Here is a 68,981-nt window from a genome sequence, read left to right on the forward strand (position 1 = left end):
TAATAATTTTTAATATTTAAAAAATAAGTAACAATATTAAAAAAAATCTGAAAAAGATATTATTACTAATATTTTTTAATTAAATAAAAATTTTTAAATTTCATAAAGTGAATTCTTTTTCTTCTTGTGGCCGTTTTTTTTATTTGTTTGGTATTAATTCTCTCTGTTTCAACTGCTACAATTAAGAGATCTTTTTCAACTATGAATATTGTGAAAAATAACTTAGAAACAAAATAAAAGATGAAATTCTTGCTAATTGTCTTTTAATTATATTGAAAAGAAAACTGTTGAAAATTTTGACACAAATTCTATTATCGGTGAATTGTATGATACGAAGAATTGACCACTTCGTTAGTAAAAAGTATACACATATTTTTTTTACTTTAAAATATATTCTCTATCTGTATATTTTTATAATACATCTTATATTATATAATTTTTTTTACATAATTTTTAATATTATATGTGTTATTGGCCCCCCATAATATTATTTCTAGATCCGTCCCTGGTTTCTAATACAGTTAATTAACAACTCTAATCAACTGCTGATATGAATACTTATGCATTAAATGTTATACATCAAATATAAAATTAAATTTTTAATACATTAAAAATATATATATTTATTATTATCTTAAAAATAAAATTTCTGATTGTGAGATTGCTCTTTATAATTAAGAATATTATAAAAATTATTTTTAAAATTATAGTGTTCGAAACACATTAATCTAATCAAAATTTAATTTTTATTAGACTAACATTTAGTTTTATAAAACTATCAAATCAAATTTGACATTCTCAATATATACATATATATAAGAAACAAAAAAAATTATTTTGTATTTTATTCCTTTTAACGTGACCAAAGTCACAATAAAATTTAATGAATAAATAAATAAAATCAAATATTTGAATGTAATATAGGTATTAATTTAAAAGAATGATAATTTAATCATAATTAAATAATTAAAATTAAAATAAATTAATTATTAATTTATTAAAAAATCATCTCAATAGAAATAATTGTATCACATATTTAAATATTAAATACTTGAATTAATCATATTAATTCACAAATTTTTAGAAAACAAGAATAAAAATTAAAACATAAAAAGTCAGCTCTGATGCCACTAAAATATTACTTTTTTTCTCTTTCAGTGCATGTTGTAAACACATAATTATCCTTGTGTGTGGTATCAGAATTTTGACTTTTTATGTTTTAATTTTGATTTTTATTTTTCAAAAATTTGTGAATAAATATGATTAATTCAGATTTTTAATATTTAAGCATGTGATGCAGTTAAATTATAATTAAATAATTTTTTTTGTTATGATTTTAATCAAATTTTTATTTGATTTTATTATCATGAATTTGGAACATCACAATTTAATTTAAAACATAATTGGTTAAGATCTTATCCAAATTTAGAATTCAAATTTAAAAATAGAATAACTAATTATTCTTAATTCTCATTTAATATTCTCAATTATCATATTATTATTATATTCTTGGTGCTAGTAAAAAATATAATAATATTCTATTTAAATTAATATAATTATTTATTTGATCAAATTAAAATAATAATTAAATAATTCTATAGCAAATATTAGAATACTCGTTAATATGTAACCTCATAGGTTCAATACTAAGCAAATAGTAAATTAGTCATACTAAATTTACTAATCAAGATTGGCATTTAGAAACACTCCTTAACGACTCGAAATTATGAAGTAATATATTTTTACTAAGAACCGAGAAAAACAAAGTATAATTCGTTCATTTTTCTAGCTCTTGGTTAAACCTTAGAGTATGGTTTGATTGTCAAACTCTAACTTGTTACCATTATTATAATGAATGTGAATGACCAAAAAAACTCATTTCTTCGTTTATTTAATTTCCTTGGTCAAGGTTTTATTCATTTCAGCCATTATAATTATAAAGCTCAAACTCTTTACCGAGAGTTGACGGATCTCTTATTGACTAATTATTAATTTTATAAATATTTAAATCTTACTCAATATCCATTTAACTAGCACCCTAGGGTATTAGGTGCCTGGAATCAAAATATAATAAATACATTATTAATTATTATGATAGTCGTAGGTCAAAGAAACTTTAGTATCATATTTATCTTGAGAATATCCTATTGACAAATATGCAGTAATTATAACCATTAGAAATTCTCAGAATGAGTCAGTTCAATGATCATATCTCTATATGTACCATCTGTATATATAATTTAATAAATGAAATCTATTAATCTTCATCTAATGAAATATATATATATTGATCTTTTCACATTATTAATGTTCTTTTTAATAATCATATGACCAAGAATAATTTGGATTAAATTATAAAAGATTTATCTCTCAATATTATGATCACTATCACAATGATAAATCTCTGAATTTAATCAAATACCTTATTATATTAATCTTTTAATATAATAACAATAACAAATTATTTGACACATAATTAATTAAATTATGGCCATACTAATTATTTCCAACAATCTTTCACTTACACGAGAGTCAATCATGATAGATTAGAATTTGAACATACTATTATCTCAATAGGTTTCATTTGCATTATTTTTTGTATGTGTCGGTGTGAGTTTGTATGAGTTGAATGTTCAATAATTATATGCGTCACTCTGTCACTAATTTTTTTTTCTTTTGTATAAATTTGAATAAATTGACCTTTCTTTTTCATGATATCATCTAATTTAGTAAGGCAAAAATTAATTTATTGTAAATTAGAATTTTATTTAAAGATTTGTTGATTCATAAGACGGAATTTAAATCTTCAATACTTGTTAAAGTGCATTAGTGAACTAATTATTAGACCAATTCAAATTAGTTTGAATAAGTTGACTTTATTGTATCTAAAAATTACATTTTTTTTGTTTTGTCACTAATGAATTGACGAGAGTAATATTCATGTTTTTAGCCTTTCTTCTTTTTATTATTTTTTTTTTTGACGTTGTTTTTGTTGGGTCATTACCATGGTTCTGAAAATCGAACCGGATCAACCAGTTCAACCAAAAAAATTGGAAATCGATCATTTAATTGGTTCGGTTGACTATAAAAATCATTTGGCAAAAATGGTTCAAAAACCGGTCGAACCGGCAGTTAACCGGTGAACCGTCAGAACCGATCGGGTTTTTTTAGAGATTTCCGGTTCTGTGGCTACCTCAAAACGGCGCCGTTTAAGTTTATATAAAAACAAAAAAAAACCCATGCCCTGCCCCAATACCCCCGTATTTGCCATCCCAGACCCCACCCCTCTCTTTCTCTCTGAAAATTGGAGAACCCTAATCCCCAAACGGCCAAACTCCTCTCCTCCGAACTTCGAACGTAGCCTGTAGCCACCATTTCTCTTCGAAGTCATCGTCACTCTTCTCCTCCGCACAGACGGTGGGTGCGATGTCGCGTGTGGAAGGCTGGAAGCTCTGTTCGGTGGAAGTTCGAACGCAGCCCGCAACCGTCATCCCTCTTCTCATCCTTCCTCATTTCGCTGCCGTCGTAGGAAGGTCTCCTACTCTCCTCTCCTCTCCTCTCATCGTTCTCGGTCATCGTCTCCTCTGTTCGACCTCTCTCTCTGTCTTTGCCTGTAGTTCCCGCTCCTCCGTCGCCGTCACTTCCTTTCTTCCCTTACCGCCAGTAAGCACTGTTGCTTGGAATTATTTTTGCTTGTTTTGTAATTTGCACTGTTATTAATAATATTGAGTTGCTGAATGCTGATTTGCAGATTTTGTTAATACTTTTGTTAATTCTGGATTTGCTGATTTTGTTAATACTGGATTTGCTGATTTTGTTAATTTGAACTGGCTTTACTGATTTTCAGTTGCTGAATGATTCTGTATTTTTTTCTGAGTTAATTTTGGTCATGTTTTTACACTTCAGGCTCTCATGTTTTTGCTTTTCTTTTGTATTGATGTTGAAAATGCAATTCTCATAGTGGATAGAGTAAGTTTCTAAACCCAATAAGAAAGCAGTTAATAAAGCATTGTTAGGTGCAAAAGAAGCTATGCTTGAGATTAGATGAGGCTGCAGGTGTTCCTGTAAGTTCTTTTCATTGATTTTACACTTATTATTATGCTTCTTCTGTCTGAATGATGTTGATTATAAATGGGATCTGCTGCTAGTAACTACTGTTTCTTTGCAGTTCATGCAGATTGAACCAGAATCACAAACAAAACTTTTGGATGCTACACTGAACTTGGAAGGAGTGTTGTTGGCTGGAGTTCCAGGAGCACCAGGAACAGGAGGATTTGATGTTGTCTTTGCTGTTACTTTGGGAGATTCAAGCAACAATGTGAAAAAAATATGGAGCTTACTCAATGTTATTTAATATTTAAAATTATTGAATTTAATTATTTGAAATTGTATATTAAATTTTTAATAATTTTATTTAATATTTAATTAAACCGATTGAACTCCGGTTGAATCTCGGTCGAACCGTTAAACCAGTGAATCAGTCACCTTACCGGTTTGTTGACCGGTTCGGTTTTCGCAACCTTGGTCATTACATACAGAGTGGTGTTTTTGTTTGTTTCAGTTTCTCTCTCATTTTGGGCTCACTATTCAGGGCTAGACCTTTCATTATAAGATCTGAAAAGACCAAATTAGACCGGGCCAAACTAAACAATTGTAACTTATATTTGTTAACATGACTCGCATTATTGTAAGTAACCAAAAAGGGAAAAAAGAAAATACACGAGTCACTCACATGGCTGTTTGGATTCTGTCAAGACTGCAGAGGACTGATTCATGTGGAAAATATGTTGGTTCTTGGTTGACATTCCTTAAGAGGGCAGATTAAGATATTGTAATAATTTCTTGTGTGTGTGTGTGTGTTTTTTTTTCAGTTTCCCATGTAATGCAAGTGCTGGTGGTAATGGTATTGTTGTTTCTGGTATTCAGTGAGTCTTGAAATGGAAAGAGTAAAGCAACTTGATATTTCTTGAATGGTATGTGTAAGATGGCTGAGCCATATTTTATACTTGCACAAATAAATGGATCACTACTTTTATCCAAGTAAGATAAACATAGCAACCCTATATTTAATGTATATAAACTTTTGTTTATTTATTTTTTTTGCAATCGTTGATGAATGCTTGACGAAGAAACTCTGATCTTCTTGCAGAGTAAACTGGTGAGAAGGTGTAGGTGACACCATGTGAGACAGTGAGAGTAAGAAACTCTGTCTCACGGTTTAAAATGAGTCATAACCGGCGCTTAGGAAAATAATCTCCTAGCAAGTCTAACAAAGTCAAATATAAGTTGAATAAGAAAATTACAAATATTTTACAAGTTCTAAAATAAATAATTATACATATTTAACAAAAATTAAAATAATTAAGAATTGTTGGATCCTGCCTGTGACATATGGAGCATATACATCTAAAAATTCGACAAAAATAGATACTCATTGCAGATCGTGACTATTGATTAGAATGTTTCACATAGTCAAGCATTTGTTCCTAAAAAATATTTTTAGAAAAATGGATGAGTTTCGCAACTCAGTGACTAGACAATACATTTATAATTCACATGAGACCATATAAACATTATTATTAAAGTAATTTTAATTAGAAAATAGTAGTTGATAATAATAATAAGTGAATCAATAAGAAAGTTCTCATACAGAAATCAAATCAAAAGTTCACACTTGGGCGGCTCCACCTCTAAGGGTAGCCCTTTCCTCTCATGTGTTCTAATAGAATAACAGATCTAACGTGTGGCCTACACGTTAGGCTAGCAACACTCCTACTAGTTGGGGTCTGAGTTAGATGCATCTAAGTTAACGGCGGTTTTTTAATACGAGTCTCCCAAACCAATTCAAAACATATAATTTCAAATACAACCAATCATTTGACCTTTCAAGTATATAAGATATCGAATCAAATCAAATAATACATTCTCATAAAAAATCCCTTTCAATTATATGAATGTCGAATATACTATAAAAATTCAGAGTATATAAGTGAATATCAACAATATTTCAATGTTCCAAAAATACATATTCAAATAAAATTCGAATATTCAAAAATAATACAAACTTCATAAAAAAATATATGGTCTCACAAAAAGATATTCAAGTAAGATAAAAAAGTTTAAAATAGTGCAAAACTTCATAAAAAATATATACAGTCTCATATGCAGATTAAAAATTTGAATTTCACAAAAATAAATATTTAGTTCTAATAAATTCATTATTAAAATCAAATTCAAATCCTTGGTTAATAACTTGTAAGTATAGTCATAAATTCAAGCAGCATATATCAAAATAATTATAGATGTAAAGGCAAATAATTATAAATGTAAAGCCTACTCACAACGTGGTCCTAAGGGACCGAAAAGACCAAACCCAAAGTGCGAAATTAACGGGTGAGGAGGATCGATGTAAAATGAAATGAAAAGACACAGGATTTGGACTGGGGCAGTGGAAAGTTGCGGCTGCAACAACAGCAACATCCATTTCTTATTGCAACGTCAATGATCATAGCACCCAGAGAAAATATTGGATTCAAATTGAATGGAAGACAACAAGAAATAGTGTTGGAAAATCCAAGGTAAAGCAGAGGTTCAATAAAATCAGAATGGCAGGATACGGAAGTGAAACAGATTCAAGGAAAAAGAGCGAACCAGAACGGCAACAATGGCAGCGGACAGCTCGACAGTAGCAAGGAGGTACGGCGGCAAGGTGGCAGCGCTGCTTCTTCTCCCTCACGAACTCGCCTCCTTCTCCCTCCTCTGTTCGCGGCTCACGGCGGCGGCAACAGCTTCATCAACAGCGACGCAGCAGTGGTGAGGGAATGGCAGTCTCCGACGGCGTGCTAGGCAGCAACCAGGCGTGACAGAGCTGGCGGCGTCCTCTCCTCCATCGCGTTTCCCGCAGCGGCAGCTCTCTGCCTCAACGTCTCACTCTCTCCCCTCTTCGTCAGCGCTGACGGCAACGCGTGGGACAGCGGCTCCACGACGGTAAGGCGCGATGCCGGTGTGCTCCAAGGCGACGACAGTGACGGCGGACAGCCTCCCCTTCCTCTCTTCTCTTCTCCGTTTCCTCATTCTCCCCTTTCTCTTTTCTTTGCTTCCGTTCCTTCTCCCTCTTTCTCTGAAATGTGTGTGTATGTGTGTAAGAGGGAGAGTGTGAGTTTTATTTTGAGATTAGGGTTAGGGTTTGATAAAAGGGATAAGGGTAGAATAGGTATTTTGATAAAATTAGAGGGTAAATCTAAAATGTTTCCACAAAAAAAAAAAATCTTGGGATATTACATTCTACCTCCCTTGGAAAAATTTTCTCCCTCAAAAATTAATACAGTATAAAAAATGTTACATGGTTTTAGCCTTTTACCAAGCATGAGAAAGGAGTATAATCAGGTGCAAAAGTTACAACATAGGTGTGTTAAAATGATGCAGTTGACATTAACTGACTCCTGTTCCCTAGACAACTCAGATATACAAAGCCTTCATTCGTCAATCTCTTCAAAATTCAATCTTACTTTATAATCTCCTTAGTTTTGTTGTTTGTATCCATGGTAGCAACCAATCTTATGTCAAGCCTTGGAATTATAATTTTCCAAACTTCAGCATTGATAAGCTATGGTCACGGTTTAAGGAGGGGTGATCATAGGGGCTATGATCACGGTTTTCGGGAGGGGTAACCATAGAGGTTATGGTCACGGTCAAAACCGTGGCAATAAATAAGGCTATGGTCACGGTTTTTGGGAGGGGTGATCTTAGAGGTTATGGTCACGGTCAAAACCATGACCATAGATATGGCTATGGTCACGGTTTTTGGTGGGGTGACCATAGATAAGGCTATGATCACGGTTTTGAGAAGGGGTGACCATAGAGGCTATGGTCACGGTAAAAAAACGTGGCCTAAAGTGCTATAATTTGATCATAGAAACCGTAACTATAAATAAAAAAAACTGTGGCCATAGGTCTATGGCCACGAGAGAATAGGCTACGGCAGAAAAACCGTGACCATAGACCTATGGTCACCCTTTTCACTAGCTATGGTCACAGTTTTTCACCGTGACCATAAATTTTTTTTTTTTTTGTAGTGACATTTCAGTCACACTTTCTTTTAAACATTTTGTCAATCAGAATTTCAACCGATGATTTGTAAATATTCTGAACTAATCATCATATATGTATCTAATGCTTTATAAATACTTTTATTATATCTATATAATTTATGATATTATATTATTATTTAGCTTTTCTTCTATTAATGATGCTATTTTGATGAAGATCCTTTGGAGAATTCTGAGTGAATAATAAGAAGCACTATGGGCGAATGTTCTTTATACCCAAGTATGGTAGATAGCATAATCTTGCTTGGAGATTGGAATAAAAAGGGCCATTGTTGAAACAGATGTTGTAATGATTTCTTGTGTGCTTTGAATTTATATGGTTTGAATATCTCAGTCATGCCTTTTTGGTTGATTCTGGTCTTGAAATGGAAAAGAGTAAATCAACTTGATATTTCTGGAATGGTATGTGTGAGATGATTGAGCCATATTTTATACTTATACAAATAAATGCACCACTATTTTTATCCAAGTTAGGACCATCTGAAAAAAATCTTGATGGATGAACCTATATTATAAAAACAAAGAAGAGACAAAATAAGCTAATTCAATTACAAATACAATGGAAATCTAAGAAAAACACCACCTACATATACAAATGCTACATCTATAGTTCCATTCCCAATTGTGTGCATATCAAAGTAGAATAAGTGGTACTATTAAAACACAACATAATGTGCACAACACAAAGATCTAAGTTGGTGTTACATAAATGATCCACTAACGAGGCTCTAACATCGTGACACTGATTTCATTGGTAGAAGAAGATATTTGTTTGCTAGAAGAATCTACTTCAAAAGAGTACTTCTCAGTGAGGAAAGCAGGTTCCTTAGGTTGGGACAAGGGACCCTCACTTCCTAGCATCACAACCACATTTGACATTGTTGGCCTATCTTCAGGGTTCTGTTGCACACATAGAAGACTTATGTGGATGCAACGCAATGCTTCTGATAAATCACATGAATTCTCCATGCAAGGATCAATCAACTCTAGTGGCCTGTTTTCTTTCCACAGTATCCATGCCTAAAACATTTAAAACACATGTCATTATCAATTAAGGTTTGTTAATTGCAACAAGGAAAAGGTAAAACCACTATTTTTTTTTTCCACTTACATGTCCGATAAGGTTTATATAGTTCTTTGATTGAGAAAATCCTCTGTTCTTTTTACCACTTACTATCTCCAAAAGTAATACGCCATAGCTAAAGACATCGGATTTGACTGAGAATAGTCCATGAATAGCATATTCAGGTGCCATGTAGCCGCTAAAAGGAAATATTAGAAAAGAATAATTGTAGAGATTGTTATTAGGCAGCGATAGATGAAAGTTACAAAATATAGTGATGTTAACTTACTATGTTCCAACCACCCTATTTGTATTTCCTTCTGTTTGATCACCTCCACAAGTTTTAGCCATGCCGAAATCGGATATTTTGGGATTCAACTCGCTGTCAAGTAACACATTACTCGCTTTAAGATCTCTATGTATTATCCTTAACCTAGAATCTTGATGAAGATAAAGCAGTCCTCGTGCAACTCCGCAAATGATGTTGAAGCGCTTAGACCAATCTAAAACTTTACTTTTGGCATGATCTGTCAAGAACAGCAGTATTATTAACTCAACCCCCAACAAATATATTCAAATGTTATGAAGACAATGGAAAAGTACACTTTTAAAAAGAAAAGGGAAGATATTCATACCAAAGATAATAGAGTCTAGGCTTTTGTTAGGCATGTATTCATAGACAAGCATCTTCTCATCTCCTTGAATACAGCATCCAAGAAGCTTAACAAGATTTCGATGCTGAAGTTTAGCAATCAATATCACTTCATTCTTAAATTCATTCAATCCTTGTCCAGAACTCCGTGAGAGTCTCTTCACAGCAATTTCTTGTCCATCTGCTAAGGTACCCTATAGTTTTTCATACATAATAATCACATAATCAACATATAACTTAATTAACAAGTTATAAACTCAACAAGATTCGTAATTACCATGTATACGGTTCCGAATCCACCTTCTCCAAGTTTATTGCTGAATGAGAAGTCACCAGTTGCTTTGACAATTGTAGCAAGATCAAAGATTGGAAGCTCTAGATCTTCTTTATCACCTTCATCATCATGTTTCTCCACCAATAACTTCTTCTCTGTGTTCTTAGCTGTAGTAAATCCATAATGATCAACAATATGCAATTAACAACCACCACAACCACAAGCACATAAACATTAAAATGTTAAGCCAATAGTAAGAAAGCTACCTCTTAAGCTTATGATTCTCTTGCCTATAAAGTACAAAACCAGAGACACCACAATTACTGAGGCAAGGCTGATTGATATCACTGCCAACTTCATGTTATGACCTCTCCTACCTTCATGATTTAAGCATAAAAGAGCAAAGTCAGTTATGTAGAAAATAAAAGAAAGAAAGAAAAGGTTAAGGCAAATGCAGAGAAACACAGCAGAGTGAAAAATCATTTCTAACTTCCTAAATCCTAATCATAGTTACTAGAAAGCTAGCATGAGGACTAGTATACGGTTCTTTTTGGTATCTGTGATTAAATTACAAGTATTTCCTTGAAAAGAATACGGTAATGAATACATGAAGGGATCAAGAATCTTACCTATCGCCGAGCTTTTCATTCGAATATAAACATCTTGACCACCACCACCAGAAAACTGTCGAATATCTTGGAGCTCACTGAACCACATTAAACAGCCACTACCTTCTCCTCTAACATCCGAATTCGCATACGCTTTACAGGAACAATTCTTCAAGCATTTATCCCTGCATTGATTAAGATTCATACTCTGATTGACCCAAGAATGTGAAGTATCTGGATACTTCAATCCACTGAATTTCATAAACCCATCTTTGCTGGTATCATTACAGCTCAATTTGTCAGTAAGTATGCATCCTTGAGTCCAATCCATCATGTCCCAACTCTGCTGCGATTTAGGCTCAAAACCTGTCAAACACTGGCACACTGGCGAATCACCTATGATACAATTTGAATTAGGACCACAGAGACTATAAGAGTCACAGTTATCTCTAGGCACAGAAGCATATAGCCTCCAAGATTTGGCATCTTGAATCCAAATATATCGCTGGCGAGTAAGCAATGTTTGGTTCATAACAACCCTTGAAATCATAGACTTATTTGTGAGATTGAATGTGTAGTAAACTTCATCATTGTTGGATACAAACTTGAACTCGAAAAGCGGATTAGTCTTCAACTCCTGCGCACCGCTGAATCCAATACCAATCCATGGACCGCCACGATAGAATTCATCAGAGCCTTTCCACATCATAACTTGAGGAACACCTACAATTGAGATACTCCAAGAAAAGTCACCTGGTGATGGATCATCCCAATTCTTCCAAGCCGTTACACGCCTCTCTAGACCAGTTTTAAGGTCCCATCCTAGCTTCATTCCTGGCAAGAGTGTGTCACAAGGGTAATCAAAGCTTTGCCATAGAAATTGTTCAGGATCTTGGTCAGTTTCATCTCTCAGAACTAGATTCCCGGAATCTAAGAGCTGAAGAATTGGACTCTGCGCCTTCTTTGTTGACTTTGCTGACCAAATTACACTGCCATTTTGGTTAACTAGATCAAGATTTCCCTCATTGTTTATATGCAGCATGCTAGATTTTTCTTTGACAGGGTTGGCTCTATTTGCAACCCAAACAACTGTTCTTACTGGAATATTATGGTACCATATCCCCAAGTAACGGTTTTCAGAACTTCCGGGGCTGAAGAAACCAAATTCAAAGCTTCCACCTTGTGAAACCAAGGTTTTCCCTTCAGGAAGTTGCTGAGACATGGAAATTGAATGAGTTTCACTTGAGACATGTTGAGAGAACAAGAGAATCTCACTGAGAAGAAGCAAGAATAGTGGAAGATGATTCTTCTTCAAACTTTGATTGTCCTGATTATCCATAAGCTTTGATAGAAAAGAGAAAAGAAAGATTTCTATCAAAATGAAAAGAAAAGAAAAGACAGATAGATAGAAAGGTTAAGAACATGAAATGAAACTCTCTCTCTCTCTCTCTCCTGACTCAGTGTTTTGGACTTTGGTTGAAACTTGTGACGTATCAATGTGTGTAGTTTTGTCTGTTCTTGCTACCATGAAAAACGTGACGCAACCTTCCTATAATTCTGGCATCAGATCCTCTTCGGATGTTGGAAAAAATGGCTGCAAGAGATTGAGATTCTTGTGGAATTCTAAAATATCTTCTGCTATTTTGGTATGAAAATGCTACATGAAAAACGTTGGAGTCAATGAGTGGAAACAAGTCAACACTAAAATGCACTGAAAGGAAAAAGTTGATGACTTACCACAGTAAAGTTGTTTGAAACAACTGAACATCAAGAATATATTAGAAAAATAAACATAAGTAGGTGGTTTTCAATTAGATAAATAAATAAATAACTGCAGCAGGTACAATTCTGAAATGAAATGCTCCTAATCTCTGAATTGACATTCATGAATGGCTAGTGGAAATTTCACAATTTATTCTATATGCATATTTTATTTTATCAGGTAGAAAGATTTGTGTTAACAATTTTCCTTTTAGACACAGATACTGTCTAAAAAATCAGGAGTTCAAATTTGGTATGCAAACTTTGAAGAATATCTCTGTGTTTATCCTATCAATCAGTATCAACTTTACTTGCCTCACAGGTTAGTTGTGAACATCAAAGGCCATAAAGTAAGTTTGATTCTTTTTCCAATCTTGATAATGATACTGATTCTAGAATTAAGGAAATATGTAACTATATGGACAGTTGAGAAATTTTGCATGTCAGGAGTCACTTTCTGTTATAGCTTCTTCAAATATTTCCTAGGTATTGTCCAAAATTTTTCATTCTAGATTCTAGAAGCACAAGATGAATCAAACAAATAAATATATACATATATGCCACTTGTGAGAGTGGATCCTCTCCAGTAAAAAAAAAAAAACTAGATGGTGTCCAGTATAAGATCTCATCTTTCATTGTTTTCTCTCCTATTTAATTTTGATCCCACTTATAGAATTAAAGATGAGAGATCACGCTTTATTCCTTCAAATATTAAAAAAATAGAGAGGATCCATTCCTGCCACTTGCTGTTCTTGATGCATCAATAATTCAATATGCATTAAGAATTAGTCCACAAAGAAGTCAATAAAGGGCATAATGGAGTTGAAAAGTCCACACCAAAATACAGCTTTTGAAAATAACTCTCCCTTATGAGCTGCAAGGCCTATTAAAGTTTTGAGTGACAAATATTTAATAACCCTCTTTTATTTTTCATTGGTGTTCTCTCTCTTATTTACTTGTTTTTTTTTTATTCTGTGATTAGTTGAGTCAAGTCTATATAGGTGGTCGCTAATTTGGACTAATTCACAACCAGTTCATAACAGCTTTTTTATCAAGGCCAGCATCAGAAATTGTACCAAACGAAACCATAAATTTCTCAGATCTGAAAAGGGGTAATGATTTTTTGTTAGCAGTTTTAAGCATAGCAATAATTGTATTGAGCTGAAAATAACATATCAAAATGAATCACGTCTTCTGTCATTTCATTTAATTTCACATCTTTCTCTTTCAATTCTTACACAAAGATATGGTAAAATAAAATTAGCCCCAAATGACTAAAATTAATTGTAAAAAGGAAAAAAAATTAGAAAGAATAATCTTGGAGTTCTTGTTGAAGAACATGGTCGAGCCACAACTTTGAACCTTCCATGAGTTCAGGGCTCAATCTGAACATCAAAACACAGAACTCCATCTGGTTGAGTGCACCATCACCATCAAAGTCCCCTTCCAAGACCATTGACTTAAGGTCCTCATCACTCAACCCTTGAAGGCCAAGCAAAGCTGAATTCTTCTTGAGGCTCTCAAACGTTATAACCCCTTTATCTGAATCCTTCAAGAGATTGAAACCGTTGCATAGCTCATCAATTAGGCCATCCCCACCAAGCTTGTTGGCCATGAAGGGCAAGTAGTCTTGGAACTGAGTCTGAGAGTTTTGTGCAGCCATAAATACAATCAAATTAAAATACCAACTTGAAGAAGAGAGAAAAATAAATGGTTAATTGGTTATTGAAGGTATGAGTATGGTGGATGAAAAAGTGAAGGTATGAGTATATATAGAGAGATTGGGAATGTTGAGTAGAATTTCCAAGAAAGAGAGGGGAATGAAGAATGGGGCATAGATTCATTGAAGACAACTAAGCAAACAGAAAATGGGGCAAATAAAATAAAATAATAATATAAACTTGGTCAGATACAGAACACACACGGTTTACTTTGGAGTTGGGAGTTCAGTTGCACTTTCATATGAGGTCTTTCCTCGAAGGTTGTCTTCAGGGGTAGAATCGTCCACATGGGGAATTTTGATTCCATTTTGTCTTCTTTTAATACGGCAATTGATTTTGTGGTCTCACTGCTTCGTGGCATGTTCACATTTTTTTTATTTATTACAAAATTTGGAAAATGGCTGGACGGCTCTTCACTGGGACAATGAGCTTCAAGTCCGCAGCATGTTTTTCTTAAACACAATTAATCAAAGTATAATATATATAATCACCAAAATAATTTAGAATCACTTATTAGAGATTCCAATGAGAGTTAGCGAATAGGATGTTTGAAAATGATTAAGAGTAATAATATTTTGTAAGGAGAATTATTTATTATTTAGAGATGATGTTTTTTAATTTGTGATGTGAGTTAAGGGTTATTATACATTAGATTTGGGTTAATTTTTTTGTATATTGAAAAAATGTTGGTGTAATATTCAATTATTAGATTTTATGGTATTTTTTAAAATTGTTAGAGTAAGTTAAAATATACAATATAAAGAGACATATTATCAATACAATGGGACGTATTATACTGTTTCTACAATTTTAAAAAATATCATAAAATCTAATGATTGAGTATTACACCAACATTTTTTTAATATACAAAAAAATAAAATTTAGAATTAGCATGTTGACTTTCGTTTGATTATAAAAAATGTAAACACGGTGACAGACATTATACCAAAAATGACAATAAAATTAATCATCAAAGTTTCCTTCTCTTTAAGAGAAATTTAAGAATAATTTTAAAATGAGACTATCCTTCTGTTTACCTTTAATTTTTTTTAACTTATTTAATTCATAAAAACAATAATTAAAAGTTATTAAATGTTGATATATAAATATATAATACGTATTTATATTTTAGTTATAATTTTTACATAAAAATTATGTTAATTATTTTTACATAAGCAATTGCTATAATAAAACATTAATTAACAGTATTTATTAAAATTATCAATCACTAAAAGTTTATACTTTTATATTACAAAAATTCACTAGAAGCATAATATTTTTTATGTTAGTTCTTAAATTGATATTTGGTTGATGTCACTAGTTTGACGACTTTGCGTGGCGGAGTAAACACTTGATAGGGAAACGGAGCTAAATGGTAGGTCAACTACGAAAACTCCAAGTCAATCTAGAAGAACCATGGCTAGCAAGAAAAAACACTGCCGTGTCTAGGACTTGCAACGAGAAGGGTTGCATAGAGTTTATGTTTTTAAATTTGCTCTTATTTTATTTTTTTTGGGATTTCACAAATATAATATAGCACATTTAACATAATTATAAAAATTCAGCAATATAAATAATAGTAATAAAAATTTAAAAATTATACACAAATATCAAAAGTTAAACTGAAAGCCAAATTGAATAAACAACTTAACTAAAACCTTCTAAAAAGAAAAAAAACAAAAAAAAATAAGAAATTATTTTAAAAATATCTTATAAATAAATTATTTTATATTTATCTTTTAATTAAAAATATTTATTTTAAAATTATAATAATAGACAGCTTTTAGAAGAGGATAAATCACTGTTTTTTTAATTTTTTATAAATATTTTAAATAATTTTTTAAAAAATCACAGGTTAATTTTAAAAATTATATCAAATAATAATAAAAAATTTTTTATAATTTAAAAGTTATATTAAAAAGGGCTTCTTCAAATGGGCCTCGAGTATTGGTGCCTTTTATATTTTTTGTCAAAAATGGAGTTTTTGGTTAGGTTATCATTAGCCCAATAATCTTTTCTTGATGCTAACGTTACAAGCGAACACTACAACAATGCTCAAACTCAAAAATCCCCACTAGTAAAAACTCCAGAAATTCTTCTTAGCCTCAACTATAATCAATACAAACATTGGTCTGGCCCAGACCAAAATAAAAATTAAAAAAAAAAAACATCGGTCTAGCTATGGTGGTATCATTAACTCCCAAGAGTAGGGGTGGCAATGGGTAGAGTAGGATAGGGTTTGGAGTCAACCCTAACTCTATCTGCGAGTTGAGATTTTTATATAAACTCAACCTTATCCTACCCGCGAATTGAGAATATCTCAACCCTAACTCTATCCGCTCTTAACCCGCGGGTATCCGACCCTACCCACGGGTTACAAAAAAAGATGTAACATTATTATATAACTTGATAATTTACAATAAAACTTATTTTTTATGTAAAAAAAAGTTTATTAAATTATCAATTAATGATCTTCTTTTAATGATTAAGGATCTTTTGCATTTAGTGAGAGGTCTTTGGTTCAACGTCCACTTAAAACATTTTTATATAAGTATATAACATATACATATATAGGATGTGGGTTAGTCGGGTAGGGTTGAGGTTCAACCCGCACCCTACCCGACCCGCACAGAATTCTACCTGCACTCTATCCTACCCGTTGCGGATCGAGTTGGCAACCTACCCGACTGGATGAGGTCGGGTTGCGTACCCGTGGGTAGGGTACATATTGCCACCCCTACCCAAGAGTCCCTGAAATTATTGGTGGTTACTGATTTGAAGATGCTACCATAGCTGGTTTTGAGATTAACTAGGGGCGAATAGAAATCTTTGCTCAGCAATTAAGAAAAAAAAAAAAACTTTGTTCAAGAACTAATTTAGGTTAGTCAAGTGATTAATTCACTCATCTATTTAAGTAAGTATTTGGGATTTAAATTTCGCTTTGTACATGCAGCAACTCATTGACCAATGATAAATTTTTAAATAGAACTCAAATCCACGACGAAATTATCCTTAACCTGTCCGATTGGAGAATCTCAACCAAAAAAAATTCTTTGCTCAGCGGAATTACTATTTTGTATTTTCCTTTTCTCCCGGTTTTTGTGAGAGGAATTAATTGCGTTAATAGCTGGAAGAAGAAATAAGAATAGACATAACAATAGACAAAGTCCTACTTGACCAAAAGCAAAAATCTCAAGTCCTCAAGAAATTTAGATAAGATATTTTTTTATTTTCAAAAATTATTTCTGTTAAATAAATTGATCTCTTTTATTATTTTAAAGGAGGCTAATTTATTTTAGAATAAATTTTTAAAAATTGAATTATTTTATAATAAAATTATTATAAACCTATTTATTCATATGTATATTAAAAATTTTATTAAAAATGACAAAAGAATCAATTAATTTGAAAATATAAATATCTGCTCTAAATCATCTAAAATTTTAAAAAATAATTTAGATATTTACTCTAAATATAAATATCAATGTTTGTTTGAAGGAACACGTTCACTATCAGTTAAATTATATAAAGGAATTAGTTAATATAAATTCTAATCAATTAAAAATATTTCTATAAAAATATATAAAATTTAAATTTTAATATATATTAAAATAAAAGTTTAAATTTTTTATTAATATTGGTATATATTTTTCGAGTATACACTAGTTAAATTCTTAACCTAAATATTATATAAACTAAAATAAATGAACATTACAAATTTACAATCTACTCATTAAATAATTATATGTTTAAGATTAAAATGCTAACTTAAAATTTTTATTTTTTCAATATGATTTTTCTTACCTTTAATACATTAGAGAAATTTAATACAAATTTACTCTAAAATAAATTAAAAAATAAAGTTAGTACTAAGGTGGCTTGCGGAAGTATATTAAGAGACTATGAAAAAAATGTTTTAGCGTATTACAATGCAAATTTAGGTAGTTGTAGGATGATTCTAATAGGGTTTTGAGTATTTTATTGGGTTTAAATTTGATCTTAAATAATATATATATATATATATATATATATATATATATATATAGAAGTGGATTTTAAAATATAATAGTAAGTTTCTGTTTAAAAAAAAAGTGTTAATTTTGGTTGAAACATCCATCATGAGTTTTGAGAAGCGAATACTTACATTGTGTAAATAAACTAATATAACAAGGACATGAATTTTAATTGAGATGTCATTTTTTCTTTTTTAATTCTCTCATGTAATTTTTAAATTTTCATGCAGACTTCATTAAAATGATATTTTTTAAGATAGTTTTTGTCATTTTTTTTATGTTTTATTGTTTATAAAAAAATTAATTTATATTATATAATATTTTTAGTCAATAATTAAATATCTTTAGTTTAATAGTCTAATATTATATTTTTAATTAAAACTTTTAAATATGATTAATTAATTATTAGTCTAAAATAATAAATTTTATATTAATCATATAATATTATTCATTATATTATACTTGCTCACTAAATCCATATAAAAATAACATTATTATAATTTGAACTCTTTTGTATAGGATTTGAATTCATCCTTCCACGAAGAGATAATTAGAAATGATACCTATCTGTGGATACTAATTATATATATATATATTAAGTGAATGTTAAATTAAGAACTTCTACCATAATATAAAAGACTTTTAACAATTGAGTCAAGGTTATCATTATATTTTGTTTATATAAAAATTAATTATATTTGGTGATACATAAATATTAAATTATAGCACAAATTTTAATTTTTTTACTGAGATTATCCCTACTTAATAACTCACTCTAATCTCTTCTTTCAATCTTTTTGTGTCTTTTCGTTGAAAATTCTTACTCCCTCGACTATTTTTTTTGCCGATGTTCTGTGTCCGTGCTCGTGTTAGCCGTGGTCGTCGTACTCGTGTGTTTTCTTTTATGTTTGTTCTTTGTTGTACTATATAAAATTGAACATTTAATATTAATTATATTGTTTGTGTTAAATTTTTAATTTATATACTTATTTAATTATATAATAATATTATATCTTTCTATTAATACGTAAATAGAATTAACTTCAACATATTAAATGGGAGTACGTACTCCTCATATAACGTTCCATGAGTTCATCCACATTCTGTTAGGGTTTCACTGCGCCACCTCCATGGTTGCACCTTTGTCTTTTCTTCGTTAAAGTCTTTTCCATTTTCTTCTACTTTCTTCTCTTAATTTCTTTCAAACTTAGTTCCCTAATTTTTGTTTTCTCTCCCAATTCATTCCTCTTTTAATTCTTTCCGTTTTCTAATTCACTCATTTCATATATCTTATTTCCGTCTGGAATCATTAAATACCAATTCTGATTTTCTCTACCCATGAACAACAAATCAGAGACTCAAAACTCTCGTATAATTGATAGGATGATTTGATCGTTTTAGCTTATGAAGATGTTTCTGAAGGAATTCAAGCCTGTACACGGAGCCTGTCCGGAAGAATTTTCTCAGATCGGATCTTTTCCGTAGGTACCATGGGAGGAGCTCTCTATGCAATATGGAATAAACCAGAAGGATTCAGAGTAGTCGAAAAATCCAGGAACCAGTTTCAATTTTTCTTTGAGAATGACTCTGATGTGACTCGAATTGAGAGGGGTTCGCCTTGGTTATTCAAGAGTTTTGTTATTCATGTTCGCAAATGGAGGATAATCACATTTCTTCTTTTTCTGTATGGGCACAATTTTGGAGATTGCCTGAACAATACAAAACGCTTGAGGTTGGCCGAAAATTGGATGGAAGACTTGATCAAATTGAAGATGTTGCTCTATTTGAAGTTAGAGGCAAAGATACATGCATAGTGAAGGCTAAAGTGGAATTGAACGGTGATAAAGAGTGAGGGATACATTGAAATTGCTTGATCCTAATCAGAAAATGCTGGAAATTAAAGTATGCTATAAACGTATAGGTATGTTCTGTACTTATTGTGCAAAATTGGGGCATGAATCTAAGAACTGCCAATTTTTTATTGATGATTCTGCCCAAAACAATATCAAAAAAGATAGAGTTGGTGAATGGCTTAAGGCATATCAAGTCTGTAGGCGTTTAGCTGAAAAGAGAGCTTCCTTCAATCCTAACCAACCTCGGGATGGTTATATTCCAGCTCAACCAAAGAAAAAATCTCCACCTGTTTGGCTTTTTGATAGTTTCTCAAAAATGAGTGTGCAAGATGATCAGAAAAAATAGAATAATGAAAATATTGCTGCCAATACAGGTTCTAGAGCAGAAAATGATGGTGAATCAGAAAACACAGGTACGGCTACTGATACTAATTCTTCTTTTAATGCTTTATTAGAGATATCCTATCCCATGAATAATGTCCAACACAATAACAACGTCATATCCAAGCTTAAAAATGAGAACAAAAAGCCAAACCTGAAACAACTTGCCAGAAAGTCTGTGATAGGTTTCAAACAGAGGAGTGGAGGTAATGGTACTGAAAATATTTCAAAAAAAAAATTGTCTCAATGATATTGTCTCTGATGCTATGACGGTGGATGGTGCCAACCTTCAAGTGGCACCCAAAGTAATATAAAACTGCTCTCGTGGAATTGTCGAAGTTTGAGGAGACCCCTGACAATCCACAATCTTAAAAGGATTTGCAAATTCTACTCCCCCGAGGTTGGTTTTATCTGTGAAACAAAAAATCAATCTCGACAAGTTGAAGAAAAACTAAGATCTTGTGGTTTCAAGGAATGGTTTATTGTGGATCCGGATGTATTATTAGGGGTTTGGCAATGGCATGGAGGGATGGTTGTACTGTTCAGATTTTACAGCATGGTAGATTCTTCATTGCGGCATCAGTTCTGACAGCTGGTTCTAATGATCCCTATGGTGTTCTAGGTGTTTATCTCAGTTCAAATGATCAACATAGATTGGCTCAGTTTGCTGAATTAACTTCAGTCACCCAACAATTCAATAGTAAGATTGTGTTAATGGGTGATTTTAATGCCATTTCTAATCAATTGGAGAAAGTAGGTGGGGGTGCTAAATATCCTTCTTCTATTGAAACCTTTAACAGTTTTATTGATGATAAATCCCTGATTGATATTGGTATGGTCGGAAGACCATTCATTTGGTCGAATAGACTGAGGGGTGATGAGTTGATACAGGAAAGGCTGGACTGATTCCTGGTAGGAGTTGATTGGCAGCAACTCTATCCCAATGCAACGGTTCTTAGACTGTTAGAATCAGGGTCGGATCGCTCCCCTCTTCTCTTAGACTCTAATCCAAGAACTGAGAGATCTAAACACCGATTCAAATTCTAGAAAAGATGGTGTTCCAATGATGAAATAAGGCAGATTGTTAGAGAGGTTTGGCACGAACAGATTGATGGTTCAACTATGTATATCCTAGCTCAAAAAATAAAGCGTTGTCGGCATAAGATTGTCAAATGGCAGCAAGAACACAGATCTAATTCAAAGGTGGAGATTGATTTACTACAGTTTGAATTAGAGGAACTTCGTTTAGCAGGAATTCATGGAGGCGACATCATTTCAGAAATAGAGGACAAACTTGAAAAAGCATTGCAAAATGAGGAATCTTATTGGAAAGATAAGTCTAGAGTCAAATGGCTCAAATCCGGTTATCAGAATACAGCTTTCTTCCATCCGAAATTTAGAAATCGAACTCGACGGAATAAAATTTGGCAACTAACTAGCAGTGATGGTGAAGTGGCTACTTCAAATGCTGGTATTACTTCTGTGGCTGAATCTTATTTCAAGGACATCTTTTCCTCCACTTGTCATGAGAACACTGAACCTCTATTTACTGATTTTGAACCTAAGGTTACAGCTCACATGAATCGTAGGCTTCAAAGACCAGTGACTATGGAGGAAGTGAAACGTGCAACATTTAGCATTCATCCTCAAAGTGCTCCAGGAGATGATGGTATGACAGCAAATTTTTTCAAAGCTTCTGGAACATACTTAGTGGTGATGTGTTTCGAGCAGTTAAGATCATCTTTTCAGGGGGCAGAATTTTGAAGGGTTTTAACCACACTCAAATATGTCTTACTCCTAAAATTTCTGATGCTAAAGATATGACTCAGGTAAGACCAATAAGCCTATCATCAATCTTTTACAAGATTATCTCCAAAGTATTTGTATATAGACTTCAGGGTATGATGAATAGATTAATTAGCCCTACGCAGAGTGCTTTTATTAAAGGCAGATTAATCTTTGATAATATCCTAATTGCTCACGAGTGTATGCATTACTTGAAGAACAAAAAAGGGGACTCGAAAATGAAATGGCACTAAAATTAGATATGAGTAAGGCATATGATAGGGTGGAATGGCACTTTCTTTGGTTTATATTGGAGAAGTTTGGTTTTGATTCCCGGTGGATCATGTGGATTCGAGAATTAGTGACAATTGTTTCTTATTCTGTTATTGTGGAAGGACAACCCTATGGTTTCTTCAAACCAAATAGAGGTATTCGACAAGGAGATCCTCTATCTCCCTATCTTTTTCTTTTCTGTGCAGAAGGTCTCTCCTTCTTGCTACACAAGGCAGAACAAAACAGACTAATTCAGAGTTTTCAGATACATAGGCGATGTCCCAAGGTCAACCACCTCCTCTTTGCTGATGATTCCATCTTATTCTGTAAGGCTAATCCTGAAGCATGTTCAAATATCCTGCATTTATTGAATTCTTATGAAAGCATCAGTGGCCAGAGGGTAAATCTTAATAAATCTGCTGTATTCTTTAGCCACAACACTCTCTCCACTACTCGTACACAACTGGCTAACTCTATGAATATTAATCATATTGGGGCTCAGGATAAATACCTTGGTTTGCCTTCTATTGTCTCTAAATCGAAAAAGGCTTCTTTTAGTATGATCAAAGAAAAGGTTTGGAAAAAAATCCAAGGGTGGAAGTGCAATCTTCTATCGTTAGGTGGTAGACACGTATTGCTTAAGGCAGTGGGAGAAGCTATTCCTATTTATACATTGTCTTGCTTCAAGTTGCCTGATGGTTTAATTTCGGAAATTCACTCTCTACTTTCTCAATTCTGGTGGGGACAAAAAGGTTCTGAAAGGTGGATGGCTTGGATTAGCTGGGACACTATGACTCGCCCACGAAGAGAAGGAGGCCTTGGATTTAAAGATCTCAAAATCCAAAATGTGGCGCTTTCTGGCAAACAGTTTTGGCGACTCGTAACACAGCCTACTTCCCTATTATCCAAAATCCTAATAGGTAAATACTTTAACAATGGTAATGCTATAATGGCAGAAATTGGGGTCTTACCTTCTTGGGGATGGAGGAGCATACTAGAAGGCCGAAAGATTGTTGAAAAAGGTCTTAATTGGGCTGTGGGTACTGGAGAGAATATCCGAACCTTTGAGGATCCTTGGCTGCCTCCTCCGTATCTTTTAATGATTTCTGACATGCCAAATAGATATGCTATTTCTGAGTTGGTTCCAAGAGTTGAAGATCTAATTACTGAAGATAGAAATTGGAATCAGAATCTCATTCAAGAATTATTTTTCCAAGACATTGCAAACAGAATTTTGTCAGTTAAAATTCAGCAGAGTAGGGACAAATTGCAATGGGATTTGAACAAATCCAAGTAATATGATACAGCTTCAGGTTACAGAATTGGCTATTTATTTTACCATCCGCCTCTGGAGCTGTGCCCTAATTATATGCAGCAGAAAAAGCCGTGAATTTGTTGTATGGAAGTTGAACATGCCTCACAAAATTAAGCTATTTATCTGGAAAGCTCTCCATGGTCGGCTTCCGGTGCTTGCTCAGATTCATCACCGCATCCTATCTATATCACCAATGTGCTCCTGCTGTCATGAAGCAATAGAAACAGTCACTCATTGTTTGATCGATTGCTCTAGAATTAAAGATGTATGGTCTCAAAGTTATCTTCGTGAGTCATGACTATCTTCTCCCTCAGAGTCCTAATGACTTTTGGACATGGTGGACTGCATCAACAGAGATGCTTAACCCGTTGAAGAATGGTGACCGTAATCCTCAATTGCTTACCATCATTTGCTGGAACTGCTGGAAAGCTCGCAACCAGTTGATTTTTGAAAGTTCTACTTCAATGCCGTATGCCATTCTAGTAAGCTCTGTCAAGTTGCTCCGTGAAATCCAAAGAACTCCCAGTTTAGGTCGTCATTCTTTCTTCTTTAAGTTTTTTCTTCGTTTTTTGACCACACACCGTTGGATGAATACCTTCAGTGTAGTGTTTTTGGAAAATTCCCACCTTTTATTATGATGTCCTACTTTTGAATATCTTTGTATTTTATTTTTCAATAATTAATGAAATATAACCTATTATCTTTGAAAAAAAAAATATGTAAATAGAATTGGGTATCTACCAACGAAAAATAAATAAAATTAGAGTTGACATGTCCCAAGAACTAATTATTTTTTATATGCTAATTACAGTTATGTAATACGTATAAATGAAGTTTTGGGTGTATAATGCCTAACTATGGGACTCATAATTGGTTTTAAAGAAATCGTTAGTGTTGATTTGTTTAAAATCGTTACCAACGATTTGAGTAAAGAGGAACAATAATTAGAAAGCTTTGGATCAACAATCAATGGCTAGAATCAACTTAGAAAATGAGAGTAACGATTTCATAATTGTAGAAATTCTGAAAAAAAAATTTTTGTCTTACTTAAAATCGTTAATCTCATTTTCACAAATTTTTTGCCTCTTTCTAAAATCGTAAATCACAATTTCTTATGAGATTAAAAATTCCCATACCAATGCATTACATTAAATTAGTGTAATATTAATGTATTACACTCCTCCGATTGTAATATCTAAAAAAATTAGCCTGTCCCAACTTGCAAAAATTAAGATTTGAATTCAAAACCTTACCTATTATTACCGTAAGGATAATTCTAAATTTATAATGGTTTTAATATCAGATAACTAGATACGCCAAGACGTCTGTGTCGTGGCGTACCTTTTAGGTCCCCTCAATCGCTTTCTAGGTCAATTAATGATGTCTTTGAAGCGTTCATAAATTACTATGCGATTTAGGTAGGTTCATACAACTCCATTATTGACTCCTGATACTCCATAGTAAACCGTGGGGTCTAATAAAGTTTAGTGGAACTATTTGGATTAACAATTGTAGAAATAGAATTTCCCAATAAATTAAATTAGAATAATCAACTTTTGAAATCCTAAATCTAAGAGAAGAGAACAAAACAAAATAAAGCTAGTATAAAAAATACAAAAAGAAAATTAAAAATTTCTAAAACAAATTATAAAAAAACAACAATAAATCTCTTCTTCTTTTAAGTTATAAACACTAGATCTAACAAATTCTTTAAAATTCGACAAGTTCTTCAATTTGATGTTGTAGTGATAAATGCATGCATGAAGTACTACATATTTAATTTGGAGAGCCTACAAATTAAAGCATTCAAAAGTAGTTGTAATGATTAAACTTTATTTTCACCTCTCTCCCTCGATCTTCTCTCTTTTCACAGTGAAACAGTACGATGATGAACAATCTTCCATTTCTCTTCGTCATTACAGGGATGGTTCTTCATTTTTTCTTTCTTCGTGATGTCTCAAGCGCAACGGATTCAATATCTATGGTTCAGCCTCTTCATGAAGGAAACACATTGGTTTCTAGTAATGGAACCTTTGAAATGGGGTTTTTCAGCCCAGGAAGTTCTTCAAACCATTACTTAGGTATTTGGTACAAGATTCTCCCGTTGAAAACCGTTGTTTGGGTTGCAAATAGATCCAACCCTGTCAAAGACAACACTAGCATACTCCACATAAACAACCAAGGGATTCTTCAACTTGTCAACAAGAACGGAACCGTCTTTTGGTCTACAAACTCCACCACAAAGATGAACCTTTCGAATCCGATTGCTCAGCTCTTAGATTCTGGAAATCTTGTTATTAGAGATGAGAATGACCAAGATTCCAAGAACTACTACGTCTGGCAAAGCTTTGATTATCCTTGTGATACACTCTTACCGGGGATGAAGCTCGGTTGGGATCTTAAAACCGGTCTTGAACGGCGGTTAACTGCTTGGAAGAATTGGGACGATCCCTCGCCGGGGAATCTTTCTTGGGGAATCTCGCTTGAGGGTTTTCCCCAAGGAATATTCTTGAAGGGCTCGAAAGAGTACTACCGTGTCGGTCCATGGATTGGTCTTCGTTTCAGTGGAACACCTGAATTGAAGCCCAATAACCTTTTTAGTTATAAATTCGTGTCGAACGAAAATGAAGTGTATTTTGTGTATAAGTATAATCTTGAAAAAAAGTCCCTTTTACTGAGACTCGTCATGAACGAAACCTTAGGTAACAGACACGGCTACATGTGGAACGATGGATCTTCGGGTTGGACGGAATTTTCTTCCCATTCGCCGAGAGAAGCGTGTGATCTCTATAATCACTGTGGTCCAAATGCGTATTGCAGCATCATAAGTGGCTATTCAACGTGCCAGTGTCTGAAGGGGTTCAAGCAAAAGTCATCACAAAACTGGACTGAAGGATGTTCTTCTTCATTGCTTGATGAGCAATCGAGATGCAACATGGATAATAAGACGGGTAGTCAGAGAGATGATAAGAATGGGTTTTCTAAAGTTGGAGGAATGAAATACCCAGATACTCGGCGTTCTTGGGTGAATGAGAGTATGAAGAATCTTGATGAATGCAGGGATAAATGCAGAGAGAATTGTTCGTGTATGGCTTATGCAAACTCAGATATTAGAGAAGGTGGTAGTGGCTGTTTGATGTGGTTCGGTGTTCTCGACGATATCAAAGAGTTTTCTGATGGCGGTGCTGATATATACATTCGAACGATCATCGGTAAGATCTCTCATGTCATAATAGTTATTAGCTGATTTTTAGTGTATCATATATATTGAGGTTGCTGATTATTATTGTTAGTTAATTGTTTTTCACTCTATAAATTCACTCTATTGTATTTCCATGATGGCATGCATGCATACATGCTTATATATATATAGTTTTCGATGATTCATAAGTCATAACCGAGTCAGCTAATTGTTTCTGCATGAACTGAATAATCGCGAAGATGGGAAGGAAGGGCACAAAAAGAAGAAGGTAGGACTGATAGTCATCGGTACCAGTGCCTCTGTTCTTGTGGTGGTTCTGATTTTTGGTTACATTGGCCAGAGAATAATAAACTGCAGAGGTAATAAATAGATTATTATTATTATTATTATTATTATTATTATTATTATTATTATTATTATTATTATTATTATTATTATTATTACATGAGAATGTCAAGTTTGTTATTAATTAATAAAAATTGTTAGGCATTCTCGGCACAAATTATAGATTTTGTACTGATTTATTCATTAAATAATAAATTATTAATAATATAATTATAACAAATATATATATCAAAATTAGTCATCAATACTACATATATATTAAGATATAAAATAAATATTAAAAATAAATTATATATTTATATATAAATATATAATAGCTAATTTTAATATATACATAATATTTTTTTAATAAATATTTATAACAAAAATTAGTTTAACATACTTGAAAAGATAAATTGAAATTAAAGGAGAAAATAAATTCTTTTATTTATTCTAAAAGCATCTAAGATTGACTGTGTTATTAATTGGTATATGTGTCTTCACCTAAAAAAAATTAATTAATATATGTGGGCATATTGTACATTGGATGCTGTTGAAGACTTGAAGGCATCATTCATATTCAATGTTATGTTCACCGGTCCAACCTAATACATTTATTTGCACGCTAATAAAGTAATAATATCCTGCATGTTTCCATATATATACAAAGAATGCAGACAATAATCGGAATTTTTTTATCTTGATCATTAATTAATTATTAATATTTAAAAATATAAAATAAAATATATTATTAAATTAAAAATTAAATTAATAACTAAATAATAAAAAAAATATTAAAGTTTAATATTTTTTATATTTTTTTATATATATAAAAATATTATTTATATATAATATATACTAAATTTAACTAATAATATATATTTGTGTATAAATATATATAATTTAATTTATTTTCAATATATATTTATATTTTAATATATATTTTATTATAATGACTAATTTCAATACTTGATTTTAAACATAATCGATATAACAACATATATTTTTCATTTTTAACTTGTCTTTTTTTTTTTTTTTTTCACTTTTCCTCTTATATAGTGCAATAATTTTAAGGTCTTTTCTATCGTATCTAACTTCTTAACTACTAGAATAAATACGAAAGGTGAAGTCCATCTTTTTACGGTTTTACCTCTTGTCTTTTAGGCTCAAATTTTATAGAGTTTATAATTTTCCTATTTTTAATTTTGATACATAACAATTATATAGACAACAGAGTGCAAATCATTATGAATGTGGTTTTCGTCAATAATCACACACACATACACACAATTCTTTCAAAGGACTAATTCTATATAATAATGTGCTGATGAAGATGTATTTTAATGTCAAACTATTATGCACTTACAGTTAAGAAGAATAATGATGCATATGAAGACTACTTGGATCTTCCTATCTTTGACCTTGCTACAATTGCAAAAGCAACTGAAGACTTTTCCATTAGTAATAAACTTGGAAAAGGTGGATTTGGGACTGTATATAAGGTAAATTGTCAACATACTGATTTGATATAAGGTGAACATAAGAGTTTATATAGTTATATTTACTGATCTTATGTAATTTTATGTGATACGTTACAGGGAACTCTAGTTGATGGACAAAATATTGCTGTGAAGAGACTTTTACAGGGATCTAATTCTGGACAAGGGTTGACAGAATTTATGAATGAAGTTTTATTAATTGCTAAACTTCAACATCGCAATTTAGTGAAGCTTCTTGGTTGTTGCATTCAAGATGGAGAAAAGATGCTTGTCTATGAATACATGCCCAATAAGAGCCTAGACAATTTTATCTTCGGTTTGAATTTCTTAACATCGTCTTTTATGTTCATTTCCTTTAAGAAAATTCTCTTTGTTGTCATATAACTTTTTTATGTCCTTTTCTCCAACAATTTTTATATATATGCTTGTTTTCACTGAGTTAATAATACTATTAGTTGTATAACTAGGTCACAAGGATGGTAGAGTTATTTTAGATTGGCCTAACCGCTTCAACATTATATGTGGAATTGCTCGAGGATTACTTTATCTTCATCAAGATTCTCGACTAAGGATTATACATAGAGATCTCAAAGCTAGCAATGTATTGCTTGACAAAGAGTTAAATCCTAAAATTTCTGATTTTGGGATGGCGAAATCATTTGGAGGAAATCAAACAGAAGGAAATACAAGTAGGATTGTTGGAACATAGTAAGTTCATATATAATACAATCTAATTTATATTTAATTCTATCAATGATGACTAAGACAATTTTTTTTTTAATGATTTCAGTGGTTATATGGCTCCTGAATATGCTATTTACGGATTATTCTCAATAAAATCTGATATATTTAGCTTTGGAGTATTAATTTTGGAAATAGTAAGTGGAAGAAAGAATAGAATGATTTCTCGTGAAAATGAAGATGCAAATCTTATTGCACAAGTAAGTAAATTTTTTTTTGTTCCTTCTTAATTACAAGTGACAAATCTTGGGATCGACATGGATTATTTCAATTCATCCAATCACATGTTTCAGGCTTGGATATTATGGAAAGAAAAGAAGGCTCTAGACTTCATTGATTCATGCATGGAGAATTCTTATGTTGAATTAGAAGCATTGCGTTGCATCCACATCGGTCTCCTATGTGTGCAACAAAATCCTGAGGATAGACCAAATATGTCAAATGTGGTTATGATGTTGGGTAGTGAGGTTGCCTTGCCCCAACCTAAGGAGCCTTCTTTCCTCACTGAGACTTCTCTTCTTCAAGCAGTTGATTCTTCGAGCTACCAACAATGTATTTCAACTAATGAAATAAGTGTCACAGTATTGGAAGCCCGATAATGGATTATTATATCCCAAATTAAATGATGACTTGATTGTACAACTTCAGCATTATTATGGTTTATTAATATTTCCAGGAAATTCCTAAAGCAATATTCAAGCTGAAAATGTCAGTAGGATTCTCCACTTTTATCCAAAGTTTGCTACATTGATTAATTATTAATTAAAGTTGGTGTGTAATAAGGGAGTAGTTAATTAGTTACTTTTCACATAATATATACAATTTACATATCTCAGTAGTCAATATGATCAACCTTAGCTTACTTCCATCATCATCATTCAATTTTTCCACAAATACTTTCTTTAATTTATATTATTCTCTCAGATTATATCAATTCTTCCTATGCTTGTTAACAAAGTATATACGATCAGGTATCCTCGAAGCCTAGCTAGTAACAAGTTTAACAATAATGTTAGGAAAATAATAATTTAAAATTATCTTATTTAATTTTATATATGTTTATTTTTTTTTTGTATATAAGTTTATTGGCGGTAGGTATAATTTGTCGTGTTCAGGAATTGAGCTCTTCTTCGTCTGAAGTGAAAGAAGTATACATCAGTTTCAAGAGATTGGTAGTGGCATGCACCTTTAAATGCACGTCGACACTCAAATAAGTAAAAGTAAAAAATGAGTATAATGTTATGGTGGGTACTCCCATGAAGATATTATAATTGTCTTCATGTGATGATTTTTCTTTTTGACCTTTAGATGATGGAGTGTAGGGTTAGATTTTGATATGTTATAAAAGTGTTGTTTTTATTTGAAGTGTGGTCAAATCAATAAATCACACTTTTATACAAAGCATCTTCATAAAAAGATGTTTTTTGCATCTTCATTTGAGTAGCTCCCTAATGTTATTTAGAATGAATAGCATACCTTTTTCATAGTTAGAGTTTTGTATTTATAAAGTGTTACCTCTTTAGAGTGGTTGAGATATTTTTCTGATCTTTCGGTAACCAATCTTAATATGTTTCTGAGTGATTTGTTAAGGATAAAATTTTCTCTAACTGAAAATAAATCACGTTTATTATTGTATTTGAATTTTGATTTATAGTCTGCATGGCAGTGCTGTTGTTGAGGTTGCTTTAATGGGTTTATTTTAAAGTGCACGCTATAGCACTACTTGGCTTCCTTTTGGTTGGCATGTATTGTTATAACTATATTATCCTGTATACAAAATTTGGCGCATAAGTGTATAGTAGAAGCGATAGCACCAGATGTATTTAAAGAATGTCTACCTAGAATGATATTATATGGGCTGACAATTTATAACAAAATATTGTGCATTTAGGATTGATATATGAAATGGTAAGATACATAAAAGTAAAGCAATTTAAGTATATAGAGTAGTAGATACTTTATAAGATGCTATGATGTATTTGAAATTTAAAATAAAAGAATTATATAAGCAAGCTAAATTATGCATGCGCGTTATTTTACCGTGATATAAATGATTTATTAATTTGATCTGTTGAGGTTATTCGCGTTTGATTTGTCTTCTAAGTTAATTTCGATTGTTTCTTATTGTACTGGGCATTGTAAACACATATTTTGAATTCATCAATTAAGGCTAAAACTAAACTCCATTATTCCGAGAGCAGATGATTGAAGAAAATAAAAAAAAGCATGAATAAAACAGCATGAACTAACATCAAGCAATCCAAATGTGGTTGAAGAACAAAATAATAATTAAAGCTTAAAGGAATCAAAGCAGCTAAGAGAATGAATAACTTTTGCATTAAAACACTCCTCGAACAGAATACGATAACATTCAACCAATAATATAGAAATGTTATACATTCATCATCAATAATAGAAGTGCCTTCTTTTCTCATATTAAGCTTAATAAACTCCTCATAAAATCTATTTTCGACGATTTTATATTGCCAATTTGGTTTCATCTCGAATGTGGTAATCGGATTGCTCATTGGCAGTCGAGTGATGGTAGCTATATCGAAAAGGGTAAGTCTAACTATACCACATAAAAGGTGGAAGTTGTTAGTGGTTCTGTTCCATAAACAGAGGGCGGCACCAATTATTCAATGTTGTGTAGTAGGTATAAAATGGGAGAATACTTTGAAGCTTTCAAGTATTGCATCTGACAAATTCAATCCTTTGATATCAAAAAAGAAAGTTGGCATTTTTGAAAAAAATTTTGGAGTTATTCCGAAAGGATTTTTACTGGCGATGAAAGGTATTAAGAAAAGGTCTTACTTGATGAGTAAATCTTTTCTTTCGGCACTAGGAAAGAAACGAGCAATTTTTTTGACTTGTTATGAGGAATGAATAGAGTTAATGAAATAGAAGGTATTTTCTTTAACATTGAAAAGAAAGAGAATCTTTTTATTATTCGAGGTGTTACTTATTGGATCCTCCATTATGATATATTATTCCCAGCTTGAGATACAATACCCAAATTATAATAACTCCAGTTTTTAAAAATTAAATAATAAATTATTAGTTTATTTATAATAATTATTGATAATTTTATTTAAAAAAATTATTTTTTAAATGTAATTAAATAAAATTTTATAATATTTTGAGTTTAAAATTTATTAAATTTTTTAAATAATTTTTATTATAATGAAATATTTCAAAAAAATAAAATTATTATTATTATTATTATTATTATTATTATTATTATTATTAAAAAAAAAAAAGAAGGAAGTGATGGAAACCATTAAAAAAACAAAGAAAGAATACTTGGCCAAAGCCATTAAGAGAAACAAAGTAAAAGAAATAAACGTGGTTTATATGCATACATATATACATATATACCATGATACATAAGCCCCTCCCATGTGTCACCTTAACAAATTAATCATTCTTCCTCCAAGCAAAGCAAGATCGAACCATTTTTCTTGGGGAAAAAGAAAGAGAATTGACCGAGAGAAAGAGAGAAATCGAAGCTGCTTTGACCTTCTTGAATTCGATTTCTTGAGATCTGTAACTCTAATTAAAAATCTACTTCTATAAAAGTGTTTATATCTTTCTTTTTTATATGTTAGAATTATTTTTGTTCGGTAGAAGTTGACAGTAACATAACTCTTCTTCTTCTTAAGTTCGGTCAATCGGAGTTCTAGGAGACACGGACAATTTTTGACGTTTTCTTCTTTAGCAGCTCGATCAAAAAACTTTTTCGGAATTTTCGTTGTTTTGATTTCGTACGGAGGTAGGGTTTGGTAATTTTATAATAATTAAATGTGAATTTTATAAGTAAATGTTGGTTTGATCGATTATTGTTTGAGTTTGGTTAAGTTTATGTTGAATTTTTGTTAAATTATTATTGTTTGCTTGAGATTTTGGTTCAGCTATGTATGAATAGCCAGCTGGAGTATTTTGATTATTTTAGGAATCAAAATAAATTTTTCAAAAGCTTTAAGAATTATATTAGCTAATTTTGAATTATTAAAGAAATGATTATGTTTTGAGTTTTATCGAGAAAAGTATTATATTTGAATTTGATTTATCAAGAAAAGGAATTTGATAAAAGATAAATGGATTTGAATTATTTTTTTTTAAGAGAGATTTTGATATTTGGAAAGACCTGGGGAGTATGCAAGAGTTGTTGCTTAGTCCCATTTACTTTGGGTCAAGATTTTAAAAGATTGTGGTTTTGAATTTGAGCTATGACCTGGCGAGGATCGTGGTGGTGTATCGCTTGTCCAGTGTTGCGATGGACGTGGGGATCGTGGTTATTTACCGTCTATGGGTGTACTGTTTTCCAATTGAAAACGTCTGTGGGATCGAGGTGGTTTACCGCCCGCAGATGGTGGAATCGAGGTGGTTTACCGCTCATCAGGTGAGGATCGTGGTACTGTACCGATCACCAGCTTTTAAGAGGATGATGCCCGAATTAGCTACCGAACATGTCGAGTTGGTTATATAACTGACAAATGAACTCATTAGCCATAGGACAGACATACGTTATACTTTTTTGCATATATGTGTTTTATAACAATTCAAACTTTTTTGGAAATTAGATATTGAATTATACACGATTTATTATATTTGATAATTTTATTTAAAGAATTTTTTTTTAAAAAGTAATTAAATTATATTTTATAATACTTCGAGTTTAAAATCTATTAGAATTTATAAAATGTTTTAAACTATTGGGTATTTTTATATTAGAGATTTAAAATTTTAATAATTGAAAATAATAAAAATTCTATACAATTTAAGTTGAATAATTAAAAGTTTTGATTAATATTATGAACCAAAAGAAAAATTTATTTATTTATCTATGATTTTAAATTAGATGTATTTAATTAAAAATAATTTATAATTTGAAAAATAAGTAGTATTCTCAAAATTAATTATATTGATTAAATTTGATTTTAAATGAATACTCTACTTAAACCATAAATTCCCAATTTTAAACCCTAATTTTACCAATCCTAACCTTATTATCCAATTCATTCACAGACCATACATATACCCCTATCTGTGTAACCTTCAGTGAGCCACGCCCCCATTCTTCCTGCCACTCACTCTCCTACGGTCAACCCTTCCCAATTTATACACACACAGCACCCAAAACTCTCATCACACACACACAGAGCCTTCCTTACCCATGAAAGAAAGAGAGAACGGAGAATACAGAAAAAGGAGCGGAAGACCGACGCAGTCGCCATCTCCGTCGCGCGTCACCGCCGATCATTGCTGCTGAGCTGCCTTCAGAAACGGAACCGCGGAGAGAGAGAGCCGTCCAGCCGCCTCGCCAAAGCCTTCTTTTCTGCGCCATCACCATTGTAGGAGGAAGCCGTTCGTGCCTATCGCAGTCCCGTGGAGTCCACGCTGTCATCGCGAGTGAGAGAGGGAGGCGTTGCTGCCTGCGTCGCCGCCTTGCCTCCGTCACCGCTGGAGCTTTGTTACTGATGTCGTTGGTTTACCGTGGAGGAGAGTAGATCTAAGGAGAGAGAGAACTTGAGGAAGAGAAGAACACGAAGAGGAGGAACTGGGATCGTCGCTGTTGCCACCACTGCTGAGGCTAGCCACCGTGCCGAGCTTCTACCATCGCCATTCTGCCCGGCGTCGCCAGCATTAAAGTCAGCCGCTACCACCGTCGAACCTTTTTGGAACTGGTGTTGCTTTTGGAGGTTTGGAGGGGAGGCTTGCTTAAATCTGCCTCTGCTCATGGTTTTCGCAGCTGCCGGAGCCTCTGCCGCCATCAGAGTTGTTATTCGGTTGATGCCGTGCTGCTGCCAACACCGGTGGATGTTGAAGCTACTGTTGCTGATGCGAGCTAAAAATAAAAAGCGGTCCATCACATTTGATTTTCTCGGATTGCGACATTGAGGCAAGGGGTTTGTTTTAAAATTGAAAGCTTTTAAATTTAGAATGCCCAAATATTTCATTGAGTAATTACAAATAACTTATAAATGTTCTGTATGACTAATTGATGAAAGTCGAAATTATTGGTAATATTGAATATGATTGAATGAGTTAAGATTGATTTGTGGCTGTGTTTGATGATGAAGATTTTTATTGGCTTTGTGATTTGATAATGATAAGGGTATGCTTGAAAACTTGGTTGGTAGTTGATGAATGATGAGTGGATAATTTATACCATTTTTGGCATTGTTTTTAGGTAGTTTTTAGTATGTTTTAGTTACTTTTTATTATATTTTTATGAGTTTTTATGAAAAAATCACATTTTTGGACTTTACTATGAGTTTTTGTGTTTTTCTGTAATTTCAGGTATTTTTTGGCTGAAATTGAGGGACCTGAACAAAAATCTGATTCAGAGGCTGAGAAAGGACTGCAGATGCTGTTGAATTCTGACCCTCCTGCACTCAAAATGAATTTTCTAGAGCTACAGAAGCCCAATTGGAGTTCTCTCAATTGCGTTGGAAAGTAGACATCTTGGGCTTTCCAGCAATATATAATAATCCATACTTTGCTCGAGATTTGATGGCCCAAACTGGCGTTAAAAGCCAACTAGAGACCCTTTTCTGGTGTAAAACGCCAGAACTGGCACACTTCTTGGCGTTAAACGCCCATTTTGGCACCCAGGGTGGCGTTTAACTCCAATTTAAGGCATATGCATGTGAAAGATTCAATGCTCAACCCAAACACACACCAAGTGGACTCCGGAAGTGGATTTCTGCACTATCTGCACTTAGTTACTCATTTTTTGTAAACCTAAGTTACTAGTTTAGTATAAAAACTACTTTTAGAGATTCATTGTTGTAACCTATGACATTTTACATTTCATATTGTATCTTCTACGGAATGAGTCTCTAAACCCCATAGGTGGGGGGTGAAGAGCTCTGTTGTGTCTCAATGGATTAATGCAATTACTGTTGTTTTCTATTCAATCACGGTTGATTCTATTCTAAGATACTCACTCGTACTTCAATATAGAGAATATGATGATCCGTGACACTCATTATCATTCTCAAATTTATGAACGCGTGCTTGACAACAACTCCCGTTCTACCTGAGCTCAACGTAGTCATTGGGCGACAGCTTGAGTGCATATCTCTTGGGTTTCTAATCCACGGACCGAGTCCGTGAGATTAGAACCTTCGTGGTAGAGGCTAGAACCAATTGGCAGCATTTCTGAGATTCAGAAAGTCTAAACCTTGTCTGTGGTATTTCGAGTAGGATCTGGAACGGGATGACTGTGTCGAGCTTCAAACTCACGAGTGTTGGGCACAGTGACAGTGTGCAAAAGGATAGAGAGATCCTATTCCGACACAAGTGAGAACCGACAGATGATTAGCCGTGCGGTAGTTGTACCTGGTATTTTTCATCCGAGATGAGAAATCCGACAGTTGATTAGCCGTGAAGAAACCGTACCTGGTATTTTTCATCCGAGAGGACGGATGATAGCCATTGACAATGGTGATCCACCAACATACAGCTTGCCATTGAAGGAAGCCATGCGTGTTTGGAGAAGAAGACAATAGGAAAGCAGAGATTCAGACGACAGAGCATCTCCAGAACCTCAACCTGTTCCTCATTACTGAATCACAAGTACCATCTATTTCATGTTATTTATTTTTCATAAACAAAATCATTTTTATCATTAATCTCCTGACTAAGATTTACAAGATAACCATAGCTTGCTTCAAGCCGACAATCTCTGTGGGATCGACCCTTACTCACGTAAGGTATTACTTGAACGACCCAGTGCACTTACTGGTTAGTTGTGCGGAGTTGTGAAAATTGTAATCACAATTTCGTGCACCAAGTTTTTGGCACCGTTGCCGGAGATTATTCGAGTTTGGACAACTGACGGTTTATTTTGCTGCTTAGATTAGGAAAAATTTATCTTTTTGTTTCCAATTCAATTTTTTTCGAATCTTCATGTTTTAATTCAAAATTTTCTGCATCAAAATATTACAAACATTCATTTTTTAATTTCCATTCCAAAAAAATTAATAATCTTATAAATTCTTTTTAATTCTTTTTCAATTCTTTTCAATTCTTTTTCAAAACGTTTTTAAAAACCCATTCATCTTTCCAATTTCTTTTCAAATCTTTTGAACTCATTCATATTATCTTTTATTTCTTAGATGCATAAACAAAAATTCAGATTTAATTTCCTCATATCTTTTTCATATCTTTTAAATTTTAAAAATCTTATTTTTTTTCACATCATGTTCATCTTATATCAATCATATCTTTCTATCTGATCTTTTTCTAAAAATTCGAAACCCATTTCCTCCCTCCCCTTTAAATACACATTCGGCCAGCCCCTCTTCACCCGTCATTCGAATCCTTCTCTCTATCTATACATCTTCTTTGTTTTCTTCTTGCTTAAGGACAAGCAACTCTCTAAGTTTGGTGTGATTTTCATGATCCCTGAGCTAAAACAAACGAATCTCATGGCTTCCAAAGGAAGACAAACCGCTTCAAGAGGCAAGAAAGAAAGTAATCTAAAACTACCGTGGATGCATGAGAATTTTTGCACCAAAGAACATGCAGACCATTACTTCAAAATTGTGTGCAGAAAATCAGTGATCCTGGAAGTTAAATTCAATCTAAAAGAAGATGAATACCCGGAAATCTAAGAGCAGATTCAAAACAAGGGCTGGAAAGTCCTGGCTAATCCTGAGATACATGTTGGAAGAAACATGGTCCAAAAATTCTATGCAAATCTGTGGATGACAGAGAAGCAAAGATTAGAGGGAACTGCTTTCTACTCCTTTTAGACTATGGTCAGAGGGAAGATTATTTACTTCCACTTTGACAAAGTGAGAGAAGTTCTCAAACTTCCTCAACTACAAGATGATCCAGAGTCCTTTAACAGGAGAATGGCTAAAGATAAAAGGCTAGATCAAGTTCTAGAGGACATATGCCTCCTTGGAACCAAGTAGATTACTAATTCAAAAGGTGTTCCAAACCAGCTAAAGAGAGGAGATCTCAAACCAGTTGCTAGAGGTTGGCTGGATTTTATTGGGCGTTCTATACTCCCAACCAGCAACCGATCTGAAGTCACTGTCAAGAGTGCAGTGATGATTCACTGTATTATGCTGGGGAAAGAGGTAGAGATCCATCAGCTGATCCCTGTTAAAATTTACATGTTTGCAAACAAGGAATCCATTGAGGCCAAATTGGCCTACCCAAACTTGATTAGTCTATTATGTAAAGATGCGGGGGTAAAGATGGGTGTGGATGAATATATCCCAGTTGAATGCCCAATCACCAAAAAAGTGATGGATGGACCTCAAATTCAAGATAACCTCATCAAGAGGAGGGCACATGAGCTCCTCCCAGAAATTCCTCAATTTGACTATTGGGCTCGCTTAGAAGCATCTGTCACCAAGCTGCAAGAAGCTGTGAATCAACTCAAAGAAGAGTAGCAGAATCAAAACAGCATGCTTTGCAAACTGCTCATAGAACAAGAGAAACAAGGGCGCGAGATACAGGAGCTAAAGCGCCAGAAGTTGTCCCTTGAAGAGCCAGACGTCCCACAGATTGAAGGAGAACTTACCTCTCAAAATGAAAGTTGTTGAGTCCTAACTTTGTGATAAATTTTATTATTAGAAACCTATTTTAAGAGTTACATAAGCATTAGTATTAGAGTCATTTATTTTTATGTCTTTAATTTCCTTTCTTTTATTTTTTTGTCTACTTTTATGTTTATTTTATGTCTTATTTTTATTACATGATCATTAAAGTTTAGAGTCTATGTCTTAAAGCTATGAATGATTCCATGAATCCCTCACCTTTCTTAAAAAAATACTTTTATTTGCAAAAGAACAAGAAGTGCATAATTTCGAAATTTATCTTGAAATTAGTTTAATTATTTTGATGTGGTGACAATACTTCTTGTTTTCTGAATGAATGCTTGAACAGTGCATATTTTTGATAGTGAAGTTTATGAATATTAAAATTGTTGGCTCTTGAAAGAATAATGAAAAAAGAGAAATGTTATTGATAATCTGAAAAATCATAAAATTGATTCTTGAAGCAAGAAAAAGAAGTGAAAAACACAAAGCTTGCGAAAAAAAAGAAGAAAAATAAAGAGGGGCGAAAAATAAAGAAAAAGAAAGAAAAAGAAAAAGCAAGCAGAAAAAGCCAATAACCCTTTAAACTAAAAGGCAAGGGTAAAAAGGATCCAAGGCTTTGAGCATTAATGGATAGGAGGGTCCAAAGGAATAAAATTCTGGCCTAAGCGGCTAAATCAAGCTGTCCCTAACCATGTGCTTGTGGCGTGAAGGTGTCAAGTGAAAAGCTTGAGATTGAGCGGTTAAAGTCGTGATCCAAAGTAAAAAGAGTGTGCTTAAGAAGTCTGGGCACCTCTAACTGGAGACTCTAGCAAAGCTGAGTCACAATCTGAAAAGGTTCACCTAGTTATGTGTTTGTGGTATTTATGTATCCGGTGGTAATACAGGAAAACAAAATGCTTAGAGCCACGACCAAGACTCATAAAGTAGCTGCGTTCAAGAATCAGCATACTGAACTAGGAGAATCAATAACACGATCTGAATTCTGAGTTCCTATGGATGCCAATCATTCTGAACTTCAGAGGATAAAGTGAGATGCCAAAACTGTTCAGAAGCAAAAAGCTACTAGTCCCGCTCATCTAATTGAAACTAATCTTCATTGATATTTTTGAAATTTATTGTATATTCTCTTATTTTTATCTTATTTTGTTTTTAGTTGCTTGGGGACAAGCAACAATTTAAGTTTGGTGTTGTGATGAGCGGATAATTTATACCCTTTTTGGCATTATTTTTAGGTAGTTTTTAGTATATTTTAGTTACTTTTTATTATATTTTTATTAGTTTTTATGAAAAAATCACATTTCTGGACTTTACTATGAGTTTGTGTATTTTTCTGTAATTTCAGGTATTTTCTGGCTGAAATTGAGGGACCTGAGCAAAAATCTGATTCAGAGGCTGAGAAAGGACTGCAGATGCTGTTGGATTCTGACCCTTCTGCACTTAAAATGGATTTTCTAGAGCTATAGAAGCCCAATTGGAGCGCTCTCAATTGCGTTGGAAAGTAGACATCTTGGACTTTCCAGCAATATATAATAGTCCATACTTTGCCCGAGATTTGATGGCTCAAACTGGCGTTAAATGCCAACTAGAGACCCTTTTCTGGCGTAAAACGTCAGAATTGGCACACTTCTTGGCGTTAAACGCCCATTTTGGCACCCAGGGTGGTGTTTAACTCCAATTTATGGCATATTCACGTGAAAGCTTCAATGCTCAGCCCAAGCACACACCAAGTGGGCCCCGAAAGTGGATTTCTGCACTATCTGCACTTAGTTACTCATTTTCTGTAAACCTAAGTTACTAGTTTAGTATAAAAACTACTTTTAGAGATTCATTTTTGTAACCTATGATATTTTACATTTCATATTGTATCTTCTATGGCATGAGTCTCTAAACCCATAGGTGGGGGTGAGGAGCTCTGCTGTGTCTCAATGGATTAATGTAATTACTGTTGTTTTCTATTCAATCACGCTTGATTCTGTTCTAAGATACTCACTCAAACTTCAATATAGAGAATATGATGATCCGTGACACTCATTATCATTCTCAAATTTATGAACGCGTGCTTGACAACCACTCCCGTTCTACCTGAGCTCAACGTAGTCATTGGGCGATAGCTTGAGTGTGTATCTCTTGGGTCTCTAATCCACGGACTGAGTCCGTGAGATTAGAACCTTCGTGGTAGAGGCTAGAAATTGGCAGCATTCCTGAGATTCAGAAAGTCTAAACCTTGTCTGTGGTATTCCGAGTAGGATCTGGAACGGGATGACTGTGACGAGCTTCAAACTCACGAGTGTTGGGCACAGTGACAGTGTGCAAAAGGATAGAGAGATCCTATTCCGACACAAGTGAGAACCGACAGATGATTAGCCGTGCGGTAGTTGTACCTAGTAGTTTTCATCCGAGACGAGAAATCCGACAGTTGATTAGCCGTGCAGAAACCGTACTTGGTATTTTTCATCCGAGAGAACGGATGGTAGCCATTGACAACGGTGATCCACCAACATACAGTTTGCCATTGAAGGAAGCCATGCGTGTTTAGAGAAGAATACAGTAGGAAAGCAGAGATTCAGACGATAGAGCATCTCTGGAACCTCAACTTGTTCCTCATTACTGAATCACTGGTACCATCTATTTCATGTTATTTATTTTTCATAAACAAAATCATTTTTATCATTAATCTCCTGACTAAGATTTACAAGATAACCATAGCTTGCTTCAAGCCGACAATCTCCATGGGATCGACCCTTACTCATGTAAGGTATTACTTGAACGACCCAGTGCACTTGCTGGTTAGTTGTGCGGAGTTGTGAAAATTGTAATCACAATTTTGTGCACCAATGAACTATTATGAACATGTGTTTTATTTTTAAATGTTTGAGAATGCTGGAAAATTCTATATTTAGCTGGTTGTGATAAAGGATTGCCGGAGTTACAGCTGTGAGTACGTTATGTTACGTTTTGGTTAAATGATGTACGAATTGAGAATATTATATTGGTCAGAGTTGTGCAGAATGGATGAAGTTGACTGATTTAATACTTGACTTGGTTAATTTTGGATTGAGAGCTGGGTTGAATCAAGATAAATTGAGAAATTATGAAAGAGAGGGACCGTAAGGGTGGTGAGGTCTAATTTATCGGGGAGGTTTTGTCCAAATTTTAGCAAAAATATACGAAAAGTGATTTTATTTTAGAAATCTAATATGTGTGTGTACTAGAAATCTGATTTACAGGCTTATTTGAGAAGTGATTCTATGTTGGAAAAAGATTAGGTTTATATATTTACACATATCGAAAAAAGGGTTTAATATTGGAAAGTTTGATTTATACTTCTAAAGTAAGGAATGACTTGAGTTTAAAACGGTTGGAAAAAGTTTGAAAAAATGTTGGTTTAATTTATTTGTAATGAATAGAGAGTTGAAAATGAGTTTGATATTGAACTTGGTTAGCTTTCAGATTTATAAATGTTTTGATAATGGATATGGTTTGTTGGATTTATCAGTGATTTTCGAGAATTGAGAATGGTTTGGTAGGGATCCTAGAAGGGTGGCATAATCCGAATTTTAGAGAAAATATTGCCGAAATTTTTATAAAACTCCAAGGCCTTATTTAAAGCGTTATTTAAAAGCAAATCTGATTTTAAAATATTACTGAATTTCGATTTATTACAGAAAGAGTCTTATTTTCAATTCGATTTATTAAGAAAATTATAATGTTTTAAATTGAATCTTTTGAGAAGAGATTTTGTTTTAAGTCATGGTATGAGTTCATTTTGTTAAGAAAAAGAAAGAAAGAGAAAAGATAACACGACACATGTGATTATGAAATGAGTAAAAGGTCACGATAGGGTGACGGAAAGTAAATAGTTATGGTACTGATGAGAAAATTTTAAGTCGTGGACTTTATATATGAATGACTGTGCAGGGATACTCGTAAATGTGGAATGGCTTCCAGGAACATGGGTCACATGCTTCAGCTGGAGAATCAGTGCCTACAAGTACTTGCAGAGGTCATGTTCGACATACTTCAGCTGCAGAATCAGCGCCTGCAAGAAGTGAAAACTTACAGAGGTTATGTCAGTGGAATGCCTTATCCGACTTGCGAGTTGGATTGCGTCGGGTGTAGGTCGAAACCGACAAATGAGCTCATTACCTGCGATAGGACTAGACATGCATCATATTGTTTGCGTATTTGCATTTGATTATATTTACTCATTTTATTTCTCTATGATTATGCTATTTTATTTTTGTGTAAATGGTTTGTGTGTTTGTATTGCGAGTCTGCTTGTGCTTGTTGATTCATGTATATGTCAAGGATTAAGATAATCAAAAACTAATCATTATAACTCAGAACTGAGTGACGGGACTGTGTTTTGCTTAAAATAATGTAATTCAAAGAAAACTAACTAAAGTCTTTAAAATGAGTTTAAAGAATCCTAAAGGTAATTATTTTAAAGTTACACAGTAAATATTTGCATTTTATTTCTTTACTCTCACGGCAGTCACTTTCCCTACTAAGAACATGCGAGGATGACGTTCTCACCCCCTACAGATCTTTTGTTTTCAATAACAGGTTCAGGAATCCTTGGCGAAGAGCCGCGACCGATCCACAGAGTTTTATGTATATGTATTCATACTTTCTGTATATGGTTTAGTCTTAGACTTTATTTTCCCCTCGCCGTTTATTGTCTTTGATTTTTAGAGGGGTAGAACTTATATTTGAGAATCTTGGATTATGTCTATTGATATGATGCTATATATATCATTTTGATTAATTGGTTAACAGAAAAGACTTATCATTTTCTTGAGTAAAGTTTCGATTCGTATTTGTAAAGGCTCGATATTAAATAAAGGTAGTATAAAATAGAAAGGTTTAGAGGTAAGTAACGCCTGAGCTTTTAGTACGATCATGAGGTGCTAAAAGTTAGGTGTTACATGTTTGTGAGTGTGTTTTCTATGATTGTGGGTGTGCTATATGATTGTTAGATTTCTGTGTTCCTTATTTGTTAAGTCTAAATATATCCTACTGCTCGTTGCTGTTGGCTATGGTAATAAAAATGAACATAATTATACACCCAGATCCTACTAAGAACTCTCCAGTTCTTACCCCCTATTTCCACCCCCTTTCAGCTACAGGTACAAAGGTTTAGTGCGGAGCTATAAGAGCATAGAAGATTATGTTTACGAGCTGAGTTGTTAGATTTTATTTTCCCTTCGTCGCTTATTCTTTTGGGTTTTAGAGGGGTAGGACTTGTATTTAAGGATATTTGAATAAGTCTATGTATATCATGCTACGTGTGTGTGTGTATATATATATATATATATTTGTGCTTAAATGGTTTAAAGTACCGACTCTTTGTTTTCTTGGTTAAAACTTCAGTTCGTATTCACGAAGGCTCAATATTTAATAAAGATAGTATATAATAAAACTTAAAGGCTTAGAGGTAAGTAACACCATAGCTTTTGGTACGATCATGAGGTGCTAAAAGTTAGGGTATTACATTTTGGTATCAGAGCAGTTTGTTCATGTTAGAGCTTTGAAAATGGACTGACTATGCTTCACTGCATACTCTGAGTGTTTGTCATGCAGTAGAACTTGTTCTAATGACAAGAGTTTGAGTTTCAAATGCATGACTGTCTATTGATTAATGCTGTTAGTCGACTGTTGCATTCCTCATGGTATTAGGTCTAGCCAACTTAATACTGATGATTTATGTATATAAAAACACTAATGGGTTGTCATGGACGAAATAGAAGTAATAGGTAATGCGAATTATAGGGTTTGGAAACATTAGAGATTACGAAGTTAGCTTGGTTTCAAGGTATAATCTTTATTCGTGCTACACGAACTCGTGCCATCTCTTCCTTTATTACCTTCATTGGAATTATTGCTTTGGATTTTCTCGGAATGTGATTTGATTATTTTCTGACTAAACCTTATTGTCCCTATGTACCTTTGATTGTCTATACTTCTCTTCGTGGACTCTATTTTCTTTGGTTTGAATTTAAACTTGTTCTAATGTAACAATTTTTTAGGACAAAAATTTTTTAAGGTGGGTAGGATATAATAACCTTAATTTTTAAAAATTAAATAATGATGAGTTATTAGTTTATTTATGATAATTGTTGATAATTTTATTTAAAAAAATTATTTCTCTAAATATAATTAAATTAAATTTCATGATACTTTGAGTTTAAAATCTATTAAGATTTTTAAATAATTTTTATTATAATGAGATATTTCGAAAAAATAAAAGAATTATTATTATTATTATTAAAGTTCAAAAGAAAAAAAAAAGAGAAGAAGGAAGTGGCCGAAGCCATTAAGAAAACAAAGAAAGAATACTTGGCCAAAGCCATTAGTAGGGGTGTTTGCGGTGCGGTTTGGTTCGGTTTTAAGAGAAAAAGTCATTCGATCCGAATGCTTAATTTATGTACGATGTGGTTTGGATTTGATGAAATTTTTTTGGAAATTCGATCCGATTCGATCCGATTACAAGCGGTTTGGATCAGTTTGGATTTTCGATTTTTAAAATAAAAAAAATTAAATATATATAACAAGTCTCAACATTGAATTTTAAATAATCAACAATGACATAACAAATCTTAAAAAGTTAACGATAATATAACAATAGAAATAAAATTATAGGTTAGTTAAAATAGATAAATAAATAATATTTTGAATATAAAATATTTATTAAATAATAATAATACATGAATAATAGAAAAATGTATAACAAATTGAACATGTTATAAGTATTAATTGTAAATATAATAATAAAATAAGATTAAATTACACAGTTGGTCCTTACACTTTTAGTGAAATTGTAAATTGGTCTCTACACTTTAAAAGTTTGTAATTGGATCCCTAAAGAGAATTAAAATTTGCAATTTAGTCCCCGTCGGTCAAAAAGTGTTGATTTAACAAAATATTCTCAGAATATGCTGAGAATATTCTCAGAATATGCTGAAAATATTCTATTAAAATAGAGAATATATTGAGAATATTCTGTTAAATCAAGCACTTTTTGAATAACGGGGACTAAATTACAAATTTTAATTATCTTTAAGGACCCAATTACAAACTTTTAAAGTATAGGGACCAATTTGTAATTTCACTGAAAATGTAGGGACTAACTGTGTAATTTAACCATAAAAAAATAATATTATAGTACATTCTGCGGTTTGGATTGGATTGGATCGGTTATGAAAAGTAAATCCAAAATTCGCTCCAATCCAGTGCTTTGCAAAAAATAGAATCCAATCAAATTTGAATTAGTGCGATTTTAATCAATTTTCGATTTAAATCGAATTGGATGAATGGTTTAATTTAAATCGGTTTAGATTTGAACACCCTGCCCATAGGGGGAACAAAGGAAAAGAAATAAACTTGGTTCATATGCATACATATATACATATATAACCGTGACACGTAAGCCCCTCCCATGTGTCACCTTAACAAATTAATCATTCTTCCTCCAAGCAAAGCAAGATCGAAACATTTTTCTTTTCCCATGTGTCACCTTAACAAATTAATCAATCTTCCTCCAAGCAAAGCAAGATCGAAACATTTTTCTTTGGGAAAAAGAAAGAGAGAAAGAGAGAAATCGAAGCTCCTTTGATTTTTAGACTTCGATTTCTTGAGATCTGTAACTCCAATTAAAAATCGAATCCGATAAAAGTATTTGTATCCTTCTCTTTTACATGTGGACATTATTTTTGTTCGGTAAAATTTGACTAATGTATGGCCGATAGTGGATTAGGAATTTTCCTAAAAATAGAATTGGCGTTGCAAGTATAGTTCTAATCCAACAATCAACCAACATTAAAGTTTAAATTAAAAGGTTTGTCACAATTCAAAACAAATATTAACCGGGAGTTTTAAACCCCGGATCGTCTTTCCTTAGACAATGCAATTAAGGTGCACATTCTTAGTTGTGAAATCATGGGGTTTCTTCAATCAAAGAACGAAAAATTAAAAGAACTAAAGAATAAAAGAACTAAGAAGAGATCAAAATTGAAATTAATGCGAGTAAAAAAGAAGTAAGGTCAAAACTAGTGAAAATACTATAAATGCATAAAAGAGCCTTGACTTGGGAATGAGAATTAAGGAATCGTATCATCGTCATAACCACAACTATGGCAATTATGATGAGTTAATCTCACTTCGTCAACCCCTAATATCGAGGAGTAAGTTAAGCAAGCATAATTGACCTTAATCCATAAGTCCTAGCTAACTTACTAATTACTTAGTAAAAAGCTAGTGTCAATGGAAATAAGAGCTAACTAACTATCCAAGAATTATCATAAATGTCGGACATTATGATTCTAGTATCCTAGGAACTCATTTTTCAAGTCAAGGTGTGAAAATCTACTCAAAATTACCAAGTGGCATTTTCACAAACACTTGGTGGGCATAAAAGCAAAACATAAAAAATTACAAAGAAAAATGAAAACTATAACCAAACTATTCACAATATCAACAATAAAGATTCAATCGAGCATATATAAAGCATAAAACATTAAATTCATCAACCAAAATTTCAAGAAACCAAAATTGCATATATTAGAAAAGTAACTTGAACAAAAAGAAAATGTAACAAGAGTAATATAATTAAAGAGGAAATTAAAGAGTACTTACAAAAGTGATGAGCAAAATCTAAGATCAAAACTTAATTATAAAATACTACAATAAAAATTTAAGTAAATCCTAAGAGAGAATTTTTCTACTCTACCCTACTCTTACTCCTAATACATTCTCTAATGTCTAAGTGAGCTCCTTTTGATATGGAATGAAGTATCCTTGATATAGCACCCAATCAGCTTCAGAAACACCAAAAATTGGGCAAAGAGGCCCCCAAAATTGCGAGCCACGTGCTTCATTAATGAAGTCACGCGCTGGGACTTGTGCGTACGCACACTTCAGTGTGTGCTTCTCCTTTGTTTTCTTCATGTGTTCTCCCTCTTTGCATGCTTTCTTCCACTTTTACCTAGCCATTCATGCCTATAGGAGCTGAAAGCACTCAACAAACATATCATGGCATCGAATGGAAAAAAAGTGGAATTAAAATGGTCAATTTAAGCACAAAAATGCATGTTTTCACATTTAGGTCAAATCTAGAGAGAAATCACAAAAGTATGTTATTTTGGTGGTTAAGTGTGAGTTTATGTAATGAAATCCATCCAATTCAAGCTAAGAATTATCGTCAAATATAGACTCATCAATTCTCCTACACTTAAACAATAGCATGTCCTCATGCTAAACACAAACAAGGAGAACGATCAAATCCTAAACAACTTATTAAATGCAACTATCTATATGCATGCAAGTATACTAATACTATCTATATCTATCTATACTTTAGTGTCTTATTGATTTGGTAAAAACAAATAATCAAATTACCAAGCAAACATATAGACATACAGGGCTAAAAGCAAAAAAAAATTACAAATGTGATCATAATCTAATGAATTGATTCAAGTTTTTAAAATGAAGCAACTTACAAGAATGCATGACAAGAAGTGTGGAGACATAGAATTGAGTAATAGAACTCTCACTAGATGTGTATACACTCTCAACACTTAGTGTCTAAGGGTTTAATCACTCAACTCTCCTCTAATCACGCTTTCAAGGATTTGCTTTTCATCCAACAATCAACAAATATATGATTCATGAATACAAATATCATGAGAACTTCTTAGAGTTGTAATGGGATTAGGGTTAAGGTGGGATAGATATGGCTTAGTGGACTAAAAGATTGAATCCTTGATTAGTTTAAGTATCCAACTCAACCTATATTACCCTAATAACCACAATGCAACCTAACCTTTCATCATTTTCTTTCCCACATATTCATGCATTGATTTTCATTCAATTCTCATATGCAGTCATTATTTATACTTTCTTTTTTTTTCTTTTCTTTGGAAAAACTATTGTCCCCTTTTTTTTTTTTTTTAAGAAATCAAATGTATATGCCTTTAGAATTCATATATGAATGTACCCATTTCCAAAATTTTTCTTTCAATACATACCCAAAATACTTTTATCCTCTCTACCAAAGTTTCTCTAAAATTTTTCCACACTTAAATGTAACACACCTCTCAACCTAAGCTAATTAAGGATGCAATTCAAGGTAGATCATGGTTTTTCGCTTAAGGTTATGATGTGGTAATGTTAAAAACAATGGGTAATTAAGGCTCAAAAGGGTTAATAATGGTAGATGCAAGGGGTATGGCTATATGGATGAATGAGTTTAATTCAAAGATGGTCTCAATCATGCTCAATGCATTCAAACATCAACTATTGAAAATAAAGAATCAGCAAAACCAAGATCACAATTATAGAAGGAGCATAGCACACAATAAACAAAAATTGTGGTTAAAGTGTGTAACCACTCATTAAAAGCTCAACAACTCACAAGGTATTTTGTTCTATCTCTCTTCTATGTTCCACAAAAAAAATCATTCAAGCAAGCTCAAAAATAGTTTTCCAAATCAATTCAATAGAATGCCCTAAAAAATAAAATTCTTAAAAATTTTTGTTATTTTTCACGAAAATTATTTTCTATATATGTATGTATGATGTGATGGATGCAATTTCATCAAAAATTTTTCTAATTCTATTCCTAATTTTCAATATCCAAAAATCAATATGAAAAATTAGGACAAAATTGAACTAGGCACTATGCTATTCATATCATCCAATCACAACTTCTATCTATAAAATATATACCAACTAAAAATACAAAATGCAATAGCTCGAAATAAAACTATGAATAAGCTAAGATATATATACCAAAAGGAAATGCAATGTAACAGTCAAAAGCACTCTAAATATCTACAAGAAACATAATAAAAGAAAACAAAAAAATAAAGTGCAAAGTATTCAGAAAAGAAAATTTATGCCCAATAATGGCGAATCCTCCCCCACACTTAAGTGTTGCTCAATTCTCCGTACACGAATACAATACGGTGAGAATGACTCTAAATCACCCCACCTTCAGCTAGGGGTGTTCGCGGTGCGGTTTGGATCGGTTTTGAGTCAAAAAATCATCTGATCCGAACACTAATTGTACTTGCGGTGCAGTTTGGATTGGATGACTTTTAAAAAAAAATCCAATCCGATCCGATCCAATTTCAAGCGGTTTGGATTGGATTGGATTTGTGGTTTTGTAAATTAAAAAAAATCAAATACATATAACAAGTTACAACATTAAATTTTAAATAATCAACGATGACATAACAAGTCTCAACAATATTTTAAAAAGCCAACAATAACATAACAATAGAAATAAAATTATAAGTTAGTTAAAATAAATAAATAAATAACATTTTAGACATAAAATATTTATTAAATAATAATAATACATGAATAATATAAAGTTGTATAACAAATTGAACATGTTATAAGTATAATTATAAATATAATAATAAAATAATAATATTATAGCACATTATGTGGTTTGGATTGGATTGGATCGGTTATGAAAAATAAATCCGAAATCCGATCTGATCCAGCGGTTTGTAAAAAAAATAGAATCCAATCAAATCTGAATTAGTGCGGTTTTAATCAGTTTTCAGTTTGGATTAGATTGGATGAGCGGTTTAATTTGGATCGGTTTGGATTTGAACACCCCTACCTTCAGCTGGCGGATGTGGGGGCTCGGCTGCTGAAAAATTGCCAAGTCCAATGCAGGATCGGCATCTCCAAACTCGGCGTCCTCTTCCTCTATCGGCTCCTTCCCTTTACGGTTCATCCTCAAAAACAATGAATAGAGTATAATTAGGAATCATAGGGACAAGTAGCACACAAAGGCAAAGGAGGAAGTAAATCCAATGTATACTTAGAGCCAATAGAAAACAAACAAGCGTCTAATTGAGGAAGTTTGCATAGTTGTATGGTGTGATAAAAATAAAATAAGCCGTGTGTGTATTCCAATTATGTGCGTGGTTAGAACACACACAACGGCCGGCTAAAATGGCACCACGAAGAAAGATTTAGCATGATTTTCTCAATTAAGTGGCCTAAGTTGCAAGCAATGAATAAGCAAGGATTAAAGCACAAGCAAGCTTAGGCAATTGTGTAAACCCCGCTAAAATTAGTAAATAATTAGTCAATAAATTGAATTTTAATTAGGAAAATTAAAAATATAAATCTAATATCAAAATAGGATAGAGCTCTTCAAAACGAGAATTTTGACACTAATTTCAAAAAATTTAGCCTAAAATTGGGCCAAATGGGCCAAACCGGTTGAACTGGGCTCGTGGGTCCAACCGGACCCATAACTTAAAATGGGCAGAAGCACCTTCCCATTCAGCTTAGAAACACGCTGAAACAACAAGGGGGAAAGGAGAGCTTCATAACCCTCACTCCCACTTCCATCCTCCATAACTTCTCCATTCGAGCTCCGATCGCCACACTGTTTGCGACCACGCGTCCAGCGCGTCGAGCTCTACATTTCTATCAGATCAATTTCACGGGTAAGCCACAATCCCATCTCAGATTCTCTACCCCCTTTTGATTTTTGAAATTGAGCCCTTGTAATGAGATTTTGCCAAATTTGGTGTTCTAGGTTCGATTTAGCTTGCGGAGCTTATCGAGTTTAAGTTACTTTGCGCGTGGATAAGGTGAGGAAACCAAAATCCTATCTAAAATTATGAATTTGTGCATTAGAGATTGAGTTGGGTATATATATGTGTTGTATATTTGTATTAGGTGGTGTGTTGTAATTGGAACTTGGCATTGTGGACATTTGGAGGCTTGGTGGAGGATTGGTGCTAAGGCCTTGGTATTTGTTTTGAGTTGTGGGTGCTGTGTGTATAGCTTGAGTGGCTGCCTTGGATCAAACGTGGTGATCGGCCAAGGTATGGTTTTGGTTTCGCGCATTTAATGTGTAAGGCTCTGTGAAAACTTAGGCTAGAGAACTATAGGATAAGTTGAAGTGGTTAAATGTGTTAAAATGATTAGTCTTCATGATATTGATGGATAAATTGATGTTGGACATGTGTTGAGGAATATGGTGAATTTATGATGTCTTCTTGGTGTTTGGTTATAGTTGAGCAATTGACAATGTGGGTTGAATGTGTGTGTGTGTGTCTATATATATATATATATATATATATATATATATATATATGCTAGTATAATGATGGTGGATGGAGGATTTATGATCTTGACAATATAATGATATGGTTGAGGTTGAGTGATGTTTATTTGAATTTGTTGGTATTGATATAATGAACAATGATGTGATGATGGTTGGAGAGTTTTAGGATGATGACAATATGTGTATATAAAATAATATGTTAGTTTGTGATTAAAGCTTGTAAAGTTGGATTGAAATGAGATGTTAATGAGCTAAGGAAATGATAGAATTGCAAGGATTGTTGTGCTATTGTTGAGGGTAAATATATTGATGGTTATAAATGAATTTTGAAAAGAAAATGAGGTTTTGAAGTTTTTGAAAAACTTGGTTTTCGGCAGAACTTCGGTGGTTCATAACCGGAGCCTCAAATTTTGGTTGGAAGTGGAATTTATTTCAACTCAAAGATGGTTTTGTAATCTTTTGAACGGTATAAATTTTGTGAAAAACAGAATTTTGTAGCAAAAGTTATGAACGTCGGAGTTTAGGTGTGAATTATGTATTATACAGGTGGATATAACAGCTTTCTGGGTAAATTGTGTTTTTTTGAACAACGTACGCCCACGCGTACGCGCAGCATGGAATTTTAAACTGCGCCCATGCGGGCGCGTGATGAGCCAACATGCATGACCACACATACACATGACCCACACGTACGCGTGACATGATGTTCTCACCTACGCGTACGCATGGTAAGGAAATGCGCGCGCGTGCTACCTTTTTATTCTCCTATGCGTACGCGTGGCCCACACGTACGCGTGGCCCCTATTTCCTGCAAAATTGGATTTTTATGTTTTAAACCAGATTTTAGACTTATAAACCTCCATTTTCATCCTTTTAGCTATAAAATATAATACTAAGTCTAGTAGCTAGTTGAAGCTAGGGAAATAAGGTAACTTGGGGATGAAGAAAGAGGTAAACATGATGAGTTATAAGAGAGAGATGTGGATGTTAAATGAAGTTATGATGCCATGGCTTTGATGAATGATTATATAATGATTATGAATATTAAACGGCTTATGAAATGATGATATCTGAGATACGAGTTTTCCTGGGTAACAGAACCGTGGCTTGCCACCACGTGTTCTAAGTCAAAACTCGATACTCTGTTGACCCTACGTCGTAAGGGTGACCGGACACATATAAATTCCCAGGAATGGATATCCCCCATTGAGTGATATATAAATGAATGAATGATTAAATGATGAATGAATGAGAAATCTATGCATAGACTCATGGGGATGCGCGACGAGGGACAGTCTAAGGTTTTCAGACATGTCGGGTTGGCTGGATAACCGACAGATGAGTCTCATTAGCCATAGGATAGGCATACATCATGCGCATTTATTTGTTTTGTCTGATATGCATTACCTGGGATTGCCTAACTGAATATATATCATGCTACCTATTATATTTGCTACTTGTACTATCTGTTTCCTACTTGTGCGTGACATTGTTTGATTGCTTGTCTCTGCTGAATCAATGGTGATGGAGGAGCGGAGGAAGGGTGGATTTGTTTGATGTTAATGTTAGGATTTAGAGTAGGAAGGTTTAGAACTTCTAGGTCACCTAACCCCTCTTATGGCTTCTGCTTAGAGTTTAAGTTTTATAATTTTATGCTGGAGTTCTAGGATTGCCTCTGGCATTCCCAGGACCTTATATATTATGTGTGTGGCACCTTTACCATGCTGAGAACTTCCGGTTCTCACCCCATACTGTGTTGTTATTTTCAGATGCAGGTCGAGAGGCTCCTCGCTAGGCGTCTGGATTCCTGAAGCGGAGTAGTCTCTGGGTTATTTTGAGTTTCAGTTTGTATATATATATGTACTTAACTTTCTCTCCAAGAAACTTGATTATTTTGTTCCTCATAGAGGTTAAAGGAGAGTTAGGCCTTATTTCTGTATTTTGGATATTCTGGGATACTTATATATATATATGTGTGTGTATGTGTGTGTGTGTGTGTGTGTGTGTGTGTGTGTGTAAATATTCTCCGGCCAGTCTTGGCTTCGCAGGCTAAGCCAGGAGCTAGTTTCACTGTATTCTTGACTCTCTTTTCACTCTGTCGTTTATTCATATCTTTAACCTTTAGGTTTCTTAGCACGCAAGCAATTCCGTTCTCTGAGGGTTGTGCTTTTTATTTTGCAATTTTGCTTTTTTTTTTTTCGTTTTTCAAGGCTCCTAGTATATGATATTTTTCCACTATTATACGTATGTATTTACTGATTAGAGGTCTGTAACACCATACTACCTCTGTCCTACGACTTAAGCGTAAAGCTCTGAGTAGTAGGGTGTTACAAATTGCAACAAGAGTGAATTGAATATAGAGAATGTTGGATATTGAAATTGTGCAAGTGAAAGCGCAAGATTGATATAAAATAGCTCAACAAACAATAACCAATTCAATGATGAAAAGAACATTACTCATTCATTCTCAAGAATAATGAAATAATCACATGGAGAAGGTGCTTGTTACAAAAAGTGACAAACTTGATAAGAATCAAGTCCAGTCAACTCAAACAAATGCAAAGCATTGACAAGAAACAAGTACCTTGTTATGTGATTATATTGATTTAAAAATCATGATGAACAAGAAATTCAATTCAATTCACTAAATTCAATATGTACTTGTTAAAAATTTCACCAAATAAGAAATCAAATGTCAATTTCCATATCAATTTGGTGCTAGCAACTCAAAGCAATAAACAAGTATATTCTTGAAATTTCAATCCCAAAATAGCATTATAATCATTCAAAAGTGCACAATTCTTTATTAGAATGTCAAACAAGGATATAGTCTAAGACATATAATAGCTACAACATATGAATTAAACTCAAAGTTCATTCAGGCATTTTATCGAACACATAGTATGCAGTGCACATATTCATCAAATTCAAGCCAAAATTCAAGTATCAACAACCCATAAATCAGAAATTGAACACTTGCAATTCAACAACATACAATTAAGCAAAACTTAAGCTAGATTACCAAAGTTAAATAAAGAAGATGAAAATTAAACAAGTAAATAAACAAAACAAAGAAGAGTAAAGGGAGAAGAAGAAGAAGACGAAAGAAGAAGGAAAGAGAAGGAAGAATAGGAGGGTCGCGGCGCAGTGTTGGCGGCGTCGGCGGCGGCGGTGGTGTCGCCGGAAGGATGAGGGTGGCGGCCTAGGTTGGGCTGGGTTTGGAAGGGGGCTGAAGAAGGAAGAATGGGTATGGGGAGTGGAAGGCACGATAAGGGTTCTGTTTCAAATTCTCGTTCAAAACGTCACTTGTGCGTACGCACAAGGTTTTGTTCATATGCACACTGGCGAAAATTGGGGATATTCATACGCACAGTCGTGTGCGAATGCTCCTGATAGGAAGGGTATTACTAAGTGTGTGTACGCACAAGAGGGTGCGCATGCACAAAAAAAACTCTTTTTTTAAGAACAGGGTAAAAAGATCATGTGTGCGCACGCACAGAATGAAAAAGGTTGGGGTGGCGCGCGCACAAGGAGATGCGAGTGCTCTGAACAGAGGGTGTGAAAATAAGTGTGCGTACGCACAGGAGGGTGCGTACGCACAAATGTCAAAAATTGGGGGAAGTGTGCATACGCACAAGGGTGTGTGTACGCACAATGCTCTGTTTCTGCAAAAATTTTAATGCCTTTAAGGCACCAACCATGATATCAATCAAAGGTTTTCAACCCCCAAAACATATCATTCTTCAAAAGCACATGATCAAACTAAAATGCAACTAAATTAAGCCTAGAATCTAATCAAACTAAGCCAATCAAAGGGATAAAATTCAATAAGCAAAAACTAAAAAAGAGGAGAGTTAGAATGATGTTACCATGGTGGGGTGTCTCCCACCTAGCACTTTGGTTTAAAGTCCTTAAGTTAGACTTTTTGGGTGAAGCTCACATCAAGGAGGCTTGTGCTTCCATCCATCCTTGAGTTGCCAACCATGCTTGCTTTTCCAAAATCCTCCCAGATCCCAAACGAAGTACATCAAGCTCTCAAGCAACCTCAAGCAAGCAATTAGGACCTAATATTGTTGGTTGCAGAATTGTATGCTTGGATCCCACACTTTAGTTTCCCGGTCATCCCCTTGTTGATCTTTGCTTTTGTGCTTGGATGAACAACCTCCCAAATCACCCTTAAAGCACCCAAATAAACCTTGGAATCCTCTTAATTGAACTTTGCACCACTTTTGAATTCCTCTTCTAGATTTGGCTTCCTTTGTGAGCCTTGAATTCTTGTGGTAACCGACATCTAATCCTTCACCATTTAACATTCTAAGAATCACCTTTAGTTAGTGATCTGTCTCCAAGATGGCAAATTGATGTGGCCCGATGAAGCTCATTGAGGATATTGTTACCCACTCAATTTGTCCTTGCGTTGGAGTCATTTTATTAAACTCTTGCATGAAAGCTTCCACTTCTTGAGTGTTCACCTCTTCCTCACCACCCTTTTCTAGCTCTTCCTCACCAACCTTCTGTGAGTTTTTCCTACTATCATTCAATCCATACTTAGGAGGTTGTGTGAAGTCTACTTCCATATCTCTCTCAAACTCAAAAAGGGAAGGTTCATCAAGATCATTGAAGAGATTGACCAAGGTGGACAAAAAATCATTGATGATGAAATCCAATTCTTGATAAAGTTCCCTCAATTCTTTATTTACCTCCTCCAGTTCAATTTTTTTACCTTCCTCCTCTCGTGACTCATGCTTTAACTCCACTCCTTCTATTTTAGACTCCATGTCCTCCTCCTCACTACACTCCTTAGTTGATCCTCCACATTTCTCAAGGGAAACATCTTGATTGCTTGAGCGTAGTAAGGCCAAGCGGTTCACCACTTCAGGCTACGGTAGCCATGAACTCCCCTTGCTTCCTTTGGAATTCTTCTTGCTCTTGGAGAAAAGTTTGAAGATCTTGTTGTTCTTGGGGTAAGGGTTGAAGAACTTCACATTTTGGTGGAAAAGAAGGTTCAAAGGTTGGGAGAAAGGTTGTATTGTTGGAAGGTATGTTATGTGGGTGAGTGTATTGAGGTGGTCTGTAATGTGGTGATGGTTCATATGGTTGGTAGCAAGGTATATAGACATTTGGATTCCATGGAGGTGGATGGTGTGGTGCTTGAAGGTTTGGTGATTGAGGATTGTGTAGGGGTACCTTTCATATCTTTGGATTTGGTATGCACATTGAGAAGGGTTTAACTCATTGTAACATGGGGGAGGTGGTTGCCATGAGTGTTTCTCATACGCATACGGTTCCTCCCTCAATTGATTCCCCATTCTAGCGTGCAATCCCAATTTGAAGTCATCATACCCTACAATATGATCACAACCAAACTTCCAAGCAATAAGGGTGATAACTCATAGAAAAAGTAGAAAATAAAAGCAAAAGACATCAATAAACAAGAAGAACAAACATCTAAGTATTAACAAAAATAACCAAACAACCAAAAATTAAGCTATTTACACTATTGACATATTTACAACATCAAAAAATATGACACCAATTGTATAGTTCTCCGGCAACGGCGCCAAAAACTTGATGTATGGCCGATAGTGGTTTAAGAATTTTCCTCAAAATAGAATTGGCGTTGCAAGTATAGTCCCAACTTAACAATCAACCAACATCAAAGTTTAAATTCAAAGGTTTGTCACAATCCAAAATAAATATTAACCGGGAGTTTTAAATCCTTGGTCATCCTCTCTCAGACAATGTAAATAAGGTGCACATTCTTGGTTGTGAAATCATGGGGTTTCTTCAATCAAGGAACGAAAAATTAAAAGAACTAATGAATAAAAGAACTAAGAAGAGATCAAAATTGAAATTAATGCGAGTAAAAAGGAAGTAAGGTCAAAACTAGTGAAAATGCTATAAATGCATAAAAGAGCCTTGACTTGGCAATGAGAACTAAGGAATCGTATCATCGTCATAATCACAACTATAGCAATTATGATGAGTTAATCTCACTTCGTCAACCCCTAACATCGAGGAGTAAGTCAAGCAAGCATAATTGACCTTAATCCATAAGTCCTAGATAACTTAGTAATTACTTAGTAAAAAACTAGCGTCAATGGAAACAAGAGCCAACTAACTACCCAAGAATTACCACTAAATGTCAGACATTATGACTCTAGTATCCTAGGAACTCATTTCTCAAGTCAAGATGTGAAAATCTACTCAAAATTACCAAGTGGAATTTTCACAAACACTTGGTGGGCATAAAAGCAAAACATAAGAAATTGAAAAGGAAAATAAAAACGATAACCAAACTATTCACAATATCAACAATAAACATACAATCAATCATATATAAAGCATAAAACATTAAATTCATCCACCAAAACTTCAAGAAACCAAAATTGCATATATTAACAAAGTAACTTGAACAAAAGAAAAATGTAGCAAGAGTAGTGTAATTAAAGAGAAAATTAAAGAGTACTTACAAAAGTGATAAGTAAAATCCAAGATCAAAACTTAACTATAAAATGGTATAAGAAAAATTTAAGTAAACCCTAAGAGAGAATTTTTCTACTCTACCCTACTCCTACTCCTAATGCATTCTCTAATGTCTAAGTGAGCTCCCTTTAATATGGAATGAAGTTCCCTTGATATAGGACCCAATCGGCTTCAGAAACACCAAAAATGTGTGTATTTCTCCTTTGTTTTCTTCATGTGTTCTCTCTTTTTGCATGCTCTCTTCCACTTTTTTCTAGCCATTCATGCCTCTAGGATTTGAAGTCACTCAACAAACATATCACGACATCGAATGGAAAAAAAAGTGGAATTAAAGTGGTCAATTTAAGCACAAAAGTGCATGTTTTCACATTTAGGTCAAATCTAGAGAGAAATCACAAAAGTATGCTATTTTGGTGGTTAAGTGTGAGTTTATGTAATGAAATCTGTCTAATTCAAACAAAAAATTATCGTCAAATATGGACTCATCATTGACGGTGACATAGCTCTTCTATCCCTTAAGTTCGGCTAATCGGAGTTCTAGAAGGCACAGACGATTTCTGACGTTTTCTTCTTTAGCAGCTCGATCAAAAAGTTTTTCCGGAGTTCCTGTTGTTTTGATTTGGTATGGAGGTAGTGTTTTGTAATTTCATAATAATTAAATGTAAATTTGATAAGTAAATGTTGGTTTGATTGATTATTGTTTGAGTTTGATTAAGTTTATGTGGAATTTTTGTTGAATTATTATTGTTTGCTTGAGATTTTGGTTCGCTATGTATGAATAGCCAGATGGGATATTTTGATTATTTTAGGAGTCAAAATAAATTTTCAAAAGTTTTATGAATTATATTAGCTAATTTTGAATTATTAAAGAAATGATTATGTTTTGAGTTTTATCGAGAAAAGTATTATATTTGAATTCGATTTATCAAGAAAAGGAGTTTGATAAAAGAGAAATGGATTTGAATTGTTTATTTTTTTAAAGAGAGATTTTGACATTTGGAAAGACCTGGGCAGTATGCAAGGGTTGTGGTTTAGTCCCACTTGCTCTAAGTCAAGATTTTAAAAGATTGTGGTTTTAAATTTGAGTTATGACCTGGTGAGGATCGTGGTGGTGTACCGCTTGTCCAGTGTCGTGACGGACGTGGGGATCGTGGTTATTTATCACCCACGGGTGTGCTGTTTTCCAATTGAAAATGTCTGTGAGGATCGAGGTGGTTTACAACCCGCAGATGGTGGGGATCGAGGTTATTTACCGCTCACCAGATGAGGATCGTGGTACTGTACTGCTCACCAGTTTTTAAGAGGATGATGCCCGGGTTAGCTACCGGACATGTCGGGTTGGCTATATAACCGATAAATGAGCTCATTAGCCATAGGACAGACATGTATCATACTTGTTTGCATATATGTGTTTGTGAGTGTGTTTTCTGTGATTGTGGATGTGCTATATGATTGTTTGATTTCTGTGTTCCTTATTTGTTAAGTCTAAATATATCCTGTTAGTTGTTGTTGTTGGCTATGGTAATAAAATAAACATAATTATATACCCCGTCCCTACGAAGAACTCCCCAATTCTTATCCCCTATTTTCACCCCTTTCAGCTACAGGTGCGAAGGTTTAGTGCAGAGCTACAGGATCATAGAAGATTATGTTTACGAGTTGAGTTGTTAGCTTTTATTTTTTCCTTGTCGTTTATTCTTTTTGTTTTTAGAGGGGTAGGACTTGTATTTGAGAATATTTGAATAAATCTATGTATATAATGCTACGTGTATATATATATATATTTTTTGTGCTTAAATGGTTTAAAGTACAGACTCTTCGTTTTCTTGGTTAAAACTTCAGTTCGTATTCACGAAGGCTCAATATTAAATAAAGATAGTATATAATAAAAAGGTTTAGAGGTAAGTAACGCTTGAACTTTTGGTATGGTCATGAGGTGCTAAAAGTTAGGGTGTTTCACAAGTCGGGTTGAACGAAGGTTTCAGTAATGACCTTCTTGCCTTTTGAGCCTTTGGAGTGCTAGATGATGTCATTTGATTGTAGAAAGAGAAAAAAGTTAAAGAAATGAGATGGATTTAAAGGTGAAAAGATTATTGAGCAGAGAAGAGAAGAAGTGGAAGAACTTGAGGATGGAAAGTTAACGCTGATAAGCAGTAAGAATATTGCTAAGTTAAAGTAAAAGAGGTAAGTAGAGTTTTGCCGTTTTATATTCCGCTGTTTTAAATTTGAAAAATGGGAAACTTCTTTAAGAAGGTGAAGTTGGAAGAGAGAGAGAGAAAGTAATTAATGGAGAACGTGCCATAGTGGGTATAGATAAGTGGGCGGTTAATGAATTTCAATAAGAATATTGCTACGTTAAAGTAAAAGAGGTAAGTAGAGTTTTTCGTTTTATATTCTGCTATTTTAAATTTGAAAAATGAGAAACTTCTTTGAGAAGGTGCAGTTGGAAGAGAGAGAGACAGTAATTAATGGAGAACGTGCCATATTGGGTATAGATAAGTGGGCGGTTAATGAATTTCATGCGAATTAAATTGGTTAATCATGGTTTTTAAAGACAAATAGGATTAAACATTTCATTTTCAAAATGATATCGAAAAGACGCATTAATCCTAAAGGGGTAATTTGTTAGTCGGAAAAATATAAATTCAAAGACATCGAAGTCAAGGTTTGATGGGTATTGTTTCGAAGAACGTAATACTTATCGAAAAGGGATTTATCGAGAATGAAGGGTAAGATCGGTCGATAAGTCTTATCGAGAAAGAGTAATATGTGAAGATAATTGATGGCAGTTACGTCGTACAAGGGGGCAGGAACAGTTACTTAAAGATTAATGCACGTGGGAGTTATATTTGACTTTGATTGGTCGAAAACTCTTATAAATAGGTGAATATTTGAAGAAATAAGGGTTGAAATCTCATACCAGAAAATACTCTCGCACACTCATATTCCTAGTGAATTCTTGAGTCTGCTAAAAGTTTTCTTTTCTGTAGGGTTCCTTCCATGTCTTTTAAATTTCTTTTTAATTTCTTGTAATCTTTATCTTTCTTGCAAATTTATATTTTCAGCAAGTTTATTTTTTCAGTATTCTTTTAAGATTCAGCATTTTGTATTTTATTTCAAAAGTCTTCGATCTTATCGAAGGCAGTTTACTTCTTTATTTAAATTCAATGTTATTCATTTCAATTCCAGTCATTTTACTTTAAAATTTATTTGCTTTCTTTCCAAATTTTCTTTTGTTAGTTTAACCAATTGAAAGAATCTTTGATGCATTTTCGAAAACTGGTACTCACAAAGAGAAGTATGTTTTGCTCCCAAAATTTAGATATTGAACCACTTCGATTTGCTAAAAATCGGTAAAACACATTGTAGAATAATACAACAAACTAATAGCGTGGATGAACAATAAGAAAAAAAATAATGCCTTGTAATACTCATTTTCAAAAACTTAATGGAGCCTACAACGTTCATCCTAGGGGTGGCAACATACACCTGACCTCACTTGGTCGGGTAGGGTTGCTAATCCAATCCGCAGCGGGTAGGGTAGGGTGATGTGTGAGCATCTTTCCTATCTTTTCCTAGTGAATTTGCATTTAATTTGTTGAGTTTAATCAAGAATTAATTATCTTTTAGCCACTATGGATGCTATGCAATTTTGTTTATTTTAGGTAACATTTGGATGGATTTGATGGAGTTTCCGCAGAAAAAGAGGAGGGCTATATAGGGCAGGAATGACTTAGAGGATGGAGAGGAAGCTAAATGGAAGGAGCACAAGAATTAAAGGAGATGACCAGCGAGGAGCGACGCGTGCGCGTACCTGATGTGTGCGCGTGATCTGGAGATTTGCACAGCGACGTGTGCGCGTACCTGACGCGTACGCGTGACACGCAAAGAAGACCATCGACGCATACGCGTGACTGACGCGTACGCGTGACATGCGCCACGTGCAGAAAACGCTGATTATTTAATTAATTCTGATTTAAACTTTATTTTTATTTTAAAATAGGAAAAGATATTATTTTAGTTTTAGAAAATAGATTTTAAATTAATTGGGATTAGATATAAAAGAGAAAAGAAACTTCTCTTTTGGGGGATTCCACTTTTCATTCCACCTCAGCCCAATTTACAATTTACCAGAATCCTAGTTTTTACTCTTTTTCATGAGCAACTAAACATCCACTGTTAAGGTTAGGAGCTCTGTCTATTGTATGGATTGATACTATTATTTTTCTATTTTAATTCATGTACTGATTTATATTTCAAGAATTGTTTTCGTTCTTTATCTTATGAATTTGGGTGGAACGGAAGTATGACCCTCTTTCTAATTGAGTTCTTGTATAACTTGGAAAAGCTCTTTACTTGAACAACAGCTTGAAAACAATTTCTCCTAAATTCTAATTATCTGGACTTAACGGGATACGTGACATATAATCCTCTTATATTTGGATAATTAGGATTTTTGTGGCATAATAACTAGAATTAAACTTCACCCCCTAATTGGAATTAATTGACCAAGGAATTGGCGGTTGACGAAAGTTAGAGGAGACTAGAAAGGTCTAAGGAATTAGGGTCTAGTCACATATAGTTTGCCATGAATTAAATCTTGCATGATTAAAATAGTTAGTAAGAAAAGTCAATCCGAAAAATAGATAACTCTGAAGCCTTAACTGTTTTCTCCATATATTATTCTTATCAATTTATTGTTTGCTATTCTGATTCTCTGATACACTGTTTGATGCTTTGAACTCTTAAACACCATTTTCTGTTTATCTAACTAAGTAAATCACTTAACGGTTGTTGCTTAGTCCATCAATCCTCGTGGGATCGACCCTCACTCACCTGAGGTATTACTTGATACGACCCAGTGCATTTGCCAGTTAGTTTGTGGTTATAAATTCTGCACCATAGGGTTCTCTGCGGGTCGGGCAGGGTGCGGGTTAAGTCTCAACCCTACCCGACCAACCCGTACCTTATATATGTATATATTATATACTTATATAAAAATATATTTTAAGTGGATGTTGAACCAAAGACCTCTCACTAAATGCAAAAGATCCTTAGTCATTAAAAGATCATTAATTAATAATTTAATACTTTTTTTACATAAAAGTCAGTTCTATTTCTCTTTAAATTATCAAGTTATATAATAATGTTGTATCTTTTTTGTAATCCACAGATAGAGTCGAGTATCCGCAAATTGAGAACATATAAGTTTAGAGTTGAGATATTTTCAATCCACAAATATAGTTAGAATTGGCTCCAAACCCTACCCTACCCTAACCTATTCATTGTCACTTCTAGTTCATCCACTATTGAAGTCATCAGGTCTCTCGTCAAGGTCTGATGGGTTTGCTGACCAATCAAGAAAAGTATCAGTATCACCATTCTAAAAAAAAAAAAAATCAAGTATTTCATTGGAGATGAAAATAATTGAAAAGAGATATGATTAAAAATTGAGTTCTATTTAAATTAGATAAGAATCTAAGTATATAAGAAGTTATTTTATAAAGTAAGAACCAATTCAAAGATAAAGTGAAAAAGGATAAGATTAAAGATTAAATTGTATTTAAATTAGATAAGAAATCTAATTACTCAAATAAGAAGTTAATTTTATAAAATGAGAACTAATTAAAAAAAGTTGTTTTTATCCTGTCCTAATTATAAAACATAAGCCAGATTCAAAGCAGAAAAAGTTTAGAAAATAGCTATCGAATAACCGATCTTTTAAGAGGTTGGACAAAATACTACAAAGGGATAATTCCTCCTGAAAGAGTTATAACTAATCTCTACTATTTCTCACTTTCTTTTAGAAGAGATATCTCAACAACTCTTGGATAAAGGGGACGGTTACCTGCCACCAATAACAGAACTACTCCAACGTAGTTATTGGCTCATCACTTATAAATATACTAACATCCCTCAAGTATATTCACGTTCTAATCTACTAAAAATCTACCTAAAACCCTTGCTAACTTAAACATCGGAGTCTCTTACAGGTACCATCCTCCACCTTCTCACGAAAAACTCAGACAGGCGACACTTCGACATCAACAAGTCGGACACTGCCATACAAAGGAATCTGAACCTCATGTTCAGACCCAAATCAACGTTTCAAGTAATCCTCGAAACATTAAAGATAAAGTGAAAAACGATAAAATTAAAAATTAAATTACTCTATTTAAATTAGATAAGAAATCTAATTACTCCAATAAGAAGTTAATTTCATAAAATGAGAACTAATTAAAAAAAAGTAAAGATTTTATTTTAATTAAATAAAAAATTAACTTCTAATTAAAAACAAATTTCATAAAATAAGAATCAATTAAAATATACTGCTTAATGCAATAAGAATGTCCTAAATAATAAATTCTCAGGATATTAAATGTTAAATCCTCAATTCACACGATTTGCTATTATAATATTAGATTATACACTTCTTTCTTACTTTTATATAGTTATATATTGTTAAAAGAAAATTATAACTAATAATTTTTTTGAACAATATGACAACTATCAATTAAATTAAAATATACTACATCTCTAAATTATTTATCTAAATTTTAATATTAGAATAACTATTTACACACCTACTAAAAATAAATATTCGATATATTTATTATTCACATTATTTAATATTTTCATTGTCTACCTGTATTTTTCCAAAAAAAAAAAAAAACATAGCATCATTGGTTAATTTTCTAAAAGTCTCTCAGAACGAAATTATTAAAAATGGAATAGGGAAAAATTATTCCGATTAATCAAAAGGAAGTTCCAATCCGACACGCCTACTTTTTCGTCATTTTATTATTTTATGGTATATATATAATAAATTTCTTTTGATCAATATAAAGCTTCCACCTGTAGATACATTGGATTAGGGATTTAGCTAGGCTACTACTCCAATGAATAACTTGTTCAATGTTTTAACAACCATGGTTGATTTTTGTGAGGTGGCTCAATGATGTGAAGCCACGTTATAAAACAAGTGATATAGAAGTGTTTTTGTGCGTACTTTGATAAAACTTATTTCTGATGGAGAATATTCAATTAATAATCTTACAAAATAGGAGTCAAATCTTAATTAATTCAGTTCGTCTTCTAAAAAGACCTAATTATTAATCATACATATTTATATGCATTAATATTATAGAAAGAATTTTAAGTGTACTGAAAATATCAGTATTTTAATTATTTTAACTATTAATCTGAATTATAAAAAATATATATAATATATATTAATTAAAATCAACTGTTAAAATAATTGAAATACTAGTATTTTTCAGTACATTTAAAATTTTTTCAATACTATATATTCCATGGTTCCATCTTGTTGACCGTTTACTTTATAGACACAGTTCAAAATTATCTCCTTGTTGAAACACAACCATCAATTATGATATTAATTATATTGGTCAGCATTTGAATAGTGCTATTCTATTACTATTATCTTAACATAGTAAAACTTGAGTGACAATTTTGACCTTTTTGACATCTTATTTTATCGTCATGCAGATTAGAAAGGAGAACAATATGGACAGATATTGTCGTTTTGCTAGTAGGTTTTTTTAAGTTAAAATGAAAGATTGGGTCAACGATAAGGATTTTTTATGGTGAATTTTATTTTATTTTTTTTAAAATAATATATAATTTATTCTCTGTGAATTGTCAATTTTTGATTGATTGATATTTAAAAATAGATTATTGTCCCTATTTTTAATTTTTGTTTGCCGTTGAACAAAACAAAATTTTTTTTCCTCCAAATTTAATCACTCTTTTTTCTTCTCATGACTTTCCCTCTATTTTAAAACTATTATTAGTCTTAAACTATAGTGAAAATTATTTAGTTATGGAATTATAATTATTCATTATTGTTATCGAATTATTTTTCTTATTAGTAAGGTGAGATAAATTGAGCAACTTTGAATTTATATATCAATGCTTCTTTCTGTAAATATGGACCAAATTGAATAATTTATGTCCTCAAACTGATATTATGTGTATTCTTGGATTTTTGGTGCTTTACGATTTTTTTAGTTATTGAATTTTTGTTGGACTATCGAAATAAAACCCTCTTGTGCAGAGCTGAATCAAAAGATAGCCAGATGACAATTTTTATATTTGATAATGATCTTAAAATGGAGTGAAAGTTAAGTCACGAGAGAAAGAAAAAGAGAAAGAGAATTATTGAACTTGAATTTAAACCAGTAGAAAAAATAAAGCATTAATTAGGAGTTTTTTTCTTTTTTGTTGTTTATCGGCGATAAAGATTTGGGGGAGGAAGGAGGGTTTGTTTGTTAATTTTTTAAAAATTATTCAATGATTTATTTTAAATAATAAGTTATTAATTAAAAACTGACCATATTATGATTAAATACTAATTTTCGTTAAATTTAAACAACTCAAGTTATTAATATAGTGAGTAATCTTATTAAAATATCGACAAATTAAAAATTGACACATCATAGAAAATAAATTACATGTTATCTTAGAGAAAGTTAAATAGAATTCATTTTTTTTATATATTTAAATAATAATATTTCTAATAAACACTTTGTTTTATATTTGTTAATAAATAAAAAACTCATGTATTTATATTTCTAATTTTTAAAAATTATGAGTGATTTTAAAAGTATTTCAAAATTTTTTAAAATTAATTTATATTTATTAAAATTTTAATATAATCTCATATATTAATACAACAACAACAACAAAGCCTTGTCCCACTAAGTGGGGTCGGCTACATGAATCAAACGACGCCATTGTGCTCTGTCATGTATCATGTCTACAGAGAGACCGTTTACATGCAGATCTCGTTTGACCACCTCATGGATGATCTTCTTAGGTCTTCCTCTGCCTTTTGCCCTTTGTCCATCTTCCATCTCATCCACCCTCCTGACTGGATGTTCTATCGGTCTTCTTCTCACATGTCCAAACCACCTGAGACGCGATTCAACCATCTTTTCCACAATGGGTGCTACTTCAACTCTCTCCCTTATATCTTCATTCCTTATTTTATCCAATCGCGTATGACCACTCATCCATCTCAACATCTTCATTTATGCCACACTCAGCTTATGTTTGTGCTCCCCTTTAGCCGCCCAACACTCCGTACCATACAGCATAGCCGGTCTTATAGCGGTGCGATAGAATTTACCTTTAAGTTTTAAAGGCACTTTTTTGTCGCATATAAAACCAGATGCACTCCGCCATTTTGACCAACCTGCTTGGATCCTATGATTTACATCCTGTTCAATCTCTCCATTATCCTGTATGATGCACCCAAGATATTTAAAACTTTTAACTTTTCGTAGGATGTTTTCTCCAATCTTCACCTCTATATTGGGGTTTTCCCTTCTCAGACTGAACTTACATTCCATATATTCCGTCTTGCTACGGCTTATGCGTAGACCATACACTTCTAGAGATTCTCTCCATAACTCCAATTTCTTATTTAGGTCTTCCCTTGACTCTCCCATAAGGACGATATCATCGGCAAAAAGTATGCACCATGGCACAGGCTCTTGGATGTGCTCTGTGAGTACTTCCAAGACCAATGTGAAAAGGTATGGACTTAAGGATGATCCCTGGTGTAATCCTATACCAATAGGGAATTCCTCTGTCACACCACCTTGAATCTTCACACTAGTTGTGGCCCCATCATACATGTCTTTAATTGTCCGAATATATGCGATCCTTACTTTCCTCTGTTCTAAAACCTTCCATAAGACCTCCCTTGGTACCCTATCATACGCTTTTTCCAAATCAATAAGCACCATATGTAGATCCCTTTTTATTACTACGATACCTCTCCATCATCTTTCTTAATAGGTATATCGCTTCAGTGGTAGATCTGCCTGGCATAAATCCAAATTGGTTCTCTGTTACTTGTGTCTCTTTTCTCAACCTCCGTTCTATCACCCTTTCCCATAACTTCATAGTATGACTCATAAGCTTAATCCTTCTATAGTTTCCGTAACTTTGTATATCCCCCTTATTCTTGTAGATAGGTACCAAGGTGCTCTTTCTCCACTCATCAGACATCTTCTTTGACCTTAAAATCTCATTAAAAAGCATGGTTAACCAGTTGATGCCTTTTTCTCCAAGACCCTTCCAAACCTCAATTGGGATATTATCAGGTCCTACTGCCCTGCCATTTTTCATCTGCTTTAGAGCCTCTTTTACCTCGAAGTCTCGAATCTTTCGATAGTAGTCAAAGTTTTGATCTTCTTCCCTTGTGCATAAACGACCAAGGCTCGGAAG

The 68,981-nt window shown here is 33.2% G+C and overlaps 3 protein-coding genes and 1 long non-coding RNA gene across 4 annotated transcripts; 2 read left to right on the forward strand and 2 right to left on the reverse strand.

Moving 5' to 3' along the window:
• The first annotated feature begins 3,246 nt into the window (after positions 1–3,246).
• On the forward strand, positions 3,247–4,560 carry LOC112772932 (uncharacterized). The gene is made up of 3 exons (XR_003187722.2): positions 3,247–3,663; positions 3,962–4,064; positions 4,169–4,560. It is a non-coding gene; the product is annotated as an uncharacterized lncRNA (long non-coding RNA).
• Positions 4,561–8,589: 4,029 nt separating this feature from the next.
• LOC112771331 (G-type lectin S-receptor-like serine/threonine-protein kinase At4g27290) lies at positions 8,590–13,097 on the reverse strand. Its single transcript, XM_072225228.1, has 8 exons — positions 12,443–13,097; positions 10,727–12,362; positions 10,364–10,474; positions 10,101–10,264; positions 9,807–10,017; positions 9,461–9,698; positions 9,220–9,370; positions 8,590–9,128 (listed from the first exon to the last, which is right to left on the reverse strand). The coding sequence occupies exons 2-8, from the start codon at positions 12,042–12,044 to the stop codon at positions 8,826–8,828; spliced, it is 2,496 nt and encodes an 831-aa protein (XP_072081329.1). The 5' UTR covers positions 12,045–12,362; positions 12,443–13,097; the 3' UTR covers positions 8,590–8,825.
• Positions 13,098–13,641: 544 nt separating this feature from the next.
• On the reverse strand, positions 13,642–14,129 carry LOC112771332 (calcium-binding protein PBP1). The gene has a single exon (XM_025816039.3). The coding sequence runs from the start codon at positions 14,127–14,129 to the stop codon at positions 13,770–13,772; it is 360 nt and encodes a 119-aa protein (XP_025671824.1). The 3' UTR covers positions 13,642–13,769.
• Positions 14,130–25,349: 11,220 nt separating this feature from the next.
• On the forward strand, positions 25,350–30,441 carry LOC112772385 (G-type lectin S-receptor-like serine/threonine-protein kinase At4g27290). The gene is made up of 7 exons (XM_025817318.3): positions 25,350–27,019; positions 27,249–27,368; positions 28,702–28,835; positions 28,932–29,148; positions 29,300–29,540; positions 29,623–29,773; positions 29,867–30,441. Exons 1-7 carry the CDS (start codon positions 25,693–25,695, stop codon positions 30,170–30,172), a joined length of 2,496 nt encoding a protein of 831 aa, XP_025673103.1. The 5' UTR covers positions 25,350–25,692; the 3' UTR covers positions 30,173–30,441.
• The last annotated feature ends 38,540 nt before the right edge of the window (positions 30,442–68,981 follow it).

Source organism: Arachis hypogaea, chromosome 18 (assembly GCF_003086295.3).
Source record: "Arachis hypogaea cultivar Tifrunner chromosome 18, arahy.Tifrunner.gnm2.J5K5, whole genome shotgun sequence".
NCBI lineage: Eukaryota > Viridiplantae > Streptophyta > Magnoliopsida > Fabales > Fabaceae > Arachis > Arachis hypogaea.

What these genes read in the sequence shown, in the direction of transcription:
- LOC112771331 (XM_072225228.1), bottom strand. Translation starts at nt 12,044, where the DNA reads ATGGATAATCAGGACAATCAAAGTTTGAAGAAGAATCATCTTCCACTA. An exon ending in GATTCGGAACCGTATACATG is followed by an intron (nt 10,018 to 10,100) that starts GTAATTACGAAT and finishes GAAAAACTATAG; the next exon opens with GGTACCTTAGCAGATGGACA. An exon ending in AATAGGGTGGTTGGAACATA is followed by an intron (nt 9,371 to 9,460) that starts GTAAGTTAACAT and finishes ATTTCCTTTTAG; the next exon opens with CGGCTACATGGCACCTGAAT.
- LOC112771332 (XM_025816039.3), bottom strand. Translation starts at nt 14,129, where the DNA reads ATGGCTGCACAAAACTCTCAGACTCAGTTCCAAGACTACTTGCCCTTC.
- LOC112772385 (XM_025817318.3), top strand. Translation starts at nt 25,693, where the DNA reads ATGATGAACAATCTTCCATTTCTCTTCGTCATTACAGGGATGGTTCTT. An exon ending in CCTAGACAATTTTATCTTCG is followed by an intron (nt 29,149 to 29,299) that starts GTTTGAATTTCT and finishes TTGTATAACTAG; the next exon opens with GTCACAAGGATGGTAGAGTT. An exon ending in ATGCAAATCTTATTGCACAA is followed by an intron (nt 29,774 to 29,866) that starts GTAAGTAAATTT and finishes CACATGTTTCAG; the next exon opens with GCTTGGATATTATGGAAAGA.